Genomic DNA, 60578 nt, shown 5'->3' with positions numbered 1-60578 from the left:
GGTTCCTTATCAAAGCAACGTGGACACAGCCATTACCGGCGGAAGGAATGGCACGGAGCTTTCTGGCTTGCCTCAGTTGTTTTTGGCGAAGGGCTACGAAACATTTTTCACGACCGGATCCAAGATCACACTCGATAATTGGGACATATTCCTCCCCACGCATGGCTACGAGAACGTGTGGAATAACCACAATATAGCGAAATTCGCAGAAGCCGACTACAACATTTCCCGCGACGACTGGTACGGAGACGCACATCGAGGATTCAACTGGGGTGTTCACGACGACCTGAGCTTTCAGATTCTGGGTGACTTGCTCATGAACAAGACTAAGGAGCAAAGCGAAAGCGTAGCCAGTGGAAAACCGAAGAAACCAGTGTTCGTCACGCACTACACCATTTCGAGTCATGAGCCTTACAATCCACGCCCAACATGGTACGCGAATGCCACCAAGCCGGATTTCTCGGCATTTTACGAAGGCCAGAAGTACGCAGAAAACATCAAAAACTACCTCGAGATGCGGCACTTTACGGACATGGAGCTTGGAAAATTCATGGATCGCATGGAGAAGGAAGGAGTTCTTAACGACACCATTGTTGTCATCATGGGCGACCACGGTCAAGCGCCGGAAGCTGAGGTGAAAAATACCCACGAGGAGTCAGTGACGCGAGTCCCAGCCGCCATCATCGCAGAGGGACGACTAGGTGCTTCCGTGGGACTCGTGCTCGAAGATGCAGCGGAGCAGTATGACATTCTGAACACACTGGCGGACATCACAGGATTACCAGAGGAAGGGTTCATCCAAACTGGCGTCGGGCGCTCGCTCAAACGCAAGGTCCCCTTCGGCGAGCGCGTGGTTTTCAGCAACGATCCACTGCGCAAAATGTCGATCGTGCGTGGCCACCAGCGTTTGCGCTACGACGATGTTATCGACTCCGTCATGCTTCACGACACTGAAGCAGACCACAGCATGACCACAGATTTATTTCCGTTGATATCACCGGAAGAGCGAGCTGAGTGGATATCATGGCGCGATAGAGGACGAAGAATCACTGCCTATTACAAACAGCGGTGGGACGAAAACTGCCTGCTAGCTGTCAACTGCACTACCGTTGATAACGCGTGATAATGCTTGGTTAGCAGTAATGGAGAAATACTACAATTCAATGCACGGACCGAGGCGCTTGACCTCTTGATTGTCGTGCTCGGTGCAACTTCAACAGATCGGTGTTTGGCCCGATGCAAATGTAAAAAACGCCTACTCAAGATTCATGCGTCGAGGAGATGGATCGCTCACCTTTGCCGGGAAGTTCGTCGTGCTTTCTCCACTTGCGAATACCTATCATTGCAACTTTTAATTCGATTTTTTTCGTAAGGCAAAGTATGGCTTTTGAGGGCCTTTGCATACGCATCACTGGCACCTTCTTGGGCGACCACCAGCTGGGTTTCTTTCCTCCTGGCGATTCATCATCGAATAAAGCCCCAGCGCCTCTCACACGCCGCAGTCGTCGTCAACCTGGGTTTGAAAGTGAGAACCTCCATAATATGGAGCCAACGAGACTATATTATAGTCTCATAGGTGGCAGCGGAGAGCAGGAGAGTGGAGAGCTCTAGTCACCAGGAATTCGGATAGGACATCTACCCATGACTGTAAAAACTCCACGTCAACGAACATGGCGCTCTCTTTTCAAAATGTCATAGCGGAACTGGAAAATGTGTAACTACAAACGGTTTTCGTCTCCGAACTCGAGGAGACACGTCACGCCATGGGGAAGGCATCGCGACGCAAGCAGCTAGATGAACAGAGGCAGCAGTTCTTCGCCATCCACGGCGACGACCGCAGTGCCGAGGACCGCGCCAATGCTCGGGCCATGCTTGACGCACTGCAGAAGAAGCTGGAGGACGACGCTCTACGAGAAGATGGTTCGCACATTCACTCATTGAGGGTTTTGTTGCAAGGGGTCGATGTCGCTGATGTAGCGAGGTGCCTTGCTCCGCAGGGTTCTACTTCGTTGATGGCAAGTACGTAGATTCTCGACGTCCACGACTAACGTCGGGCATGAAGACGCGAGCGTTTAAAACCCACCGAAGTAGAATCACGGACGTCGCAATTGTCCGCATTACTGAAAGCCCCCAGCGTGAGAAAGAGCTGATGATATTGTTTACCATTGGACTGGATTGGTGAGTTGTTGTAAGTGCTGACGAGGAGTATAGTGCTGGTTCCCTCTGACGCCGCTGTTTTCAACTATCGTAAGCATCTCTATCTGGAACATGAGCAACGGGAAATTGCTCAGCGATCTGGACGTGTCTTCATCTCATGCGCTGTTTGTCTGCGGTGCGGCGGCTAAGTCTAAAACCTCCGATCTCGACGCTGTTGTGTTCTCCTATGCTACGTGTAAGTTCGTTGCGCTGATTCTTGTGTGAAGAAGTACTTTGTCTGGCTTACTCGTCGGTGTATGGGGTCACAGACAACGAGCCGATCGTCCGCTGCTTTAACTATGGGAACAATACGATCGCGCCGAGGGAAACTTCAACGAGAGCATTCGACGTGGCTAACACCTATTGCACAGGCCACCAGCAAGCAATATCTTCGATGGTGTTCAGCCACGATGGAGGGCTACTGGCAACAGCCTCTTGGGATTCCACTTGCATGCTCTGGAACGTTTTACTTTCCACAGAGACCGATAGACCACAACTTCCTCCTAGCCCACTGAAGTCAGGAGCTAAGACGAATGAGGCAGTCCGCTTGACACTCTTGATGATGTTACCCGTTCACGCGGAAGGCGCTTCCTGTCTCGCTTTCACTGTCGATGATCAGGCTTTGGTTACCTGCGGTGACTGTGTAGTTAAGCTGTGGGATATCTCTGATGCATCGGCTGATAACCAAGACAAAGGCAACCTATCATCATCCCTCACTAACGAACTCCAGGAGTGGCAGCAGGCGATCCCATTCTCACTCTCTATTGAGTCATCGACGAACCTCTTCGCGTTCGATGAATTTATGCCCGCTCTAGTCCCCAATCACGAGTGGATGAATCTTCGTGAAAATACTGGAAATCCAACGCTGCTTGCTCCCTTGCAAACGGAAGACGAGTGGAACGAGGCGATTGACATCAGGCAGTGCATCGACCACATCATTGAAAAGATCGACCCCATCGGAGACGAAGCACACATCCTCTTGAATTCCCTGGCCGACAGTAAGAAGGCTGCACATGAAGTGACGACAGGTGGAAACAACAGCCCAAGTCGAGGATCCAACAGCACGAGTGATACCAAAGCACTGACACCGGAGGAAAGTGCTCGATTGAGAACACAATTCCGAAAGATGGAGAACTTCGACTTTGAGAGGCTTTTCACGCCCGCTCTGTCACTTTCATTGGACTCGGGAGGAGGAATTGACCGCATTCCAGCTAAAACTGTGATGAGGTTACTTTCCCGCCCTGATGCTAATGGCCGATTGATCCGCTCATTTTCAAGAATCACGGCGGTAAGTGTCCATTGCCTTGAATATCTCGAGCGACCGAAAAGCTAATGCTGATGACTGCGAGATGTTGTATGCTCTCAGGATGGAATGTTCTCGTCCCACTCGGCGGCAATTACAGCTTGTGCTGTGGCACAAGAACTTGACATAGTTGTTACTGTGGCGCTTGACAAGTCGATTCGATACTGGTCACTCGAGCATGGTGTCGTCCTGGAGTCTGTATTCGATGCCCACAGCGCGCCAATCACTTGCTGCGCTCTCACATCGCCGACTACATGCGACTTAAATCTGTATGAAATGCTGCTGGCTACTGGTGGGTCGGACAACTTGGTTAAAGTTTGGCGCAGGAATCCACCTGCACGAGTAGAATGCGTGTACAGTCTTTCTGGGCACAATGACGCCATCAAATCCCTCGCCTTCGACCCCAGCGGCATCTTCCTCGTCTCTTCTAGTGAAGACACAACTGCAATCATGTGGCGCGTTCGTCCATCAAGCCCCGATCCACCAGATAGGCCTGTTGTTGTCTCGGTTGAACGCTTCTCAATCAACATCTCCTGGATCGAACCACTGGCAAATGGCGCCAAGATTCTGTATTATGTTGTACGTACAACACAAGTTAGTTCATTTACAGGCGACGGCAGTGATATCGTGGCAATTCCTGACGCGGAAGTCCCAGCGAAGTACCTTTCAAAGACCATCGATAAGCTCCAGCCTGGTGCCAAGTACACGCTTCGGGTCGCTGCTGTTAATCAGGTAGGAAATTGCGCCAAACAACTACCACAGAAGAGCGTCATACTTACATGCGCTGTCATCTAGATCGGAACGAGTGCGTTTAGCCCTGCAACTGAACCAGTGGAAACTTTGGCATTCATCCCGTCACGAATTGACCGCCCGGTGCAGCACGAAAACCGCGAAGCCACGTGCATTACACTTTCGTGGACGGCTCCGTGCCCGAACGGCGCAGCGATTTTATCGTACACCATTCAATGCAGACCAGAGAACAGTGCATTTGTCCCTGTACGAGAAGTTGTCCTTCCTGTGGGCGATATCAAGGTATCTGCCGTAGAACCACTAAATATGAGTGCAAACACTAGACGCTCAGCTGCGGCTTCAAAGACGATAAAGGCCGAAGATCCTTCTGTTGCTGCTTCGCCAGGCACTAAACGCCGCACCAAGGCCGTGAAAACAAAGAGTTCAGACAACACTGCTGCGTCTCGAACGCTTGCAAAAGTACCAAGCTCGAAAAAAACAGGGGAATCAGCACAGTCTACACGTGCCGTTGCCACCCTCTCGTATACAGTGAACGAACTCTGGGCTGGCGAAGTGTACCAGTTTGTTGTGGCGGCATCGAATCGATGTGGTCTGGGAGAGTTTTCGCGTGTGAGCGACTATGTCAAGATGGACTGCATGGCGCCCGACCAACCTGAAAACCCCGAAATCATGAACGTTGATAAGCGACAAATTGATGTGCAGTGGGTGAAACCACGCTGCAATGGGAGCGAGATACTGCAGTACACATTAAGGTGGTGTCAACAGGTCGAGGACTGCCCAAGCACGACGGAACAGACGGTCGACCTTCTTACACGATCCATCGCTGGGACCAGATACACTGTGACCGGTTTGGAACCTGGTAGTCCTCTGCAAGTGTGGGTATCCGCGTCCAATCTGGTGGACAACAAGCTGCTGACATCTCTCGAATCCCTGCCAAGCCACTCTGTTTCTACTTTGTGCGACGTACCAGGCACGCCTGAAGCTCCTAATCTAGTCGAACCAACAGCTCACACATTGTTGCTTACGTGGATGCCTCCGAAGCGCAACGGTCTCCCCATCGATGCCTACGATATCGTTCTCTACTCGGAGGACACGCAGTTTGGCGTCCGCGTTTGTCAATTAAGCCGTGAATTCACTTTGAAGCCTCAAGACATCTACCAGCCCAGCTCGGATGCAAGAACCGTGGCTTTCCGCTTGAGCCATCTACGTGGCGAAACCTTCTACAGTGCTGCTGTGAGCGCGTGTAACAGCTTAGGATCGAGTGGTGTCAGTGTCGCCTGTGTGCCGGTGCAGACTAGTGCCCCAACTGTACCCGATGCAATCCCAGAAGTCCCCACGATATCTGACGTTACACCTACCAGCGTTATGGTGACCTGGAAGCTTCCTTCCCATGATGGCGGGGCTGCTCTACGTGGATTTCACGTGGAATACAGCGTTCGATCCAACCGAAGCGATCCTCGTCAAGAAAAGATGGAGAGTGGAGGGGGTATCACTGTTTCTCGCGGACTGGAACTGCAAGCGACGTTCCTCAAGCCGCATCGTGTGTACCGCTTCCGCGTGTCGCCTGAGAATCGGGTAGGTCGCGCAAGTCCAAGCGCCTGGTCTGAGGAATTCGCTACACCAAGTCTAGTGGAGTTCACGGTCACGCGCTACTTCGCGTACCGTCCCCCAGAAGAACACGTTGCTGCGCGCTACATTCAGCTTAGATATCGATCCTGGAAGAAGGCAGCCGCTGACGAAGCTCGCTTTATCGCTGCGCTTGTGGAGGTGCTACGGCACTGGCATATTTGACTATTGAACAGATACACTCCGTTGTAGTAATTCATAATGTTGTTCGTCACGAACTTAATTTTCCGCAGTACAGTTGACAGCTAGCAAGCACTTCTTGTCCCACTGCTGCTTGTAGTAAGCGGCAATTGTTCGGCCACTATCGCGCCAGGCCAGCCACTTCGCTTGCTCTTCCGGTGGAAGCTCAGGGAACAAATCGGTTGTCATCGCGTAGTCTGCTTCGGTATCGTGAAGCAGCACCGAGTCGGTAACGCGATCGTACCGAAGGCGGTGACGGCCACGCACGATCGCCATCTTCCGGTTAGGATCGTTGCTAAACACCGGGCGCTGGCCAAAAGTGACTTTGCGCTTGAGCGAGCGCCCAACACCAGTTTGCTCAAAGCCCCCGTCCGGCAGCCCTGTAATATCTGCCAGTGTGTTGAGGATGTCGTATTGCTCCGCCGCATCTTCGATCTTGAACCCAGCCGAGTTACCCAGTCGACCCTCAGCAATAATGGCTCCTGCAACGCGAGTGACCGATTCCTCGTGTGTGTTCATGATGTCAGCTTCCGGAGCTTGGCCGTGGTCGCCCACGATAACGACGATGGTATCCTTGAGAAGACCTTTTAGCTCCATGCGGTCCAGGAACTTGCCCAGCTGCATGTCCGTGAAGTAGCGCATTTCCAGGTAGTTCTTGATGCCTTCGGCGTGTTTTTCTCCTTCATAAAGCGCGGAGAAATCGGGTTTGTCGGCCTTGGCGTACCAACTCGGGCGCGCGTGGAACGGGTGATGGCTGGAAATGGTGTAGTGCGTGATAAATAGGGGTTTCTTTGGCTCCCCTTTTGCCACGCGTGCCTTCTGCTTGTTCGTCTTGTGGATGAGCAAGTCACCCAGAAGTTGGAAGCTCAGGTCGTCGTGAACGCCCCAGTTGAATCCGCGGTGCTCCTTTCCAAACCATTGAGGACGCTTGATGTTAAGGTGCTTTTCTCCCAGAATGATATTCGTCTTGGCCTCCCACACAGTCTCAAATCCATGATTTGGGAGAAAGACGTTCCAATTGTCGAGTGTGATAGAAGACCCGGTGGAGAAGAAGGTCTCGTACCCCTTTTGCTTGAAGAGCTGGGGTAAACCGGACAGCTTGGTATCCTTATTGCCCCCGGTGATGCCTGTTTCCACGGCGCTGTCGTACGGTACTTGTCCGAACAACAAGCTTTCCAGCGAGCGGCTCGTGGGATTACTTGACCAAATGTTGCGGAGAGCAACCCCGCGCTTGGCCCACCTGTCAAAGTTCGGCGTGATGGTTATGTTCGTGCCCTTGAAGAGATTGGACGGATCCTTTTCGCCGACAAGATAACGCGAGTCCTTGTAGCGGAAGGACTCCACTCCGATCACCAAGACGTTGGGCGGGTTCTCTTCCGAAATGTTCACGTCGAAAGCGAGATCTCCTTGGAAGCCGATAGTACGTCGGTAGAGCGTGTCGTTCCCGAACAGCTCGTGCTTCTCCGTTGGGTGGATGTACATCTCGACCCACGGTTGATCACCCTTCACGTTCGTCAGCATCGCATCTGTCGGAGTGGGCTGCAGCGCGTGACTGAACATTTCGTTCAACGTCGCGTTCAAACTAGAGTACGCAACTAGAGGCGAGCATGCGCATCGGATCGCCACAACAAACGCGGGGACGACGATAAGACCCACGGCCACGACAGCGAGACGCAGAAAGTGGTGGTGGCTGAGCTTCTTACCAGATTCAGTGCCTCTATCACCATTCGTCGATGGAGCTGAGGAGCAGTCGGTGCCTTCTTCGAGGATTAGCTCCGTGTATTTGATTCCATTAATGCCGCTGCGTGTGCGGGAGTTGGCGGAGCCCACCACAACGTGCGTTGGATTCCAAGGCGACAGGTCGGCCCAGCTATTCCCCATACGCACGAACGCAAAGAGCGCCGAGATAACCACCAGGCCCGCCACGGTCAAGTAACCACGTTGGATCTCTTCAGTCGATATCGGGGCAGCGTTGAGATGATGGCGCTCCCGAATCAAAGCAGCCACGAGGTCGGATGTGAATCGCATGTTACGGTTCGCCACCAGCATCAAGTCTGCGATGAACGGCGCCATCATAGCGAAGAACAGCAGCCATGATACCACGAACGTTGCAATGTTCGCCGCGAGACAAGTAGTCACTCCGCCTTTCTCTCCGACGTGCTCAATCGCCCTCTGCTTCATCATATCGAACAGCCATAACGAGCACACAAAGTAGGTCGCGCAGACAAAGTCCTCTAACACGCCAAGCCCTAACGCGGCGATCTCGAAGCCCGACGTGTAGTCCTGAGGGCTGCCGTACATCTCGACCAGGGATTGGAGGGCGAGCCATCGAGCGGCGGAGAAGCAGCACAAGGCAAAACTATAGACGAATAGCCAGCCAAACCAGGGCATAGCGCTGAGCTCTGCAAACGTCAGCCTCTCCTCGGCCCGTCTTCTTCGTCGAGCGCCCTTAATCTCCGACTCCACGTCACCGACGAACACTTCGACATCCTCGTCGACGGAATCAGGGAGTCGACATCGAGTCGATTGGTGATCTCTTGGACTTTCGAGCAGGCCGTGAGACTCCATGGGGGCGACGCGGAGATGCTGCAAACTCAGAAGTGAGCGCACATTTCATTGCAGAACGGAGGAGCAGACTGCATCGGGGGGGGATTGGTGAACCTGCTCGGCTGGGGACGGTACGCGCTGCGAAAAGCAGATTTGAAGCTCACAAACGAAATTTTTCTGTTAGAAGGGGGCTCACCCCATCGCGAAGCTTATCATGCGTGCATTGCAACCGCACGAAGGCTCAACCTCTGGCCTAGCTTCTGGCGGTAAACTTGGCGAGCTTCTGCCACGGGTTAGAGTTGCAAGTTGTAGACGGATGGTTCTGTACTGTATGGCGAACAGCGAGAATTGACAGTGAGCCCGGTTGTCCGGGTGATGATCACCTTGAGCTCACACAAGACTGATTCTTCCCCACTACCCCAGCACTTACGCGTAAGTCCTCCTCAATTGAAACGTTGGAGCTGCAGGTGTGAAGATGGTATTCGTTGTACGTACGCAAGTTGACAGGAAGACAGGGGTTTACGGACACTCCGGAATCTGCTCGGCCTGCCTTCTTTCTACATGTAGATCCATCATGTACATGATTCATCGTACGTTTGAAGAACAACTTGAGGCTGGGCTGGGCTTGTGCTGGGGCCCGATTGCCTACAGGATAGGGTTTTGTTCTTGCGCACGAACAAGTTGAATCGTTGTTTTAGGATGGCACGCTGCGTTTTGGGAAAACTTTTGATTTTCATAATACATGTACACACTAAATACCGGCCTAGATCGCTGCAGTACAATTGGCGGTCAACAAACAGTTGCCGTCCAAGCGCTGCTTGAAGTACGCAGTCACACGGCGACCGTATTCGCGCCAGTTTTCCCACTCTGCCTGCGCTTCGGCTGAGAGGTTTGGAAAGAGATCGACATGCATGGCGTGGTCGCTTTCGGTATCGTGCAGCGTCATTGAAGCCGTCACCTGATCGTAACGAAGACGCTGGTGGCCACGCACGATCGCCATCTTGCGGCTCGGGTCGTTGCTGTACACCACACGCTCGCCGAACGGAACCTTCCGCTTGAGTGAGCGTCCGACACCGGTTTGTACGAACCCTCCCTCCGGCAGTCCCGTGATATCTGCCAGCGTGTTGAGGATGTCGTAGTGCTCCACAGCATCTTCGATCACAAGGCCAGCAGCGTCACCCAAGCGGCCCTCGGCAATGATGGCGCCTGCCACGCGCGTCACCGCTTCCTCGTGTGTATTGGTGACGTCAGCTTCTGGTGCTTGGCCGTGGTCTCCGACGATGACAACGATAGTGTCGTTGAGAATGTCTTCCCTCTCCATGCGGTCCATGAATTTGCCGAGCTGCATGTCTGTGAAGTACCGCATTTCGAGGTAGTTCTTGATCATTGCAGACTGCTTTTCCCCTTTATAGAACGCGGAGAAGTCGGGTTTGTCAGCTTTTGCGTACCATGTGGGGCGTTCTTTGAACGGCGCATGACTGGAAATGGTGTAGTGAGTGATAAACAGCGGTTTCTTCGGCTGCCCATGCGCGACTCGTTCTCTTTGCTTCCTCGTCTTGTCAATCAACAGTTCGCCCAAAAGCTGCAAGTTGATGTCATCGTGGACTCCCCACTTAAAGGCGCGGTGTTCTTTGCCAGACCATTCGCCATGCGGAATGCCGAGCTTACTTTCACCTAGAAGCTTCATCTCCTTCGACTCCAAAACGGTCTCGAAGCCGTGAGTAGGGAGGAACACATCCCAGTTCTCAAAGCGCGTCGGACAGCCAGTGGTGAAGAAAGTTTCGTATTCCTTGGCCTTGAAAAGCTGTGGTAAACCAGACAATTTTGTATCCTTTCGTCCACCAGTGATGCCTGTTTTCACAGTACTGTCGTACGGAACCTGGGCGAACAACAGACTCTCTAACGACCTGCTCGTTGGTGTGCTCGACCACATGTTGCGGAGAGCCACTCCACGCTTGGCCCACCTGTCGAAGTTTGGCGTGATGGTCATATTCGTTCCCTTGAACAGGTTGGACGGGTCTTCCTGTCCGACAAGGTAGCGTGAGTCTTGGTAGCGAAAAGACTCCACACCAATCACCAATACGTTAGGTGGGTTCTCCTTCGAGGCATCAACATCAAAGGCTAGTTCCCCATGAAACCCGATAGTGCGTCGATAAAGCACGTCGTCTCCGAGCAGTTCGTGCTTCTCTGTTGGGTGAACATAGACTTCGGCCCACGGTCGGTCGCCCTTCACGGTTGCAAACGTGGTTTCTATTGGCGCGGGCTGGAACACGTGACCAAACAGCTCATTGAGCGTCGCATTCATGCCAGCGTATGCTACCAGCGGGGAACAAGTACAACACAGCGCCACTGCAACCACAGGTACAACTACGATACCGAGAAGAACAATAGCGACCCGCGGGCCATGGCGGTAGATCACATTCTGGTAGGTATCGTTCACAGACAATAGTTTGTCAGTGTCCTCGTCATTGTTGCTGGGAGAATCCAGCCTATTCGCGCCTTCCTCAAGAGCGACCTCCACGTACTTGACGCCGCTCGAAGCGCTCTCACTTGCCACTTTGACATTGCACGTGCGAGTTCGGGTGCCCTCAGGGCTCGCCACCACGTGCGTAGGGTTCCAAACCGACAGGTCGGACCAGCTAGCCTTCACGCGCACGCATGCAAACAGCGTCGTGACAACCACCAGCACAGCCGCTCCCACGTAACCTCGGTGGATCTCCTCGGTCGAAATCGGGGCCGCGCTCGCGAACTCCTTCTCATTGATTGCCATCGTCACCAGGTCGAACGTGAAACGCATGTCGCGGTTCACCACAAGCAGCAAGTCCGCGACGAACGGCGTCATCATGGCGAAGAACAGCAGCCACGACACCACAAACGTCGCGACCGTGCCGACGCTCTGAGACTTCATACACCACCTCCGCTTCCCGCCTTCAGCGCCGAGCTGGTTGCCGACCTCGAGCTTCAAGACATCAAACAGCCACAGAGCGCACACGAAGTAGGTGGTGCAGACCAAGTCTTCCACGAACCCAAGACTCAGCGCCGCAAGCTTCACGCTCCAGGTGTAGTCCCTAGGGCTGCTGTACATCATGACGAGCTGTCGCAGTGCCAGACATCGACTGGCGGAGAAGCAGAACAGCACGAACGCGTAGACGCATAGCCAGCCGAGCCAAGGAGCGCTCTGCAGGTCAGCAGCTAGCAGCGCCTTGCCTGGACGACAAGCGGTCTTGGTCTCCGGCACCGTGTCAATGCATGCATCTCCGTCGTGCTGGTCGATGGCACCTGCAAAGCGATATCGTTCTAAGCGGCTATCTCTACTGTGGTGACGGTACTCCATCGCGCTGCTGCAACTCGTCTGCGCTGCTGGCCCGGATAAACGCAAATGAAGGGCAGCCACGGAGAACTCGGTGATTCAGACAGAATGAGGACAGGATTGCATTTTTGGATTGGACATTGCGAACGCGAACGGAGTCGCGTGACCGCACGGTACAGTTGTACACGACTTTCGTCTAGAACGAACCCGGGGCTCCCCATCACGGCGATTGCTTACAACTGGGATAGGCAACTGTTCATAGACAACTACTAAGTGGACGCCGTATTCCATAATGAAGCTTCTATTACTGCGATGCGAATTCGTTTGGGTCAAACTTTGGCGAGTCCGCGTGAGCGTATGGTTGAACCGGGGGTCTCGCGTTTGGAGTTATCCCGACGTGGAAAGAAAATACAAAGTTTTTGAGGCTGAGCAATTTTAATTTATTTAAAAAGGGAAATTCCAAATTACGCCCGTGATTTTGAACTAATTCCAAAAGAATCCGTAGAGAACCGAAATCACCATAATATAAGGTTTCGTGCACCAAATGTACCTTGTGATAAACTCGTATAACGAGCACACAGATCGAATGCACACCACTATATTACTTCTGCAATCCATTTGGTTAGATGGCTCGCAGCCTTCGTGAGATCAAGGTACCGTTCTAAGTACTACATGACTGGAAGCTGACAAAACGGTCCTTTCGGCGCTTTGACAGCGACAACGGTAAAGATGTATCCGTGGCAGGAGACGAAAGTCCGCGGCTGCCGGGTGCTCGTTCAGCGCCCTACTACTCCATCTCACAGAGGTTCTCTCTCCTTCGGTGTTCACCTTTTGTAGTACTGTGCCGTAAACCACGGGTTCATCGCAACGCTCAGCCACAACGCAACACGTAAAAACTGTCAGGTTGTCAGCAAAAAAAAACGGTGCAGAGATCAGGTATAAAGGCGTGACACAACGTCGTTATCTCAATATTTGTATATGAAAGGTTAAGCATTTCTTCAAATCCGCAAATTACAGTATGATGACTGCTCACGTTTAGTTTTTACGCCGTAAAAACTCAGAATTTGCCAACAAATTATATAGGACAGGAACTTTTTACGAGTGTTGCAGGCTTATGGTACCGTAAAACACGGCTTCAGTGCGACACACGGTAAATTGATAACTGCGTAGGCCAGGCCCTGAAGAAAAATTGGTGTCGCACTGAAGCTGTGGTTTACGGTATGCAACATGTACCTTGTACAACACCATACAATGGCATCGCCGCTATATGTACATTCCCCTCTGGTTTAACCGTTCCGTGGCTTGTTGGATACCTTACTGTTACGGCGGATGGTAATTTAACGCTCCTGTTTTGTGCGGTGGCCCTACGGACGTATTCTAGAATTGGCTCAAAATTACGGATGTTTTGAAATTTCCTATTAAAAATGATCTTTTCAACAAAGACACTTTTATATAAAGTTTGTCAGAGTAATACTTTAAAACATTTTCAAATGCATACACTATTTGGGAAATATCATTCTGCTTAATTTTAAACGAAAGAAAGCAATTGATTTGCAATTAATTATTATTATTATTATCTATAATTCATTATTCGCATTTTAAGCATGCACACACTGTTTTAGACAATTACATCTATAATGAAAAATCGGGGTACATGTATATCCAATTTGCTTTAAACCTGGTAGTGCTATTCTGTAGAACAGGAAGCCCAATATGTACACATACAGTACTGTTCTAAGTTGCATGATAAGCACAAAGCAAAAATACGGTACATGTAATGTTCCACTAAGAGCATCTCCAATGTTAGTGGATATTGCGCAGAATTGCACGAAAACTGCACTATTGCAAAAACAGAGCTACCAACGGTGTATTGATAGGGATTCAAAAGTTACTCCAAAGTCACTAGACGAGATCACAATGAATTTTGCAATACGCAATACCGTTGGAGATGCTCTAACACGTACGATATATTATGGAGATATTTATTACAGAGGAATGATTCAATACTACTACTAGTAGCTTTTATCGCTCGACCCTGTTGTTGTTCAACACGTTCGCCACCACGCTACCACTAGTGACCCTTTTACATGTATTTCAGCCTTATCGTGTTGACGAATTACACTGCTACAGTACACATGAAAGCGTTTATACAAATGGTTTCGATAATACTGAAAGCCTATACGGTAAACAGCACAATCTACCTACCGGAAGTACAATCGACAGCCAACAGGCAGTTGCCGTCCAAGCGCTGCTTGAAGTACGCAGTCACGCGGCGCCCGTACAACCGCCAGTTTTTCCATTCGGTCTGCGCTTCAGCCGTAAGATTCGAAAACAGATCGTTGTTCATGGCAAAATCAGTCTCGGTATCGTGCAGGAGCATTGAAGCCGTCACTTGATCGTAGCGAAGACGCTGGTGGCCACGCACGATCGCCATCTTGCGGCTCGGGTCGTTGCTGTACACCACACGCTCGCCGAACGGAACCTTGCGCTTGAGTGAGCGTCCGACACCGGTTTGTACGAACCCTCCCTCCGGCTGTCCCGTGATATCTGCCAGCGTGTTGAGGATGTCGTAGTGCTCCACAGCATCTTCGATCACAAGGCCAGCAGCGTCACCCAAGCGGCCCTCGGCAATGATGGCGCCTGCCACGCGCGTCACCGCTTCCTCGTGTGTGTTGGTGACGTCAGCTTCTGGTGCTTGGCCGTGGTCTCCGACGATGACAACGATGGTGTCGTTGAGGATGCCTTCCTTCTCCATGCGGTCCATGAATTTGCCGAGCTGCATGTCTGTGAAGTACCGCATTTCGAGGTAGTCTTTGATGTCTTCTGCGTGTTTTTCGTCTTGATAGATGGCGGAGAAGTCTGGTTTGTCAGCGTTAGCGTACCATGTGGGGCGTTCTTTGAAAGGAGCATGACTGGAAATTGTATAGTGCGTGATAAACAGAGGCTTTTTGGCGTGACCTTGAGATAATCGTTCCCGCTGCTCACTGGTCTTATTAACGAGCACGGTTCCCAAAATTTGCAAGCTGATGTCATCGTGAACACCCCAATTAAACCCACGGTGCTCATCGTTCATCCAGTCACCGTGCGGGATACCAAGCTCGCTTTCTGCTAGAGCCATAATCTCATTCGACTCCAAAACGGTCTCGAAGCCGTGAGTAGGGAGGAACACATCCCAGTTCTCAAAGCGCGTCGTACAGCCAGTGGTGAAGAAAGTTTCGTATTCCTTGGCCTTGAAAAGCTGTGGTAAACCAGACAATTTTGTATCCTTTCGTCCACCAGTGATGCCTGTTTTCACAGTACTGTCGTACGGAACCTGGGCGAACAACAGACTCTCTAACGACCTGCTCGTTGGTGTGCTCGACCACATATTGCGGAGAGCTACTCCACGCTTGGCCCACCTGTCGAAGTTTGGCGTGATGGTCATATTCGTTCCCTTGAACAGGTTGGACGGGTCTTCCTGTCCGACAAGGTAGCGTGAGTCTTGGTATCGAAATGATTCGACGGCGATGACCAGTACATTTGGAGGGTTTTCTTTCGAGATCTTGACGTCGAAGGCAAGATCTCCCTGGAAACCGGTGGTGCGTCGATAAAGTGAGTCATCTCCGAACAATTCGTGCTTCTCAGTTGGGTGAATGTAAAGCCCAGCTATGAGCTTGACGTCAATGGATGCCGGCTGGAAGGCATGACCAAACAACTCGTTGAGCGTCGCATTCATGCCGACGTATGCTACCAGCGGCGTGCATGCGCGGCGTAGAGAAACCGCAACCGAAGGTGCGACCACAACACCCATCAGAATGATAACGACCCGCGAGATGTGATGATACAGAATCTTCTGCTTAGTCGGGCCTTCTTTCACGGACGAGAGCTTGTCAGTGACTTCATCATTGTTGCTGGGAGAATCCAGCCTATTCGCGCCTTCCTCAAGAGCGACCTCCACGTACTTGACGCCGCTCGAAGCACTCTCACTTGCCACTTTGACATTGCACGTGCGAGTTCGGGTGCCCTCAGGGCTCGCCACCACGTGCGTAGGGTTCCAAACCGACAGGTCGGACCAGCTAGCCTTCACGCGCACGCATGCAAACAGCGTCGTGACAACCACCAGCACAGCCGCTCCCACGTAACCTCGGTGGATCTCCTCGGTCGAAATCGGGGCCGCGCTCGCGAACTCCTTCTCATTGATTGCCATCGTCACCAGGTCGAACGTGAAACGCATGTCGCGGTTCACCACAAGCAGCAAGTCCGCGACGAACGGCGTCATCATGGCGAAGAACAGCAGCCACGACACCACAAACGTCGCGACCGTGCCGACGCTCTGAGACTTCATACACCACCTCCGCTTCCCGCCTTCAGCGCCGAGCCGGTTGCCGACCTCGAGCTTCAAGACATCAAACAGCCACAGAGCGCACACGAAGTAGGTGGTGCAGACCAAGTCTTCCACGAACCCAAGACTCAGCGCCGCAAGCTTCACGCTCCAGGTGTAGTCCCTAGGGCTGCTGTACATCATGACGAGCTGTCGCAGTGCCAGACATCGACTGGCGGAGAAGCAGAACAGCACGAACGCGTAGACGCATAGCCAGCCGAGCCAAGGAGCGCTCTGCAGGTCAGCAGCCAGCAGCGCCTTGCCTGGACGACGAGCGGTCTTGGTCTCCGGTACCGTGTCGATGCATCCGTGTTCGTCGTCCTGGTCCACTGACCCAACAAAGCGATATCGAGCTGACTGGGTTTCTGCGCTTCGGTGGTGCTGAAGCTCCATCGCGCTACTGAGACGCAGACGCGTGCGCGCCGCTGGCTGGCTGATCACAAATGAAACCACAGCCATTGCAGCCCGGGCACGTGGGGCTCAGCATTTTTTCTGTTTGAACAACGGGAGCCATCGTCTCATCGCGCCACCTGGACCATGTTACGAATGCACGAGGTCATTGTCTTTTGTGACAGAAGACAGAAGTTCTGTCTCCTTTTGAGCACAGACTTGTTCTGATCACTCCGGGCTCGGCTCATACAGAACCATCGGCGCAAGATATCCTGTGGGGTAGGCACCATGAGCTGAGCAGATCCCGTGATGTTGCCCGGAACAATACCTCAAGGCGAAAGCGCCCCAACAATGACCGCGCGAACTTCATCCCTCGATGAAGCGCGTTTTGGGATGATCGAGTCGACCCAGGTATCGCACAAATTGATCGCCTTCTCTAAACGCACAGACGAGTGATATCGCCATCTGGCCAACAGAAAACGGCACTAATAACAGACGGGCCGCACGAACCTTACGCACTGATATTTTTTTAAGATGGTGGTAATTGTATTTTACCGCAGTAACCAATACTAGTACTAAGATAGTAGTAATATTGAGATCAATGTGATATGATGTCGATAGTACTATATGTAGTAAAGACGCCTTGAAGACGTATGCGCGTTGGAAAACTCCATTTATTGGCTGCCAATGTGAGTTATCGGCGAAAACCCCGAACATTTTAGCAATATGCTACGTCATTCAGCTTCTGCAGCATCACCATCACATACATTATACAGGCTGCATGGCGAAGGTGTTACCGCGGTACGGGTATTGCCTATTGTAGACCCACAACTTGATCGTCATCCACTCGCACCACAAAATCCTCGCGACGTACCCCAACGATATCCCCCCCCCTATATAGCTATATTCGCGCAGTCGTGGAAGCAAATTCCTTGCAAACGAAATGCAGCCTACAGAAATATGAAGTCCTCGCTATTTATATTCAGTTTCAAGGAGACTGCTTCATTGTCGTGAGCCAAGACATTAAGTGACAATAATACACCTTATTGGAAAATGATTTGTATCCTTTAGAATACCAAATAAGTTGTTGACTATCGCTAGAATGATTACATTTAACATTCGCGAATCTCCCTACTAAAGAATAGTTCGATTTCTGAAGAGGTTTATCGACCATGACGGGCAAGTCCACGGAGTTTTAAATATGAGCTGAGAAATTGGATGTCGAAATGCGAAGCGTTTGAAGGATACTACTGCGCACTTCGTCTCCTGGGTGTTTTATATACAGGCCACGTCACTGAGGGCAACACAGCCTCCATTCCCCTATGTAGGCACTACAGGCGTGATGAAGACCGATATGTCAGCACGTAGTGATCGAGCTAGTGCGCGGGGTGTACACAGCTAACTCAACCTCACTTTCATGTGAGGATCCTCCGATAACATGATAATCGTATCTGATCGTAAAAAACGTTAACGATATCAAAAGCAATCTTCAAACTAATTTCGACGCTAGAACCGTTGGTGCTGTTGTTTCCTTTGTTCTGGCGCGGGTCTGCAGCCGGCGCTCGCCCACTCATATTAATAGTGTCATATTATGACACTGTCATATGATATTATAAATGGTTTATAGTAATAGCAAATACTAAAATTCACCATAGCACTGATCATCAGTACTTACTTCTTCGATTAATACTTTCACAAGTCTCAGTGCTGGTAGTGAAAAGGTTAAGGGGAAATCCGTCCGTGCTCTTCTCTGTCTCATCGCTCAGCTGCGAGTCCGCGCCTCGATGATCGAATGGTATAAAAATAAAACCACAATTCTTCTCTTGGAGCACAAGAAAATAAATTGAAAGAAGCAGGGAGTTGTTATTCCCCGAGGTTTACCGTAGCCGCAAGATGCCACTAGATAGAGCGAGGGTGACACACTTGGCATGTGGGGTACGAGATGGAGCTGTTGTGTGCATAGTGCTCAGCGATGAAGCTGGAACCTGGCCAGAACTCAGGAAACTCAATTTTTCCAAGGCAAAACAAGGCGATCCCTAGTACGAAGTAGTAATCGTAACATATTTTGCTCATAGTTATAATAAACCGAGTCTAGCTTTCTGTACTACAATTGACAGCTAACAAGCAGTTCGCATCCCACCGCTGCTTGTAGTAAGCAGCAATCCATCGTCCACTATCGCGCCAGGACATCCATTTTGTTTGTTCTTCATCTGAGAGCTCGGAAAAGAGATCGACATGCATGGCGTAGTCGCTTTCGGTATCGTGCAACGTCATTGAAGCCGCCACCTGATCGTAACGAAGACGCTGGTGGCCACGCACGATCGCCATCTTGCGGCTCGGGTCGTTGCTGTACACCACACGCTCGCCGAACGGAACCTTGCGCTTGAGTGAGCGTCCGACACCGGTTTGTACGAACCCTCCCTCCGGCAGTCCCGTGATATCTGCCAGCGTGTTGAGGATGTCGTAGTGCTCCACAGCATCTTCGATCACAAGGCCAGCAGCGTCACCCAAGCGGCCCTCGGCAATGATGGCGCCTGCCACGCGCGTCACCGCTTCCTCGTGTGTGTTGGTGACGTCAGCTTCTGGTGCTTGGCCGTGGTCTCCGACGATGACAACGATGGTGTCGTTGAGGATGCCTTCCTTCTCCATGCGGTCCATGAATTTGCCGAGCTGCATGTCTGTGAAGTACCGCATTTCGAGGTAGTCTTTGATGTCTTCTGCGTGTTTTTCGTCTTGATAGATGGCGGAGAAGTCTGGTTTGTCAGCGTCGGCGTACCATGTCGGACGCGCTTTGAAAGGAGCATGACTGGAAATTGTATAGTGCGTGATAAACAGGGGTTTCTTCGGTTTGCCATTGGCCACGCGGTCGTGTTGAGCCTTCGTTTTGTCAACAATCATATCACCCAATAGCTGCAAGTTGATATCATCGTGGACTCCCCACTTAAAGGCGCGCTTCTCATCACCAAACCACTCAGCACGCTTGATACCAAGTCTGTTTTCTGCGTATAAAATCATTTCTTTTAATTCCAGGACAACCTTGAACCCGTGGGAAGGAAGGAACACATCCCAGTTCTCAAAGCGCGTCGGACAGCCAGTCGTGAAGTAAGTACCATATTTTTTTGCCTTGAAAAGCTGTGGTAAACCAGACAATTTTGTATCCTTTCGTCCACCAGTGATGCCTGTTTTCACAGTACTGTCGTACGGAACCTGGGCGAACAACAGACTCTCTAACGACCTGCTCGTTGGTGTGCTCGACCACATATTGCGGAGAGCTACTCCACGCTTGGCCCACCTGTCGAAGTTTGGCGTGATGGTCATATTCGTTCCCTTGAACAGGTTGGACGGGTCTTCCTGTCCGACAAGGTAGCGCGAGTCTTGGTAGCGAAATGATTCGACGGCGATGACCAGTACATTTGGAGGGTTTTCTTTCGAGATCTTGACGTCGAAGGCAAGATCTCCCTGGAAACCGGTGGTGCGTCGATAAAGCGAATCATTTCCAAATAGTTCGTGCATCTCGGTTGGGTGAATGTACTTCTCGACCCACGGTTGATCGCCGTTCATAGTTGTGAGCATGGCTTTTGATGCCGTAGGCTGGAAAATGTGCCCAAACAGCTCATTGAGCGTCGCATTCATGCCAACGTATGCTACCAGCGGGGAACAAGTACAACACAGCGCCACTGCAACCACAGGTACAACTACGATACCGAGAAGAACAATAGCGACCCGCGGGCCATGGCGGTAGATCACATTCTGGTAGGTATCGTTCACAGACAATAGTTTGTCAGTGTCCTCGTCATTGTTGCTGGGAGAATCCAGCCTATTCGCGCCTTCCTCAAGAGCGACCTCCACGTACTTGACGCCGCTCGAAGCGCTCTCACTTGCCACTTTGACATTGCACGTGCGAGTTCGGGTGCCCTCAGGGCTCGCCACCACGTGCGTAGGGTTCCAAACCGACAGGTCGGACCAGCTAGCCTTCACGCGCACGCATGCAAACAGCGTCGTGACAACCACCAGCACAGCCGCTCCCACGTAACCTCGGTGGATCTCCTCGGTCGAAATCGGGGCCGCGCTCGCGAACTCCTTCTCATTGATTGCCATCGTCACCAGGTCGAACGTGAAACGCATGTCGCGGTTCACCACAAGCAGCAAGTCCGCGACGAACGGCGTCATCATGGCGAAGAACAGCAGCCACGACACCACAAACGTCGCGACCGTGCCGACGCTCTGAGACTTCATACACCACCTCCGCTTCCCGCCTTCAGCGCCGAGCCGGTTGCCGACCTCGAGCTTCAAGACATCAAACAGCCACAGAGCGCACACGAAGTAGGTGGTGCAGACCAAGTCTTCCACGAACCCAAGACTCAGCGCCGCAAGCTTCACGCTCCAGGTGTAGTCCCTAGGGCTGCTGTACATCATGACGAGCTGTCGCAGTGCCAGACATCGACTGGCGGAGAAGCAGAACAGCACGAACGCGTAGACGCATAGCCAGCCGAGCCAAGGAGCGCTCTGCAGGTCAGCAGCCAGCAGCGCCTTGCCTGGACGACGAGCGGTCTTGGTCTCCGGTACCGTGTCGATGCATCCGTTTCCTTCGTCCTGGTCCACCGACCCAACAAAACGATATCGAGCGGAGTGATCTTCTCTGTTGATGTGAAAGCGGTGGGGCTCCATCGCGCGGGCTGCGTCTGGGTTGCGTTCAATTCGCAAATGCAGTCACACCACGGTAATCGCCATCAAAATGGGAGGAATGATGGAGATTGACCAGGAGCTCGTTTCTCTGGTAGACTCCCAGCATGGAGTCCATGAGGAGGGTGTCCATGGCATGGACACCCTCCCCATCGCGCTACTTCTGCGTACAACCGGACGAAGCCATGGCTTGCTTGCCCGCTAAGGAATGACGTGCAGATCATGATTGGATTGAGCCAGGACCGACCTCAAATCATGTTGAGCTGGGCTAATAATAATGGAACGCTGGGGTGAGCCAAACCTTTTGATTCAAAGGCAATTTGGACAGTAAATAGTATAGTACTGTGTACACGTAGTATCAAATGTACGTTGCCGGGGGAAGCCGCTGGTTCAGCAAGGTGTAGTAGCTCATGAGTGCGGGAACTTGTCATCGGCACTAAGTTTACCGTAAACCATGGGTTCATTGCAACACTCGTAAAAAGTTCCCGTCCTAGGTTTTTACGGCGTAAAAACTAAACCTGATCAGTCATCGCACAATTTGCGGATTTGAAGAAATGCTTAGCCTTTTCCATACAAATATTGAGATAAAGACGTTGTGTCACCCCCATATACCTGATCTCTGCACCGTTTTTTCACCGAAAAACTGAAAGTTTTTACGTGCTGCATTGAGGCCGTGTGTTGCGATGAACCGGTGGTTTACGGTACTCAGCAGGCGTGACTCGATTACAGACTTGACCGATAACACTACCGTGCGATATCTTGGTCGGGTGTGTGTGACGAATCTGCCTCCTCCACCGCTGGAAAGGACCACACTATGCGCCAGCATTGCCGTGGTTGTTGCCATCACACAATTCTCGGGATCCTGGAGCTGGCGACGTGAAACGTAGCGCTTGCTGCAACTTGCTCACCAGGATTCCGATGCCTGCAGTGTAGTATTCTGACAGGGCTCGGCAGCACGTGCTCATTGCTGGACAGCGTCATGGCTAGTGTACGCTGTAAGTGTAACGCATTGTGGTATATACATTACTCGTGTCGTCCTAGTAAATTATTACTGAGGTCGTAATTTATAGTTAATGTGGTAATTTACGATACGTATTACGGGACGGCTTACAGGGCATCTTGGTGAAGTTTACGGGGCGACCCGTCAACTAACAATTGCATTCAACCGCAGCATTTGTTCCAGACCTAAATCCCCAGAAAGTACAACCCCCCATCCTCCGCCAGATTTCCAGACTAATAGATGGCCCTTTTCTGAACCAAATTTGGGATTTGGTCCGATTTGATCTGTCCAAAACGCTGCGGAAATCGCATCATCACTTTTCATTTTGCCCTTTGCAAAACCAACCTTCCACTAGGTTACAGTCAGCGGGAAGGCAGACTCTGAGCTCAGGAGGAACTAAACTTGCTAACAGCTCAAGTGGTTCGTGAAGTTCCGTACATGTCGGAGACAGCATGTCCGGTGGCCACAGCAGGGGCAACGGCCAGCGGTGCGGGAGCCAGCGTCGGGCTTCGATGACGGGCGCCTCGCGACAAAGTGATGCTTTCGGAGCAAAAGGCCCCCTGCACTGGAGACGCCGGAGATCGCCGCGAACGTGAACGCTTCTAACGTCGCCGCTGATGGCCACCAGCCAGCTCAGCAAAAGCTCAAGTCGAGCATGTTAAACGCGTCTGAGCAACTGCCTGGTGGTTCGGCTCTGTCCTGCTTGGCGTCGCAGTGCAGTGTTGACCACTTCCCAGGATTGAAGTTCAACATTTTGGACCAAAAGCAGCGCAGTTTTGGTCCCAGCGCCCAATTTTAGTCCCCTAAGGGACCGTTTCGCGCCCTTTGACCACCGAAACGCCACCAGCATTGCACAATTTGCTCCCCCGTCGTCGTCATCTGCTGAGGCTGCACGCGCCATGGCCTCGTCCGAGTCTTCTCCGTTGCTGCGGACCACCAGCGCCGCGCTGAGCCCGTCGCAGAAGCTCTCGGCCCTCCCGGTGTCGCTCCCCGCGCCGCGCGCGCCCGGCCACACGGAGGAGGGCTCGGCCTTCTCGTCCTTCCTGGGGCTGGCCACCACCATGACGGGCGCCTGCGTGCTGACGCTGCCGGGCGTGGTGCAGGCCGTGGGGCAGGTGCCTGCGCTGCTGCTGTTCGCCATGAGCGCGTGGCTGGCCTTCCACGCCTGCGAGATGCTCAGCGTGTGCTGCGACGCCGCCGTCGAGTTCTCGTACGAGGCGCTGAGCTCCCGCCTCTTCGGCGCCGCGGGCGTCTGGGCCGTGCGCCTGCTGACGCTCGCGCTGCTGTTCGGCGCCATCGTGAGCTACATGGTGATCGCCATGGACCTGTTCGAGCCCTTCCTGGAGGGCGTCATGAGCCGCCGCACCATCAGCCTGGCCTTCATGCTGCTGGCCATCCCGCTCTGCCTGCCGGAGACCATCCACGAGCTCCGCTTCGCCAACATGCTGGTGCTGCTGTGTCTGCTCTACATCCTCGTGGCGCTGGGCATCCGCTCGGCTCAGGACGACCCCGAGTTCGCGGCGCAGATCCCCAGCAACCCCGCCGACGAGTTCGGCTCAGAGCTTGCCGCCGTGGCCTACGCGCTGCCCATCGTCACGCTGAGCTTCGTGTGCCAGCTGAACGTCCCGCGCGCGTACCAGGAGATCCACGACAAGACGCAGATGACGCACGTGCACAAGGCGCTCGTGGGCTGGGGGCTCTTCATCTACCTGCTCTTCGCGTACCTGGGCTACGCCTGCTTCCACGGACAGCCGCCAAGCGACATCCTGACGGGATTCGCGGCCGACGACATGCTCATCAACGGCGCGCGACTCGCGCTGGGGATCAGCATGGTGCTCAAGACGCCCATGACCTTCCAGCCGCTGCGTCAGCTCGTGGAGATCTGCTGCCTGGGCCACGACCGCGAGAGCCTGCCGTTCCGCACGGCGATCACGGTGGTCTTTCTGCTAGTTGCGCACCTGTTCTCGGTATCTTCCAGCAACTTGGGCACCGTCATGGCCTTCGTGGGCTCGGTGGCAGGCAACTTGCTCGCTCTCACGGTGCCCGGACTCTTCCTGTACGAGGTCTCGCGTGGCTATCTTGTGGAGCGTGACGCCTTCTACTCGCCGCGCCTGGCCCTCGTTTTTGCCTACGCTGGTGCCGTGTTCGCGGCGGCCTCGCTCACGTACCTCTCGTACAACGCGCTTGTTGGGTGATCTGAACGCGCTGTTGTCGCTGTAACCTTTTAGACGCAGATAATGCACAACAGCCCCCGAGACCATGCACACAACCAAACGCGGGCGAAGTAAGCAACACAATATCAACGACGTATCGCTTTCTCCCGTTAAGTAGTAAGTACCGCCACTGTTCGCGCGCGCTGGTTTAACGTGCGCGCACAAGTCTATTTCATGCTGCAGCCCATGAGCTTCTTGTTGAAGTTCTCGCGCTCGTTGTGCTTTTTGCTCTTGAGAATCTTGACGGTGCAGCAAACAGCACAGAACCTCCCCTCATCCTTGTCCTTCAGCATAGCATAGCTGCCGTCCGAGGTCGCCTTGCGGATCTCCGACGCCTTCTGCGAGCAGTTCTTGCAGACAGCGCGACCGCACAGCGCACAGTCCTTCAGAGGGTCCAGCAAGCTCTTCGGGTTGCGGCAGATCTTACAGCTGCCGCGCACGATGTCCGGCGGGGCCACCTGCGAGCCTTCCGTCATGAACGTGATGAGCTTCACCAGCGGTTTCTTCTGGATCGTGTCGCTCACCATGACACCGTTGTGATCTGGCACGTTGATGGAGGCGCCTCCCTGCACCAGCGCGCCGCCGATTTCGCCGAGCTGACGCTCCACCGCCATGTGCAAGTACGTGGTGCCGTTCACCAGCTCGTTCAGCGCCGTGACGGGTGTAGGCACACGGAGACCCGTGGGCGACGACGGCGACGTAGGTGTGGACGACGACGACGACGGGCTCTTCAGTTGGCGGAACTTTTCGATGAAGAGCTTGGTGATGGTCGCAGGTGTCTCCGGCTTGGCCGTCAAGATGTGGATAGCGAGCGGTGTCTGTCCGCGGACGTTCACGGCGGACGGGTTGGCGCCCAAGTTGAGCAGCAGCTCAACGAGATCTGCAGCATTGGACCTGGAGCTGCTGGCGGCGAAGTGCAGCGCCGTGTTGCAGTGGCGGTCGCCGGCGTTCAGGTGCTCGGAGAGCCGCGGCAGCTTGGCGAGCGCGCGCAACACGTCGAAGTGGCCCTTCTTGGCGGCGATGTGCAGCGCGCTCTGCTGGTTCTTGCGGTCGCGCAGCGCCAGGATGCCGGCGGACGACGTGACGCTGAAGCGGCGGGCGGTGCCGGGCTCGTCGTCGTCGGGGCTCCACTCGGTGGAGCTGGAGCTCGAGTTGGTGCTGGTGGTGGAGCTGGTGCGCGCCGGGTCCTCCAGGTCGTAGCCGTACTTCTGCAGCGTGGCGATGAGCAGCTTGGCCTTGGCCGCCTCCTTCTCGTCCATGGTGTCCGCTGCTGCGTCTGTGGGAATCGCCTCGCTGGTCTCGAAGTGTCAGTCTGTCAGCTGGCAGACTGGGGGCGCCGATTGCGGACTAAGCATAGGAATAGCGGGCACAGATTTAGAGGACAGGCAACGACCAACTTGACAGACTCAACGAGCAACACGCACGGATGATCAGGAGGAGCGGGAGCTCGGAGTCGTGCGTCGGCTAGCTCGCTGAATATTTACTGAGGCCTAGCGCATGCGTCGCCTAAAAATAGAGAGCGCTCCAGGGAAGGGCCATCTCGCTGCGAGAACGCATATCGTTAGTCGCGGCTTTCCAACAGGGAATGCGTCGAAACTGAACCTTCGATACCGAATAGATACTGCCAATCCGATAGATTGTGTACCACACCAGATCTGACGGGGCGCGCTGCCCATTGGCTGGATTCCGTGATGACAACCCCACGCCAGAGATCGACGATTTGTGTGCGACCTCAAGCCAAGAAGCGATGGCGCTATGGGGAGCCGATGAGGCTGCGTGGGCTGCCGCCTGGGCGGGCTACGACGCCGCCCTCGCCTCCGTGCAGGTAAACCGACAGATAGCCGCGCGCTCTCTGCGTAGAGGGAGGCAACTCACCTCGTGGTCACGCGCAGAAGAGCGAGCTGGAGGCGCTGGATGGCTGGTATCTGGCCACTTTTCCGCCGATTCTGCGGGCGCGCGAGCCCGAGCCATTCGTGCGGCAGCAGGAGCTGCAGCGCCTCATGGAGTGGAAGCTCAAGAAGGGCAAGTGGTGCGTCGCAACGTCCTGCGGGCCACACGCACGGCGGGGAACTGCCTCTTTGACTCTGCAGCTCATTCTGATGTGCGCAGGCGACCGCAGCTCATGAAGTTCGTGGCGGGTCTGGGCGAGCGCGAGGTGGAGCAGACGTCGCGCGACGCCTTCAAGCAGCTCAAGGCCGGCGATCTCCGCGCGGCCACCGAGGCGCTCTGCGCGCTTAAAGGAGTGCGTGTGTCATTACTTCGCGCTGCCATGTGCTGTGGACTTTATTTTTCGTCGGGACGAATTAGTCACGTACAGTTACTGACGACGCGGCTAAACCATTCAGGTGGGCCCCGCGACGGCGTCGGCGGTGCTGGCCGCGTACGACGAGAGCGTGCCTTTCATGGCGGACGAAGCGCTGGAGGCCGTCGCCGGTGCGTTTCGAGCCAAACGATGACTAGCGAATCTGACTGTCGAGTGGCCTGTCCTGCGGGGAATAAGCTCTGCTAACGCCCGGGGCTGCGTGCAGGCATTATCGGCCCGCGAAAATACACGCTGCCGCACTTTCTGAGCTTTTCGGCGCAGTTACGCACGAAGGCCGAGTGGCTGAACGAACAGCGAGCTGCAAACGACGACGAGCAGCCGGTGTGGACAGCGCAGCGCGTGCAGTTGAGCCTGTACGCGGAGGCGCACGGCGGAGCGGCTGCCGCTCCTGTCAACAAGAAGACGAAGGCCACATCTCCTGCCGCCAAGCGGAAGCGCGAAAAGACCACGACGCCGCCCTCTGCCAAGAAGAAAAAGGAGGAAAAGGCGCAGCAAGAGAGCGCTGAAGGCCAAGATCAGCCCCTGCGTCGGTCGCAGAGGAAGCGGCAATCGCCTGCGTCCTAAGGTTGTCGCGTAGCAACACGATGCATTGAACACGGCTAGCAGAGTAGTAAGCCCATGATAATGTTTACACGTACTTACTTCAGCAGCTAGCTTTTAGCACTACCTCGAGCAATGCACCGATCTGTACTCTGGCACAACAGCAATTCGAGCGCCTCAGCGATCCGAGCCCAGCTCTCGGCGTGTGCGATGGCCTCGGGCAGATAACCAAACTTGCGTTTGATCTCTCCACGAACGAGTCTCAAATATTGGCGGACCTCGCCCGCCACGAGACGAAGGCGAGTCGCCATCTCTTTTCTGCGGTGCTGCTGCAAGACTACCAAGTGCTCGGCGTCTGCTATGCGTTGCTGGAGCTTCTCTTGGGATTCGTGTAACTCGGCAATTTCTCGCGCTTGTTTGGCATTTTCTACTGCTAGCTTTTCGGGAACCCGCCCGGCGTCCTGTATCTGCTCCTTCAACCGCGTCATCTCTGCGTGCTGGGCCTCGTATCGAGCTGCCTTGCGTTGTTGCTGAGCGAATGACTGGGCTAAGTGTTCTTGGAGCCACGAGAGGCATTTCGTCGCAACGGCATCAAGCCCTGTGACTAGAGCGGCGGAGTTCGCCGGAGTCGGAGATGATGAGGATGAAGAACACGACTCTGCATCATCCCCCACGTTATCAAGTGTCGCCGGATCTTGGTTGCTAGTGGCAGTGCTGGTAGTATCGTTCTTGCTGGACGGCATATCCAATTTGCTTCTCGTAGTTTGTGCTACCTGCTTATCATCGGTGGCTTTGATCTTGTCTGACTCATCGAGGCTCTCGCGCATCGCAACAAGCCGCTCAAGATGCAGACGAAATGATTCTCCCAATGCAGCGAGTTGTACCTCCGCTTCGTCCGCTCGGCGCTTTCTGCTCTCACTTTGAAGCTTCATGGTGGAGTTTTCGCGTTTGAGCGCTTCAACCCTCAGCTGCAGAGCTTCACACTCAGCTTCTAACTCGACCGTGGCTAGTTCCAACGCGCCTCGAGATTTCAATGAGCTTTCGACGGTGCGGAGTTGCTGCTGCAGTTGCTTTGCGCGCTCGACTTCCTGTGCTGCTCGGCGGCGAGCTGGAGCCATCGCGGCCATGTAAGATACAGCCTTGTCCTTCCAGGCCAGCAGCTCCCGCACCTCGCTCTGAAGTCGCCGGTTTTCCTCGCGCAACAGACAATTTTCATGCTGGAGCTGCTGCAGGGGCTCGTACGCCAGCAAAGCCTCTGCTGCCTTCATCGTTGCTGAGCGGAACTGACGAGGCTTCTAGCACTCTGCTGGCAGCGATCGTTTCGTGCGTACCAAAACAGCCAACAAGGCAAAACGACTGATTCCATTCACAACTCCAAGACTACTACATGGTAGGATATGATATGAACCTAGTAGCGACTGAGCCCAAGCAATGCTGTCAGTACTAACAGTGAAGAGCTCTATTGTCCCAAACAGAGCCTGATGCATCTACTTCTCAACGGGACTCAACAACTCCAGTTTACTGCGGCTCAGAGGCCAGTACACCTTGGATGATAGCGCGCTTACCGTTGAATTTCCACTTGGGATCTTCCTTTTCCAGCTTATCAACGATGTCAGCAGGGATGCCTGCCACCAGAGTGGACTTCATGGTTCGCAACGACACAAAAGCTGCCGGGAAGTACGGCACTACCTCTTCAATCGGAGTGGATGGCGACCACAGTCGGTCACCCAGCAGCCGACGGTAGTTCAGGTCTCCCTTGATGATCGTCAATGTAGCTTCCTGTTCCAGACGAGCACACAGCTCCGATGGCATTTCCCAGTAGAATTTGTAGCGGTTCCAAAAGTTGTCAGGACGGACCACCAATTGCCCCTTGTTGACGTATGTTGCTAAACGCTTCCCCAGGGCCTGAACGTCCGGTGTGCGCGTCTCGCGCTGCATCTCCACAATATGCTCGTGCACATCTGCGCTAATCGCGTCGGACACGTACATCGGCTCCATCTTGACGTTCATTGTCACCTTGCCACACCATCCAAGAGTCAACAAATGGTCTGCGAGTGCCAAATCCAGCAGCAGCTCGGTGCCGCTGTTGTCGTTGATGTACTGAACCCCCAAGCTCTTCGCATCGCCACTCTCGCGCGCCTTCTTCTCCAAGTGGGAGATGACTCGGTCGCTGTGATCGACGAGCAGCAGGTCGTCGTCAAACTCGAGCGACGCGTCTTCGCCACTCATCGTCGCCTTGACTTCCGTGTAGCATCCGTCGGCCTTGTTCCCCCACAGACAGAGCTTCATAAACCGCTTGAGCTGCCCCCGACGGTCGTTCGAGTCTGTATCGCCTTGGGCCGACAGCGCCACCGCCGTCTGCAGCAGTCTCCAGGGCGTCTCCTGCTGCAGCTCCACCACCTTCCTGCGTAAGCACACTCGATAGATCCGTCAGTTCCGAGCCCAACAACCCCATCGAACTCCCTTCGTTCCTAAACGTACGACGCGTGGAACGGATCGAACCCCGTCGAGTAGTAGTCAGCTATCAGCAGAATCAGGTGGAACATGTACATTCCAGCGAGGAACCACGGCGCGTCATGCCACCGATAGCCTTTGCCCCTCAGCAGCGTCTCCCATTCTTCCGTCGTGGCGCCGATCGTGGCGGCGAGCGTCGATGGTAGCGGGATCTCCGCGTCGTTCTCCAGTTCTTGGGCCAACTGCAGCAACCGCTGCCTCTGCTGGACTGAGAAGCGGTCTCCGTTGAGCTCCACGCAGTCCCTTACGAGCGCCGGGTAGCGGGACGTGAAGCCCAAGCGGGCGAAGGACCCCGGCTCGCTGCTCCACACCAGCGGGAGCTGCTCGACGCGCGCTAGGAACTCGGTCGACACCATCTGAGACGGGAAGATGCGGAACGATCAGCATCCACAATGGTAATCGGACCTTGTCAGCGCGGAAGGGTCCACCTGCCTGCCTGCGTCAAGGACCTTGGTGTGCACTTACCGCCGATGAACGTGTATGTAGCGTCGACAGCGCTCTCGGAGGGTGGGTATAAGACCAAGCGTTCACTTGTTCACCTGGTCAGATCGCAACGACCAGACTGAGCTCTGCACGTCATGGAGGCTGGACAAGAGCGCGGCACTTACCAAACGGATGTGAACTACGGCGTTAGTTAGTTATTAAATAGATACTAGTGCCCGCCGATATCCGTGTAGTGTCCGCCAACGAAGGCAGTCTGGTCGCAGGGCCGGCCAGCCACTTCACTTCAACCGCGCCGTACCACATGAGTCCTATCAAAATCTGTTTTCACGTCGTGTCTCTCGGGAGAGGAGCAGTCGGGTCACATACGATCACACAGCAGCGCAGCAGCGCTCGAGTCGAGAGCCCGTCGTCGAGAACCCAAGTCGAGTTGTGCGCATGCACGTAGACGAACGCACGCCCGACGCAGCGCCCCAAGCAGCCGCAGCGCGGTCGAGCAGGAGGCGAAACCTATTTTCTCTCTCTCCGGCCTTCGAGATGAACACGTGCGCGGTGCAGGACGTGGCGACTCTGCGGCCGGCCGACCACATCTGCATCTGGGACACAAGCCGCTGGCCGTTCCGCTACACGCACCACGGCATCGTGTTCGCCGCCGCCGACAGCGCGGACGACATCACCGTGGCCCACGTCTGGTCCCGCAAGACCGGGCTGCGCGAGTCGCAGGCGGACTCGCGCTTCCAGCTCACGAGTCTGCGCGAGTTCCTGAACGAGCGGCCCATGCGGGACATGCGCCGCGTGCAGTACAACTCGTCCCTGGTGGCGGAGGCCAGCTCGCTGCTCGGCGAGGTGCACCGCACGCACGCGGACGCGCCGCCCGTGGTGCTGGCGCGCTGCAACTTCCTGCTGGGGCTCGGCCAGGGCCACTTCAGCATCCTGTCGCTCAACTGCGAGCACGTCGCGCTGTGGTGTACCACGGGCGTGGGCTGGTCCAAGCAGCTGCTGTCCCGGACGGAGACCAAGGTGCCGTTCTTGACGTCGTCGGCCAAGGCGGCGCAGGCGCTGGAGCGGCTGGAGCTGCAGCTGCAGGCCATTCGGGACGAGGCCAAGGAGAAGAACAGGAAGCTGGAGGAGCTGGCGGGGAAGAGGGTGTACTTGAGGCTCAAGGACAGCGGCAAGTTCGCCAAGAGGTTCGGCGGCGCCCTGTACCTGGTGGCGGACGACCCGAGCGAGAAGGACTGGGCGTTCAGGCAGAGGCCGACGAGCTTGAAGCTGGCGGTGCGAGTCTCGGCGTACAACTGCGTGCGCGTGGAGTTCGAGGACTACGAACAGCCGGGAGAGGTGTTGCATGCGAGCACTACCGGTCTGAAGCTCACGCGCCGCCGGGCCATGCAGTTCAAGCGCTCGTTCCAGTTCGAGATCGGATGGGACGGAGAGCTGCAGAGTCTGCGCCACCGCCGATGGTTCGTCGGCGCGCAGACGCGCGATGGACTGCTTCGCCCCTTCAACTCTCGAGACAAGGCGGCACTGTTCGAGATCGTCGATGCTGATGAAATGGACGCTCAAAGTCCAGTGATTGAGCCCTCTTTCAGCGACTCGGAAGAGGACGGCCCCCCCACGGTCCAAAACAGCAATGGAACTGAACCTGGACCGGAATCGGAAGCGACTGATGCAAAAGAGGTCGGAGACTTGAGCTGACCGAGGAAATGGATGTGTATCCGCTCACTCTTTATCTATTTCGTAGTGCGGACACAGGACAGCAGCAGTCAAGTGAAGTATTTTAATATGTGCGTTTTGTGCATTCTTACCGGCTTCAGCAGCTTGTGTTCGTGCACATATTGCTTGCCTATTAGTAGATGTAGCGCTGGAGGTCCCGCAGCTGATGAACGGTGAAGGCAACTATTTCCTTGTCATTGCAGTGTCGGGGTTGCTGCGATGGCGAGTGACTTTGAGTACGACGGCCTAGACGACGTGGATGCCATTTGCGGGTGGGGAGCTGCTGACTTTGACGATGAGCTCCTAGGGCGAAATCGACGGCGAGCACCTGCCAAAAGTGAAGCCAAGCGGAAGCCCGAGAAAGCATTGGCCAACTCAAGCTCCGGTGCAGCACTGCTACCGCTGGCTAATGCTCAGCAGCAGCAGCATGACACGACCGGGTCATCACCAGAGAAGAAACGCCAAGCTCTTAATGGCGCTTCAGAGAAGAAAGAGCGGCCTGTGGTGCTTCGAAAGCCAAAACGAAAGCAGCCCCATGAGCCGAGGGAATTCCAACATCAGACAATCTCCCAGCCATCTCCAAGAACCTCTTCTATCCTAGAGGAAAATGCTGCTATTGCTGCCCTCGGACGACAGCGACGAATGAAGGTCGTCGCAGCAGCGATGGCGGCGAATGTGCCCCGCAGACAGGGCCTGGCTTCGGTTGTATCGGCATATTTTGATGGCAACTCCGACGACGAACAAGTAGACGCGGCCTCGCCTAGGCGATGCTCAGATGAGTTGCTACCGTCTTCAGCACCACAGAACCAACAAGAGAAGCTCCCCCGAGTCGCTGAGCCCTCAACTGCTCCTACGCGGTCCATTGATGTGCCCAAGACTATTCATCCACCGCTGTCGCTGCCGCTGCTAAGCATTAATCCAAAGGCCGGTGGCAATGAAACCAGGCTACCTGGGAAAGACGAGCGGGTGTCTCAGGCGCCACGACATTGGCGACGACAGCGGAAGCAAGAGAACAGTTTACTGCCTTCTCGGGACGTGTCTGAGCACTGGGAATCTAACTTCCCTCCGAATCTACGTCGAGTCCGTTCACCAAGAAAATATCAAGTAGGAGTCCCCGATGCGACCAGCGGTGTTGTATCATCTTCATTTACAAGAAATTCAAGAGTGCCTTTGGTACATCATCAACAGGTACATGACACCAAGCAACGGGCAAAGGAGTCATTGCCTTTGATCCGTCACACCAACAAGGAACTCAAACAGACTGTGTCGACGGACACTGTCGACGATGGTGGTGAATGTGATAAGAACGATTTCGAAGAGAAAGAAGAGAACGCGGAAGACGACGATGAAAGCTGGACTCGCAGTTATGACGATCCAGAAGCGATCACGAAAAGTATGGCAGGGCTCATTCAGGCCCTTTCAACCTTTGGCAAGCACACGAGGTCCTCCAAAGCCGGAAGGAACAGGAAGAGACGAGCAAAGGTACAGCAACAACAGCAGCAACAGCAATGGGTGCCGGTGAATGCTCCAATATTGAGACTTCCATTAGATGGTGAAGTCAACATCGATCCCGGCATATCTTCCATTATTGCTGGGGGCCTGCAAGGAGTTCAGGCCAGTGACAGGAGACGAAAACACCGCAGACTTCGCAACAAGCAGTGGAATGATGTCTCGCACCACGACCAAGTCTCATGAAGTTGCAGGCGTTTCACTCCATATACCAGTAGGCGCCGGGTCGTATTTATTGAGAGATCGCCCCCCTACTGCAATTCCTCATGCGAGAGCTTCCATGTTGCTTCCTCCTCGTCGTCCTGGTCCTTCAGAGGGCACTTCTCAACCAATTCGCGCTTGGGTTTAGCTGTGACGGCGGCTGCAGCGGTCATGGGGCCTGCCAACAAGCTACGGGAAGGTGTACTTGCTTCCCAGGTTTTGGCGGCGCCACATGCGCCTCCAGCCTTTGTCCCATGGGCGCTGCCTGGGTGGACCGCGCTTGGGGAATCGACTTGGCGCATCAACCAGCGGAGTGTTCGGCCATGGGCCGTTGTGACCGAACGACGGGGACCTGCACCTGTGAATCCGGTTTTGAAGGCTTGGCGTGTGAGAGACTTTCCTGCCCCAATGCGTGCTCAGGCAACGGCCGCTGCGTGAGCATGCGCGACGCTGCAGGCCTGCACGACGATCGCCATTTCTTCGTGAGTACAACGTACACGCTCTGGGACGCCGACAAGATTATGGGGTGCCAGTGTGATCCAGGCTTCACCGGTATGGATTGCTCCATGCGAAGATGCCCCACAGGTGACGATCCGTTGACTACAGGGCAGATCAACGCTGTTCAAACGATCACCTGCACGTGCAATAGCTGTTCGGGCACGTTTGCACTCTCGTTTCGTGGGCGGGTGACTACAAACCTCGCGTCGACGGCCACTTCGAGCGATTTGGAGACAGCATTGGAGGCACTCGACAACATTTATGGTGTGACTGTAGCTGCTGCTACACCGCTCTGCTCGTCCAGCGGGACCTCGACTACGATCACATTCACGAACAATCCTGGAAACCTCCCAAATCTTCAGGTGCTGAACAACCTCTCGAATGGCGCCACCGTGACTGTGACGACCACTACAGTTGGTACCCGTGAGAACGCCTATTGCTCGAACCGCGGCATCTGCGATTTCTCCTCTGGAGTGTGCAAGTGCTTTGCAGGATTTTTCAGTAGCGATGGAGCAATGCCTGCTAATGCAGGCCCACGAGGCGACTGTGCCTACCAGACCGGAGCATCGGTTTGCCCGTCCACCTCCAACGGTGCGTGCGACGGGAATGGTCTGTGCTCCGGAGCACCGTCGTATGTGTGCACATGCCAAACGGGTTACACAGGTTTTGACTGCTCGTTGCGTCAGTGTCCGAAGGGTGCAGCGTGGTTCGATGGTGCCACAGCCCCAGATACGGCGCACGCCTTGGCTCAGTGCTCCGGCAGAGGATCGTGCAGTACTTCTACAGGATTGTGCACGTGTCTCTCACCATTTAGCGGGGCTGCCTGCGACGTGATGGAATGCCCCGCAGGTACATCAACGGTGACTGGGGCCACTTGCAGTGGTCGAGGCACATGCAAGAGCATCCAGCAGCTTTCGGCCGAGGCGACAGACCCTCAAGGCAACCCGTTGGGAGTCACCTACGGCGCGACGCCGAATACTTTAGCCACATGGGACGCGCTGAAGATCCAGGGCTGCGACTGCGAGACCAACGATTACTTTGGTCCGTACGAAAATGCCTTCGGTGACTTCACCGGGGGACACGACTGCTACGCGCGAATGTGCCCGCGCGGCGCCGATCCGTTCGAGGTCGGGAAAGTGAACGAGAAGCAGACGCTAACGTGCACAGCGGACGGGGGTCAATTTACGCTCACCTTCCGAGGCGAGACAACGGCCGTGATCCCGTTCAATGCTGGAACAGCTCAAGTTCAGTCGACGCTCCAGGCTGTTGACAGCGTCCGCACCGCCACGATAACCTTCGACGCGGGCACCACGGTGTGCTCTGCAACCGGCGTCGGTGCGTTCTCTCTTGCATGCGCTCCCATTTACCTAGCGAAGCCGCCTTCAGCTAATCTATCGCTTGTGGTTGACGCACAGTCACAACGATCGAGTTCACGTTCATGCAGGGAGACCTGCCGCTTCTGGGCTTCGACGCTTCAGCGCTCACGCTCACGTCCGCCACGGCCAGTCTGGCTGTCGCGGAGCTGGTGAAGGGCACCAAGGCCAACATCGAGTGCTCCGCGCGAGGTGTCTGCGGTGCGTGCCTGGACGTGCAGAGCGTTCGACGCTCGCTCGATGACTAACAGCATTTTTGCTCTCGTTGCGCTTTACGCCAGACCGAACGACGGGCAACTGCGCGTGCTTCGCGTACTTCCTGAGCTCCGACGGCGCCGGCAACCTGGGCCGGCGCGGCGACTGCGGCTACATCTCGCCGTACCCGAGCGTGACGTTGTCCTGACTCAGCCGTCAATTGCTGGCCGCTCGGATAAAATTACAACTTCAACATGCACTTTTGCCGCGTCCGTTATTACTGCATGTATCCCTCGAGCCCCGCCTGAAAGCCGAACCCGCCCACCCACACAGCTCGACCAGCCTTTGCTGCTGGTCGCGCGGGCACAATTCGCCACAGGTGGCGAGTCGGAGATCGCTTGGCAAAGGCGCTCTGGTACCGGAGCCCGTGCTCTGCGCCCTCCATAACCCGCGGTGTACGGAACACCACACTCGCGTGACTGGCGTCCAGTATGGCGCCCTTCTCTCTGCATTCATTTTGCGCAGATGGTCCAACCGGCCACCACGCCAACAAGTGCGCGCTCTCGCCTCTCCAAACGCTCGCAACTCCCAGCACAACGCGCACTTTTCCGCGTATAACCCGTCGCCAGCCCGCGCCCTGCGGAAAGACAAGACAAGAACGACCGCCCGCCTGCACTCGCTCGAACCGAAGCCGCTGCCACATGCGCCATGGCCTCCGTCGCGGCGCCTGACAAGCGCCGGCGCAAGAAGCCCCCGTCGCGGCCGGCGCCTCCGCTGCCGCTGCTGGACTCGGCGCGCAGCAGCGACTTCCCCACGGGCGGCTCGTCCGAGTCCTCCGTGGTGCCGGAGCTGCCCGCGCCCTTCGACATGTCGGCCAACAGCAACGCCAGCACGGCCAGCGAGCTCACGAGCACCAGCAGCAGCGCCAGCGCCAGCAGCTCCAGCCGCAGCGTCAAGTGGTGGCGGCGCGTGGCGGCCATGCGCCCCAAGCGCCGCCGCAGCGGCAGCCACGAGCGCGGCCCGAGCCTCGACCAGGAGCTGTACGTGCGCAGCATCCTCGAGTCCTACGCGTCGTCCATGAGCTCCAACAACCCGCAGCTCTCCACGGACGAGGGCAGCGTCAGCACCGCCACCGGCAGCAGCAAGAAGGGCGGCGAGCAGCGCGAGCGCGCGTCCAGGAGGCGCCGGGAGAGCGAGCGCGTCTCCAGGAAGCGCAGGGACAGCGAGCGCGCGTCCAGGAGGCGCAGGGACAACAGGAGCAGGGCAGCAGCAGCAGAGCAACAGGACACAGTCGCCGCCACCGCAGCAGCAGCGGCGGCTGTAGCAACAGCTACAGCTGCACAGGCAGACACAGGCTCGGACAGAACAGACAGGAGAGACGACAGGGACTCGGACTCCCCCGCCTACATGGCGCACTTCACGCCCAACGGAGACACAGCGCAGGACGATCACCGCGTGGACATGGACAGCCACACCCACGCGCACTTGACGGCGGGGGTGCCCGGGCTGAGCAGCGGCTCCAGCCCCGGGCCGTACGATGAAGGGCTGGACGACGGGCCTTTCGCGCCTAGCTCGGTTAGTGACGAGGAAGACAGGAACAGGAGGCGGCTGCGCCGCCGCATGAAGATTGAGGCCATGCGCGCGAGATTGTTGGAGAAAAACCAGCACCGTGCGAGGGCGCGCAAGAAGATGTGCATCTTCATTGCGTGTATTGGCGTCACGCTCACAGCTTTCGTTGTGGCGGCAATATTGATCGCCCGCGTGGGGGTGGAGATTCAAACTAACTCGCTGGAAGGCAGTACAAACACAACTGCGACGACTAACAGCAGCAACAGCGGCAGCAGTGCGGGCAGTGGTAGTACCAACTTCGTGATCGTTTCTTCCGGCAGCATTGCATCGGAAGCAGACTTAAGTTCAGCAGCATCAACTTCACTACTTCGAGACGGTTCAGCTTCTGAAGCTGCTTCTGAAAGCGACTCGTCGTGGTCTTCGTCGGGATCGAATGACGGCATCAGCGTGTATACAGACACGTACACTTATATTCACTGCATCCTGATGGTACTATCGCTGTGGATGTCACTCGTCGTAGTGATCATGCACGTGACGTTCCGGAGTTTCCGGACGTATTCGCATCCCTTCGTGTTGGAGCTGAGTTGTGTGCAATGTGGATATTGGATTACGTCGTTGCTTCGGGTGATGCTGGAGACATCGGCCCTGACTGATATGGCCTACCTTTTCTTCTGTATGTTCGAGTGTTTCTTCAACTTCGCGCAGATTTCGTTCACGTGTGCCATCGCGTTCAATATGTATCGATCCGTGGTATCGTACGCAGATGTGCTTATGGATTCACAGAGTGCAAAGCGTCGATATCACAGGTATACCATGAATGTGCTACTTTTGTCGGTAGTGGCGGCAGTCACGTTGGCGCTAGTGGGCTATCGGTCTGGAGATACGTATGAGGACGAGGAATCATCGTCGGGCTCATCATCGAAGACAGAAGAGGAGATTCTTGACGAGGATACTTTCTCACCGTGCCTCTACCCGACTTGTCGACTCATCCTGTACGTGTACTACCCGCTATTAGCGTTCGGCTTCAACTTCATCTTCTACGTGCGCTTTAAACGTACCATTGGTGAATCGTACCCGACATCAGCCACAGGAAGACTCAACAAGGTGGCGCGATCGTACCTCATCGTGTTTTTTGTGTGCTGGGGAAGTCTCATTATTCTGACCGCTCTGAAAGTGGCCGACTCGGCACAAGTTCCAACAATCGCGTCGTTTGTGATGCAGTCGATATTCGACATTCTCGGTGTATGTACCGCTGCAATTACTTTCACAAATTTCCACCGGTGCCGAAAGGCATTTGACTTCGGGTTATCACTCAAAGCCATCGACCCCAGTAGCATCGAGTTCGACGATCCGGTGAATATTGTTGGTGAAGGCACCTTCGCTATCGTGCTGAAGGCGAGGTGGCGACAGGGAGGATATGTTGACGGCTCTGTATCGCGGTCGATCGAGGTGGCTGTGAAGACGTTTAAGCACGCACAGATGGAGTGCCTGGAACACATCAAAGAGGAAGCATATTTGTCGTCAAAGCTGGTGCACCCATGTGTGATGATGACCTATGGCTGCTACACCGCCGGTATCAATCTCTACATTGTGTATGAATATCTTGGAGGTGGTACGCTGCAAGACTTGATTGACGTCAACCGAAGTACTCCGTTTTCATATGAGCGTGGATTGCGATACGCTCATATGATCGCTGTGGGTATGCGCTTCTTACATGGTTTACCTGTGCCGATTGTTCATCGGGATCTCAAACCGCTGAACTGCATCTTTGATTCGGAGCAAGAAATGTTGAAGGTGGCGGATTTCGGTGAATCTCGATTGCTGCGCACTCGCGACGTGGTGGCTCCGCGACCCAACTTCTTCCCGTCGGCTGATGTCACGGTGCAAATGACGACTAACATTGGCAGTGCGTGTTGGGCTGCGCCCGAGGTGCTGAAGGACGAAGCCACGTCGGAGTATTCTGTAAAGATTGATGTCTACAGCTTCGGCGTCATTTGCTGGCAGCTGTACACTTGTGCTGTGCCATATGCCAATATCCCTGGAAGTGTGCTGGCAGTGGCCGAAGCGGTGCTGAGTGGAGTGCGACCGTCCATCCCGCGCGACTGCCCTCGGTTGTTCGCCAAAATTATGAAGCGCTGCTGGCATGACAACCCGCTGCGCCGTCCGAGCTTTGAAGACATTGTGCAGCTGTTGGAAATCGAACTCAGCGAGGTGCGCCGCCGACAACTGGCACGCGCCCACGGCAGGGGGAACGACTCGGTCATTGCGCCCCCAATTCTCGATAGCAGCAACTTCGATGATACAGGACGGACGCACGGGACAGACGAGAGCAATGGATAGAGCGTGTGACTTGAGAGGTTGTGCTCGCCTCTCCGATAGTTTAGGATAGTAGTGCCAGTCAGTGAATTATGTAATCTGAACTCGATTCAACTTGTGTTTGTGTGTCTTGGCAGAAGAATGAAAGGTGTAAGTTCAACGTACGCGTCAAAACTTCTTCTTTAGATTTATCGAGTTGGAGTGCCCGATGTTGCACGCCATAACGAGACACTCTTGTGTCCATGGATACTACACGACCGCCGCTACGCTTAAATGATGCCAAGCACGCGCAGGCGGCTCTCGTACTCCGTCTGGCCGATGTAGCAACCGATAAGCGCACGGTCTCCACCCTGGAAGGCGTGGCGACCGTGCATCACGCGTTGGTTGTCCACGACCACCATGTCGCCCACCTGGAGCTTCATGCAGAACTCCATCTCCGGTCGACGCATGACTTCCAGCAGCTTGCGGTGCGCCTTATAGAACTCGCCCACCTGCTCGAAGCTCAGGTGGGTCAGCGGTGCGCGATCGTAGTCGTTGTGGCGGAACTGGACGATGTTGCCGGCGTAGTCCACGCGGATGAGGGGCTCCATCGTGGCCAGGTGCGTGTCGTTGTCCACAGTGAAGTACGGAAGCGACGTCGTACTCAGCACGCGAAAAGCTTCCGGGTCTTCCTTCCTCAGGGTCTCAGCCACGTGGAACGAGTCCACATAGCGACTCTCGCCGCCCTCGCCAGCCTGCGCAGCGCAGTTGAAGATCTGCAGTCCAGGCGGGTCGCGGATGTACGTGCCGTCCGTGTGGTGCAGCAGCTCCAAGTTTGTCGACGCAGTGTCATTGTATCCCTCGGCTTCATTCGTGGGGTTCGTCGTCCACATCGTGCCGTAGATCGTGCGCAACACAAACCCAATCTTCTTGGAGAACTTCTCGGTGGCCTCCATCGTGTTGGGCGTGCCTGACACGCGCACCAACCCGTAGGCGTACAGGTCGCGCATGAGCGGCTCGATGTTGTCCACGCACTTGTTGTAGTCGTGCGCGGGCAACTTGAAGTCGGCTCCGGCCCAGAGCTGCTTGGTGGTCAGCCGCGGCTGCCTGTACGACTTGGGATACGGCGCCGTGGCCGAGTCCTCCGCGTCGCCGCCCTCCAGCGCGTACGCGTGGTCACGCAGCCACTGCGCGTCGAACTCGCTGGCTGTGCACGGGGTGCCGCGTACGGGCGCGTCCCAGTCGATGGCGACGGCCCCGCCGGCGTGCGTGACTTCGAGGCGGTGGAACGGCGCGTCCAGCGGGATGGAGGCCGTGTCCAGCTGCCGCTGCCGTGTCTCCGGGTGCATGCAGTGCTCGCAGCGGCAGTGGTCGCGCAGCCAGAGCTTGTGGAACTTGGCGGTGGCGCCGTCCTCGAACGTGACGCGCACGGCTTGCTCTCCGGCGAGCTCCGCCACTTTGGTGATGCGCTCACTCTCCAGGTGCCTGTCGACCAGCGCGGACACGAACGCGCGCACGCTCGAGGGTCTCAGGGCACCCGAGGCGGTGGTGTTCGACAGCAGCACGCTGCGCAGCGGCCGGATCGCTTGAAGACGCATGTGCCGGCGGTGATGGGGATGTTGAGTTGACTCTGGCCCTGCTCGGCGAACTTGGAACTGATCCAGCCGCCCGAGTACAGAGCGCCGGCACCCCGCGCGCCACGAGCTTGAAGCTGCGAGAGACACAGACATGCAGGCCGAGGCCAGTGCGAGTTGGTCTTGCCCGCCGAAATCGTGGGGCGGGGATCCACTTGGCCGGGTGACGCCGCGCTTGACACGCAAGCGGATAAGTGTCGGCTGTGCGGATTGGCTCGGGGCCTGCAGCACTGATAACGGCTGACGTGGCAGAGTAACGGCTGCAACTTCAGCTTCAATCTTCAATTCGGGCGAGCAGCAACTACACTGTTTCTGGTAAGGGATTGACGCGGCGATACAGGATCGCGACTACCGGTAGGCATACATGAGTAGGGAAAAGATAGCCGCCGCCCGCATAAAACATGAGCTTTGAAGCGGCCGTCGACGACGACGATACGCTTGCTCTCATCGGAGTCGAAAGCGCCCGCATATGCAGCGCGGAATCCAGTGGGCTGGCGTTGCTGCGCGGCGGAAGAACGTTGATATTGCATTATCCGACTAGCTAGAGACCCATACACTAGCCACTAGACTATGCCGTTTGGTTAATGCTAAGCCCAAATGCAAGTTACACGAGGAAATCAAAAGTGATCAAACAATCTTTTCCCCCCAAACAAATGCCGCCCTCGGACGCGTTTCTTGTTAATAAAAGCTAGAAGCTCTCACAAACACGCCATTGTTCGTGCCAAAATATGCACTGCGGAGCGCTCCATTTCCATTTTTGTCGCCTATTTGGGGCATCTCGGATCGCTGTCGGCGCCAAAGTCTTTGCAAACCTCCCGGCCAAGCGCGTTGATGCCTTCAACAACCCAGAGACGGTAATCAGCAAACACAAAGATTTTGCCCGGAGCGAACGCAAAGTTGCTTGTCGCCTCGCCAACGTGAATTTTGCCGAGCAGAACACCATCCGGGTTCCAGACGTGCACACCGTCGCCACAGCCAGCCCAGACGTTGCCGTCAGTGTCCGTGTGCACTCCATCGGGGATCCCGCTGTCTGCGAAAGCAAACATGCGCCTACTTCCGAGTCTCTTGTTATCGATGATGCTGTAGGCGTAGATGGTGGCAGGGCGCGTAAGGTCCAGATCCGTTTCCCGAGCGCCCGTGTCAGTCACGTACAGGGTCTTGTAGTCTGGAGAGAACTCGATGCCGTTCGACTCTCTGAAGCCGTCAGCGACGACTCGGATAACACCCGTTGATGGTTCGAAGCGATAAATTTGCCGAGGAACTTGAGGCGCCGCGCGGAACTTCTGGAAAACGCCATATCCCGCATCCGAAAACCAGAGATCACCCGTCACAGGGTGCTGCTTCACATCGTTCACGCCAGTGAAGTTACGACCATTGTAGCCGATGATCAGTGGCTCAGACGTGTTCGTGTTAACGTCCACAGCGAGGAGTTGGCCGTAGGTCTCGAGGCTACCCTGATCGCACCAAACCTGCATTGGCGGCGTAGCATGCTGGTCGGCGCCGGGCGGGTAGTACGACGAAGCACCGTTGGCCATCACGAGACCCGCAAATTGAGTACTGTGAACGGATAAATCTTCGAGAGAGACGGCCGTGATGTTGATGTTATCCGTAAGAGACGCGAAGTTGGACGAGATGTAGAGGGTGTTGTCCTTCTTGTTGTACACACCAGCTTCGTGAAAGGCCTGCCAGCCCATGGTGGAGACCAAGCGGGCGGTAGCGCTATCGCCGAGCACATTGGCAAAGGACGGGTCATACGACAGCAGCGAGACCGCAGGGTTGGTAGCGTTTCTGGCGTAAATGGAGGCGAGGTAGTCGACACCCCCTGTGGCCAGGGCGTGAAGGTCGACGTTGACGAGCTACATGCTTCGAATCCTGTGCTTGTTTTTGGCTTGGAGAGTCTTGATGGGGAGCTGGAAGATTGCAGACTGAAGTAGTTCCAAGCTCCAGGTGGGCACCAAACTCGACTTGACGCGCGGTAATTGCTGCTCGGATGCGAGGCAGCATGCAATCTGCAATCTCAGCACCGTAGACAGGTCTCACACTTGGCACTTAGTTGGAGGCCATCCTCTTCCAGCCTTAGCAGCTGGGTGTCTGGCAATAACGACGTCCAGGATGACTAGTATGGCAACAACGACGCGTACGACGACAACATGTACCATACGATACGTGAGTGAGCTCTGAGCTTGCCATACACATCACGGCCATCTTATTTTACGTTATAGTTATATATCCGGACACGCGCATTGAAGGACCAAGATAATCACCGGTGCAGATGCTGGCAGAAATGAAAACTTTGAAACCTATGTGTAGACAGGAATGTAGACGGGAGCTAATCGACGTCCACACTGTACCAGTAAATCTTTATCCCTTTCGCTACGAACTTTTCGCCCTTTAAAAGGTGTTGTGCAAAACAACGTACTCCCCCCCCCCCCCCCCCGCTAAAAGGGACTCATTTTCACCCTTTCACCAAACACCAACTGCAAATCCGTCTTTTAGTACAAATCATCAATGGTGCATGGCATAATCCTCATGTAATTATGCCATGCACCATGTTGATGATTTGCCCTAAAAGACGGTGGATTATTTTTTATAATAGCAGTTGGAGTGTGTGAAAGTTCCATGGACGAGCTTAGCTATTTTAATAGCTAAGCTCGTCCACTCTTAGTAGTCAGGCGCTCTCTAATTGTTGTGGAATGATTTTTTGTGTGTCTAAAACCCGAAATTTCAAACTGATATTTTGTGCACAATAGCGATTCAAACTTTGAACCGAACCTCGATGAGATCTGTCCAAAACCGGTCTTTTCTATACAAAATATGGAGATTGGTAAAATATTCCATTCTAATGACGTCACTAAAGCGCCAGTGCATGATTGTAATTAAGTCTCACGACTAACAAGGGTGGCCGGTGTACCTATGATGCTTACTAGTATGTGTACTTTGCATATTGTATTAATATCTACTAGTAGATGAGTGGCTGTAGCGACAGTTATTGTACTGGCGAGATGAAATGATACACCAATTTGGGAGGTCATAACGCTTGATCTACCTGGAAAATTTGTGAACTATAGGTAACGCTGGAAAGCTCTGTACATGTATCTATCCGTTAAAGTAAACCAGTTCCGAGATCCAAGCGTGTGCTTAGGCCAAAATTATACTTAAACAAAAAGGTTGCCTCCTGCCAACAAACGGGCTATGTACCACCCAGCTGTCATTAGCTGGACTCATCGGTAAAATACTCGACTTGCATATTTGAATCCTGCTTGCGAACCTTCTTGTAGGGTCCGAGCCACTGACGTTTCGAAATGGCTTTCACGCCTGCTGAGAGGTTCATCCCAAGGCCATCCACGGAAGTCGCCAGACCCATCGCGATCCTATTCTTGAGTGCCCCCCCCATATCGTTTCAACCGGATGCAGTTCAGGATGATAGGGGGACGTGTATAGGACCTCGTATCCGTAGAGTTGGTCCTTGGAAATCGCCTTGTACGTTGTAAGAGGTTTCGCCTACAATATCACATAGTTAGCTGCAAGTAGCAGCCAGAACGTGCACAAGAACTTACCCGTGAGATTAGCCACTCCCATTGTTTCTTGGTGAAGTCGTCGATGTTCGCGGTGGCGTTGCGTTCGTGCAGCCACCTCGCTATGACAGCCCTGAGCTTGGAACTTGACGGTGCTGTGTTTTGGATGATCTTGTGATAAGTTGCGTCGTCCATGTGGATTCGGCAGGCTACAGCACCCGGCAGAGATCTTCAAACCAGGACTCGAACAGCTCGCCCGTGACGTTCCCATGATAGTCCGTGTCTCCATTAGCCTTCAGATATGACGCCCAGCTCTTGCTCGACCCACTCAGCGTGAAGACAAATACAGCACCTGCCGCAACGATGCAGTATCGCTGCCCTGCTGTGGTAGAGCCCTTCAGATAAAACGAATAAACTCCCACCCGTGTCCTGCCACGCAACTACGGGGGGGGGGGGGGGGGGGGGGGGGCGGTACCCCTGCAAGCCAAACTCCCAGAGATCGTCGAGATCGGATTATGCCTACCGTCGGTACCCGAGAGGCATAGCTTGTAGGGTACTCGACTGGCAGCGCCAAGAGATTAGGTCGGCCCGGGATTGGGCGTTGGGTGCTCGCCAAGTGCGAAGGAAAAGTCTCGCTAACTCAGCGAACCGGTACGCCGGACAGCCCGGGTGCCGTTACTCTTCAAGTCGGGTCCGGCGGCCTGTAAAAGCGCTCGCGCGCCGCCGTCCATCCTTTGGTGGAGGGCACAGGAGTTTTTGAACGGAGTCCGCTAGCTCGGCGGATCTCCGGGAGAGTGGACCTTGGTTGGTAGGTGTCGGCGAGAGGCGAGACACCCGCTGTCCCGGTTGGGCCGAACCGCGCCCTGCACAGGCCAACAAGCGCCGACCTAATTCGGCGATTGTTGTGGTTTGTGCTGGAGATCCACATCTGACGATATTTGTGTGTTCTGCAACACCACATACCGGATGGGTACTGGGCGACGCGAGACCTGGCCGCACTTGCTGTGCAGTCGCTTCGACCAACTGGCGTCATTTCTCTTCTGCAGTGAGATCACGCTGGAGATCTCGAACTTGGCTCGACGCACCTATGCGGTCGACGTAGTACGCGCGATCCTGAACAACCGGATGAGTCGCGCTGGCGCGGTGGACGGGCTTCGCGAGTAAATTCTGGGCGACGGCGAGGCGCTGGCGGAGATCATGGACCTCGTGGTCGAGAGTGGCGATCACCTGAACAGCTTGGATGATACGCGCGCGTTCTGCAGCAGGCGGTTAAGGATCAGGAAACGGCACTTCGGCAGAACTTTGGCCGTTGAGATCGCAACACGACGTGCACACGGGCAACGCAACTGACGTCGAAGTAACAGTTACAGACGAAACGCTGCAGGCGACGACCGTCGGTACGGCCGCAGCAGACGCGAGAGATATCTCGACCGTCATGCTGCACAGGGATCTGCGCGTGAAGACCACTTGCTCAATGGCCTCACGCGAAGAGGGGGCGGATGTGGTATTGTGGGTCGAGAATTGACAGAGACCGACCAGAAGGTCGTACGAAAGTCGCGCGAATGTGGATTCCCAGTATTTAAGGAGACCCGAGATCAGGTGTCCCGTGACGAGGTGGAATGTGGAGATCGGCCTGGTATTTGCGGAGATACATAATCGGCGTACCATAAGCAAGGTGATTGTAACGGGGTTACACGTACGAGTGGCTACAAGCCACTTGTGAATTTAAAAGATAAGATATCTGTTAAAAGTTTTAGATACTTCCTCACCTTGGTGTAAGTCACACCAATGGATACATTGAAGTGGGCCACTACAATAAGTGGTCTACACCTACCCAAAGATCCTATTGGTAGAAAGCAGCATCTTTCTACCAATCCGAGACGTGCATATTGGCGGGGCTCTGAAAGCCAGCCGCTGTCAACCCCTTTCATAGATGATAAACAGTTTTAGCAGATTTAGGAGGAAGATCAATTTACAAACAATACAGTTCTCATTTTACCTAATCTAAGTCACTTGGAGTCTTATCTGATTTAAATTATATTTGTGTATTCAAATATAATTAACCTATAAGTAAGTAATTACTAAGTACTTACGCTTCCTCATACACGTAGCGTGACGCGTAAGCTAAAGTAGTGAGTCAAGTTAGACCCACTACACCTGGTAGCACTTCGTAGTCCGTCCAACGACCGACTGCTTGACGTTCGTACGAGGTGTACGAACGCGGAGCCGAGAACCACATGAGCACGGAGGTGCCCATGGAGAGCTCCAACAGCCTGCAACGCATGTCGCACGCGCAGACTGCCCCACCTGTCGGACCCGGAGTGGGAGGCCCTCCAACGACTGTCAGCAATCATTGGGGAGGCGGCGACAGCTACGATGTTGCGTACGCTATCGCCGACAGAGCAACATGGTGTTGCTCTGGGCTTCATCATGAAGGATCAGCGCGATGCTGCTTCCTCAGCGACGGCGTCGTCGGGGACGACACCGCGTGCTCAATCATTGAAATTGAGCGTAAGCATTTACGTGGGAAGGGAGGGCGAGCCTCTCCTCCGGTGGCTTGTCGAGCTCGACACAGCCATAGCGGCTCGACGCATCGTCGACCCGCTGTCGAAGGTCGCGTTCGCCATGTCCTGCCTTGGCGGACGCGCAAGGAGTTGGGCGTATGGACGCTGACTCTCCGATCCTACGTGCTTCAGCACGTACGAAGTGTTCAAAGAGGAGCTCAAACAAGCGTTTGAGCCCCCGCAAAACGAGTTCTGGTCGAGGGCGGAGTTCCTCGACCTTCAGCAGGGTAAGCATGACGTTCATGCCTACGCGCAGCGCGCACGATACTTGGTCTCAAATATCGTGACCAATCCAATTGACGAGGCGACTAAGGTCGTCACGTTCATGAAGGGACTTAGAGATGGGCCCGTGAAGACCTATCTCTTCCGAGAGTACCCGAGTACTCTCGAAGCTGCAATCACCCTTGCCATGCAAGAAGAGTTTAGCCTGCGGCAGGCTAAACTCCATGCAAATGCGCCGAGGCAGCAACCACGCCCGGTAGTGAGCACGGGAGGTCCGGAACCAATGGACCTCTCGAATGCAACGGCTGCTGGTCACCAGCAGCAGGGAGGCAACGTGCGATGCTTCCGTTGCGGAAGGATCGGTCACTTTGCACGGGAGTGCACAGCTCCCATGCCCCCTGGCGGTGGCCGTCGTGGCGATGCTAGGCATCGCCGCGGACCAACAAAAAACGCGGACATCCAGTAGGCGCGGGGCGCCCTACTGGTAATGCAGTCGCGCGTGCCGACATCGGGCACGCGACACTGAGGACTGCAGCCCCCAGTGAGACTAGCTCTCGCTGCAAGAAACAAGATGACAGGCCGAACCTAGTCATCTTGAAGGTTTACTCGAAGAGAGCGAGCGACTCTCTTCGAGCTTTGGTAGATTCAGGCGCGTCGAACAACTTTGTTCGACTACGAAGCCTGTCGAGACTTGACTTCGAGGAGGTAAATGTACCTCGAAGTCTTCTGGAAGTTCGATTGGCAACAGGTGCCATGGTGAAGACTGAGAAACGCGTCGTGAACGTGCGCTTCTCGTACAAACAACGAGTGTTTGTCGAACACTTTATCGTCCTGGCCCTGGACGATAAGTTCGACGTGGTAATGGGCATGCGGTGGCTTGCATGGCATGATCCGGTGATAGACTGGAAGAAGCGCACGCTCGTGCGCTTCGGACGCGATAGCGGAACAGAGAGCGATGGCCCTGTTACCGCAGCGCACGCACCAGCAGGTGCGCGCGGCTCACCAGTCGAGACAGCGCTTAATGCTGTTGTCCCGGAGTGCCCAAGAAGTGCGCGAGGGCGCACACAAGTGACACCAACGTCGGCAATGCTGCCGACGTCAGAAGAAAAAGATGTACTGGTTCCGGGAACCAACACTCACATTCAAGTGTGTAAGGGACAGTCCCTGACCCGAAAAGGTCAGGTCGACAACGACGCGTCGGCTCCGGGAGTCGACGCACCCTCGGTGATGAGGGGCTCCGCCAATGAATGGCGTCGAGGTGACGAAGGCGTGTCAACTCCGGGAGTTGACGCTGCAAACAGTACGGACGGTTGCAAACGTACCACACTGACGCAATTTGCATGCTGTCGTGCAGCCGGGTTGCACGACGAAGCGCTATGCGGTCAAGCCGGGCTTGATACCGCGCGCGCGCGGACAGGGTCCGCCGGCGAACAATTGTCCACGGCCGGGCCTGGACCAGAAGAACAGCTGTGCGGAGCCGGGCTCCGCGCAACAAGAAGACGGCGCAAGCGGAGAACGCTGCGCAAGTCTCGGTCCGGGACCGAGACGCAACAAGAACAGTCTGCTGAGCAGACTGAGGCTGTGACGCCGGACGTCGAGACGCTAAGTGTCTTGACGCGCACCGATACTGGATTCCAGTATCGTGAGGTGGAACTCGCTAATCCTCCGACGACGGCGTCGGAGTTGACTTCGCTTCCAGTCATGAGCTGGAAGCGCTTCACGCGCGACTTGCACGATGGACGCATCGAGCAAGTCTGCGTTCTTTCGGACAGCGAAAGAACGAAGAGCGAGAGTGAAGAGCTGAGGCAGCTCTTCATGGGAAGTACCACTGAGAGTGAAGACACTCTCAGTGCGAAGACGAAGCGAGAGCGCTTCGAGGAACAAGGTTGCGACTCGCTGAAGTCGAGTCCCTATTACGAATTGTTGAGGGAGTACAAAGACGTACTCCCGGAATTCCTGCGGAGCTTCCGCAGGATAAGGCATTCAGCACGAGATTGATCTCGTGCCAGGCACGAAGTACTGTGTCACGCGGCAGTGGCCACTGCCGCGAGAACAAGTAAAAGCGATCGACGACTTCTTTGAAAGTCGTCGCAAAGCAGGACAAGTGCGGGAATCAAAGTCCCCGCACAGTGCTCCGACGTTCTGTGTCAAGAAGCCACAGGGCGGATGGCGCATCGTTCATGCGTATAACAAGCTGAACGATGCGACGGTACCGGCGCAGACGCCGATACCGCGAAAAGATGTTATCATCGATTCGATGGCCGGGAGCACCGTTTACAGTGCTCTCGACTTGCGAGATGGATTCTATCAGATCCTAATGCGTGAGAGCGATATCCCTCTCACGGCAGTGAGCACGCCAAGCGGCATGCTCTGGGAATGGCTAGTAATGCCACAGGGGCTTAAGAACGCCCCTGCGACTTTCAACAGGTGCGTGACGCACTTGTTGCGCTCGGTGCGCGACTTCGCACCGAGCTACTTCGGTGATGTGTTCATCCACAGCCGGGCTGTGGACGGGAAGACCGACGTAGAGATGCACAGGGTGCATCTCCGGAAGCTACTTGAGCTTATGCGAAAGCACAAACTCTACGCGAACCTGAAGAAGTGTATCTTCGGGGCGAGCGAGATACCCGTCCTCGGGTGTCTCGTAGGGAAAAATGGTGTTCGCCCTGACCCGGAAAAGGTCAGAGTAATTAATGAATGGCCAACGCCTTCAAGTGTCAAGGAACTGAGGCAGTTCCTTGGCTTGGCCACGTACTTGTGCAAGTACGTGGAGGACTACGCGGGCAAGATTCGCCCGTTGTAACAGCTTCTTAAGAAGGAAGCTGTGTGGAATTGGAAATCCGATTGCCGAAAGGCATTCGATGCAGTCAAGCGGGGCTTGACTGAGGCGCCGATCTTGGCAGTGGCGGACCAAGATCGTCCATTTCACGTAGTGTGCGACGCATCCGACTTCGCGATCGGATGCGCGTTGATGCAGCACGATCACGAGGGCTGTGATCGTGTCGTCTACTACCATTCGCGTCAGCTGAAGCCAGCTGAGCGCAACTATCCGGTACATGACAAGGAACTCCTTGCCATGAAATACGCACTCGCAAGTTCCGAGTGTATTTGCTTGGAAGTAGACCGTTTGTGGTCTACACCGACCATGCATCACTGCGCACTGCAGTGAAGTCACCACACATATCACAAAGAATGGCGAGATGGCTCTCATGCTTTGCGGAGTATAACTTCCGGGTCGAATACAAACCCGGAAGATTGAATGTAGTGGCCGACGCGTTATCACGTCGACCGGACTACGCAGAAGCTGCTGATGTCAATGCCATTGACGCCATGCGATCGAGCACACCCACATCGTCTCTGTTGGACGATGTGAAGGCCGCGTACGCGCACGACGTGGACGCGAAGCTCTTGCTGGCCTATGGCACAGCGCCTTCAGACAAGTCCCGTCAGAAGCTGCCCAAGCACCTTCGAGCACGTGCACACTGCTTTCGTGTGCACGACGGACTACTGCTTTACAATGCAGTCGACGACAATGCGGATCGCGTTGTCGTGCCGAATGATCATGACCTGCGACTCAGGATCATGTACGAATATCATGATGCCCCGACTGCGGGACATCTCGGTCGTGAGAAGACATACGTCCTTCTCACGCGCGACTTCTACTGGCACCGCCAGTAGAAGTTGGTGCGCAAGTACATCCGTGCTTGCGAGGTATGCCAACGCGTAAAGCCTGCGCCATTCGCGCAGGCTCCGTTACAATCATTACCGACTCCGTCGGAGTGTTGGAAGTCCATGTCTTTGGACTTCATCTTTGGTCTTCCCCCGGACAGCGGAGGGAATACCGGTGTTGTGGTCTTCGTCGACCGCTTCAGCAAGATGGTACATCTTGCTGCGGTGCCGGCAGAGGTGACCGCGAAGCTGATAGCCCGTCTATTCGTCGACATGGTGTTCAAACACCATGGCATGCCGACCGACATCGTGTCGGACAGAGACCCGCGCTTCACAGCGCATCTGTGGCACGAAGTGTTTACACTTCTTGGGAGCCAGCTTTCCATGTCGACTGCGGATCATCCGCAGACGGACGGTCAAACCGAGCGCGTGAATCGCGTGCTCGTCAATATGTTGAAGAGCTACGCCCACTCATTCCAATACTGGAGCGAGTGTTTGTCAATGGCGGAATTCGCCATCAACAACTCGGTGCATGCCTCGACCGGGCATACACCGTTTTATGTGAATGCCATGCGGCATCCCCGTCTGCCGAGTTTACTCGGAGTGGTGGCTCCCACTTTAAGTGGAGGAGGATCTACGACTGCAACACAGCAGTCGCAAAAAGCCGCCGACACCTGCACAGGGTCAGCTGCAACAATGGACAAACCACATGAGTCTGCGCAGGGCGCAGACTCCTCCAACAACAAGGGCAAGGACCACGGGTCTGCGCAGAGCGCAGACACCGCAAAGAACCACGCAAAGGCCGGGCCTCTAGCGGAGAGCGAGCTGAATGACTTCAGCTCGGATGCAATCAGTTTCGTCACCAAAAGACAAGCCGTGATTCGGTTTGTCCAAGACACAATAGCAGCTTCTGTTGATCAACAGAAGCTGAACGCAGACAATGCGGGCAGAGGCAACACAAATGAATTTAAAGTTGGTTCATTAGTTTTGTTAGCTACACAAAACCTGCCTAGACATGCAGTTTCGGATTTCGGAGCAAGCAAGCTTGCTCCGCGCTTCACCGGGCCGTTCACTGTGTTGGCACGGCACGGCAACGCATACACGCTAGACATACCGTCTAGCATGCGCCTCCATCCGACCTTTTACGTCGGACGGCTGAAGCCATACCTGCAGCACGAGCCATCTAGCTCGGCTGACCCGAAGCCTCGGCAGGAGCCGAGGCAGAAGCGGAGGACTTGGCCTCGGCGACGAGCAGCCTCTCCTCCAGCGCGCGGACGCGCTGGAGCAACCCCTTCATCTGGGTCCCCAGCTCGACCTGGATGTTCGAGGCGGTCTGCGAGACCGCCGCGACTTGGGCCTTCTGGTTCGCCAGCTCCTGTTTCAGGGCGGCGAACTCAGTGCCCTGCAGACGCCCACGGCGGTCACCCGGTCGTGGAGAGGCGCATACTGATCAGCCCGGGGCTGGTCATACCCGGGGCGTGTTCCCACCCCCGCCACCGCCGATCCGTGACGCCCGCGGCTCAACCCGCTGGATTGTTGAGCGGATTGTTGACCATAGTATCCCGAAAACGAAGCCTCAAGGGGCTCGTTTTCGTATTCGTTGGAGAGGATTTCCTCCCCATCAAGATACATGGGAGCCGCGGAACGTCTTGCTGGAGGACGTTCCGGGAATGGTGAGGGCGTACGAAGAGCAGTACGCGCTGGCGCAGCGGAAGTAACACGAGCGCTGCGATCATCGCTAGCGCCCGAACCCCCACGTGCTAAGAACTTAGCACGGAGCTCTTTGAGACTCTCGGGCACACGGAACGACGTGTGCCCGTTCAGGTCGCGGTCGCTCAAGCGGACCGCGCCTGGGAAGCACTTCGTGCACTGAAGCCATCGGGCACAGCGCACGGCACATTAGCCTCCTCCGCAGCAACATGGAGTTGCTCCAACTTTCCATGCTTCGAGTACGTCTCGAAGCGATCACGCGCTTGCTTAATCCGATCACGGTAAGCACTCGGCTTCTTGTTCAAGTTCTCAACAAAAGCATTCCAACTTTGACAAAGTGCCTGCCATTCGGGCACTTTGCTGCGAGAAGAGGTCTTCTTGCTTTGAAAGCATCGGAGCTCATGAAAGAGTCCTATGTAGTAATCGCGCCTTTGATGCGTTTCCGCATCAAAGTGCAGCTCGGCAGCCACAGCGTCATCTTTGATGGCGCTGCATACGTACACCGGCACCTCATTCGGAGGTACCGAGTTCCCATACCGGTCCGCGATCTCGGACGCGGACGGCATCCATGGATCGCGCGCTGCAGGCGCAGCGCGCGGAGAGCCTTGAGCTTTGGAATCACGCGCTGCAGTTGCAGCTCGCGGAGTATTGAGAGCCCCAGCAGAAGCGAGTGGGGTATCGCTCTCAGTTCGTGAACGCTTCGAACTCGAAGCGTCCGATTCGTCCCCTTCACGCGGGCGAATGTTCTTAGCATGAGGGTCGAGCGATTCGCTCGACACTGAATCCTTGCGCTTTGAGGACGTGTCCTCCTCGTCCTCCATGTCTTCATCGTCGTCGTCGAAGTCGACGACGTCGCCATACTTCGCCTTCTGGCGTTCGAAGTAGTCATCGATGGAGAGATGACTCTCTACCGACTTCGGAGTCTTCTTTTCTTGAGGGGCGCTCATCGTTGAATGAGCACGGATTTCTTCTCCAAACGCGGAGAATTGACGAATGGTCAATTCAGAAGATTGACGTGCGGAGACCCCGCGCGTCTAACCTAACGGGGGGGGGGTAACGGGGTTACACGTACAAGTGGCTACAAGCCACTTGTGAATTTAACAGATAATATATCTGTTAAAAGTTTTAGATACTTCCTCATCTTGGTGTAAGTCACACCAATGGATACATTGAAGTGGGCCACTATAATGAGTGGTCCACACCTACCCAAAGATCCTATTGGTAGAAAGCAGCATCTTTCTACCAATAAGAGACATGCATATTGGCGGGGCTCTGAAAGCCAGCCGCTGTCAACCCCTTTCATAGATGATAAACAGTTTTTAGCAGATTTAGGAGGAAGATCAATTTACAAACAATACAGTTCTCATTTTACCTAATCTAAGTCACTTGGAGTCTTATCTGATTTAAATTATATTTGTGTATTCAAATATAATTAACTCAAGTAATTACTAAGTACTTACGCTTCCTCATACACGTAGCGCAACTTGTAAGCTAAAGTAGTGAGTCAAGTTAGACCCACTACAGTGATGATGTCACCGAGGGCCTCTAGATGACGTCACAAGGTAAAGGCGAGGCAGTGTATGAGTGGTTGGCCGGCAGACGAGCCGCCGGCAGATAGGACAGTTCAGTTATCGTCAGATGTGGATCTCCAGCACAAACCACAACAATCGCCGAATTAGGTCGGCGCTTGTTGGCCTGCGCAGGGCGCGGTTCGGCCCAACCTGGACAGCGGGTGTCTCGCCTCTCACCGACACCTGCCAACCAAGGTCCACTCTCCCGGAGATCCGCCGAGCTGGCGGACTCCGTTCAAAAACTCCTGTGCCCTCCACCAAAGGATGGACGGCGGCGCGCGAGCGATTTTACAGGCCGCCGGACCCGACTTGAAGAGTAACGGCACCCGGGCTGTCCGGCGTACCGGTTCGCTGAGTTAGCGAGACTTTTCCTTCGCACTTGGCGAGCACCCAACGCCCAATCCCGGGCCGACCTAATCTCTTGGCGCTGCCAGTCGAGTACCCTACAAGCTATGCCTCTCGGGTACCGACGGCAGGCATAATCCGACCCCGTGCAGGGACTTACCGGAAAGTGTGCACGTGTTGTGGGCCTAGGAAATTCTGCTCTGTTTGTTCTTAAGTCTTTTGGGCGCCCTGAAAGGGTGCCTCCACTATTCCTAAGGTCCTATACAAATATCAAGTGAAATGGAGTGGTTTCGGAGCTCGGCCGACCCTTCACCCTCGCTACAACGCCTCGAACTCGGCGGAGCCGGATAAGTTGTCCGGATAAGTCGGCGAGCTCGACGGGGAGGTCTCGCCGACTCGGCTGAGTGCTGCTGGGCTCGCCGGGCTCACGCTTGGTCCTCTTGTGCGCCTTCTGGTCGTGCCCCGCGTCGTCTGGGCGGCCGGCGGCTCTGTTTAGCCGAGCTCAGGGCCTAGAAACTGCCTTGAACTCGACTGAGCGTCTCCTAGCTCTCCCCGCACTCGGCCCGCCGTCCGTGCGTCTTCCTCTTGCGTGGCGCCACCCGTCCTTAGTCTCCGATGCTCTTAATTCCCAGTCAGTCGACCGCAGTGCGCCCGTGAAGCCTGCGAGCTCGGCGAGCTCGGCGGACTGGCACAGTGTACCCATCCAGCCGAGTAGTACCATCGGTGTCGCTTTCTTGGCCGTCTTGGTACTGCGAGCTCGGCGGACTGGCACAGTGTACCACCCAGCCGAGTAGTACCGTCGGTGCTGCTTTCCTGGCCGTCTTGGTATCTTGTTCCGCCTTGACTTCGAGTGCTCCACGAGAGCTGGTGTTCCCTACACCACAACTGCCCCGGTCACGTTTCAAGCCGAGGTGGTGAGGGACTTGATCATCATTCTGGGTCAACCTTTCTCTTCGGCTCCAAACCCAAAGGCCTCGTCATTCTTCCATCGTCATGCCGAGTCGCGACGAGCCCGCTGCCTCCTCGGTAAGTTGTTTCCTCGTTTAGTACCTGGCGGCTCTCAGGTACTGACCAGCTTGCTCCCTCTTTCTTCAGGCTTCATCACCAAGTGTTCCAAATCCACAACGGAAAACATACGGTCCATGTTTTACTCATTATGTTTTATACATGTTTCTGACCATGTTGTTCATGCGTGTGATTTATGCATTTTAAATTCTATTTTATTTTTTCGGCCACCCATTTCGGCCACGCGTCGCCAAGAGCGCGGACCTCACCCCCCTTCCCCCCGGACCCGGCGAAGAACGAGGCGCTGGCACCCCCCCCCCCCCCCCCCCGTCGGTCAAGCGCGCTACTGGCCCTGCGTCGAAGGTGTAGTAGTGTACCCGCTTCGTCTTTCGCGTGCTATCAGTTCGTGTTCACGACGATTGTGGTACATGTATGCTATTCATGGCAGCTTGTGCTCTCCCCCGCCCCTGCCTCGCGCCCCGCGCCCCTGCCCGAACTCGTCGGATTCGCGTACGGCCAGTACCCCTGTTTGACATTATGAAGTATCGAAACGTACTAACATGGTTGGCACATGTTTAACCATGTTTGTGTATGTTTTATTTTTATTATGCAGCAACGGTTACAGCTGCAACGATGGCTCGCACCAAGAAGACAGCGCACATATTGCGCGAACTGCAAATCGAGGCTAGTTCAAGCAGTAGCGAAGACGATAGTGTCGAGAACGCCGGAAGCTCACCATCGGGAAATGAAGCTACGAGTGCAAGCGAAAGTGAGATCGTCCAAAATGCGCAGGATATGTTCGCGAGCCAGGATGATGCTGTCAAGTATAGTGGCGACGAAAGCTGCGCGAGCGATGCAGGAGAGGAAGGCAAACGCACTCGAGTCCAGAAGACGACAGCGACGACGATCTCGGGAGCAGTGAGCAGACTTCTGGGGCATCTCGCGGTAGTCGTAAAAGGGCGTTTGTTGATTGCCACGACGAACTTTACTACGTCTCTCCTTTGAAAACGTACCACCGGTCGTGGGACGCATTTGACACTTATTTGGAGAAGTATCAACAAGATACGCTTACCGTCATCGTAATCTGCGAGACGCAGAACGTGAAGTTACGTAATCACCAGATCGCAGCCATGAAAGTTCACGCTGGAAAGCCCAAGGCTGAGCTGCCGCTTGTACCACCGGGATTGGACCCGTACCAGCGCGTGTACATATCCAACACGGGTGGAAAACACGCATACGATCTAAAGGGCTGCGCCCTTCACATAAGGTCAAAGGGGTTGGATGCCAGATGCGTTTCCGGGCTCAGTGGGTGTTGCGTTCAAGTGGCAATTGGCGTATTCATATCAAGAATGCGTTTTACGGTCATTGCCACCCGATATCACAAGAAGTTTATCGCAGCTACCCTTCGGTGCGTCAAGTCCCAAAAAACGCGCCGATTATGGAGGACGTCGAGCTTATGGTTGCAAGTGGCAGCAAGGCGAGTCGCATTTACGAGCACATTCGTGCCAATTCGCCTCGCTACGTGCAGTTGACAGATGTGCACAACATGATTGCGAGAATCAAGAAGTCGGGTGCGTGTTAATTTAACATGTTGTGAGCTACGGCATACCGACTAAGGTGCATGTGGTGAATGTTACGGTAGGTGCTACACTGACCGACGAAGATCAAGTTGTTGAATTGTTGGTAAACTTTGAGCTGGAGGCACCTGGAAACGTTTGTTCGGTTGATGAGAATGCGACCGGGGATACTGCCGTCGTGTTCATTTGCTCACAGCACATGCGCAAGTTGTACCGGAGATTTCCTGAGATTCTGCTCATAGACTGCACACACCTGACGAACAGGTACATGCATTGTCCATGTTTTTCACGATATCCATGTTTTCTATGTCTGGACGTGCATTAACCATGATTTGGCTATGGTTGCTATGTTTCGCCATGTTTCGATGTAAATCTACAGATACAACTACCAGTTGTGCACGCTGATGGTTATGGACCAATTCGGACATGGGCAAGCCGTACAACACTCGGTAATCGAGCGAAATGCAGACTGGCACATGATAAAGGTTGTGGAGCAGTTTCAGTCAGCAAACGACTGGGAGCGAACCAATCTGATCATGGTTGACAAAGACCTCAACGAAATCGAGGTGTTGAGAACTATGTTTCCCGGCGTGCGCATTGTACTGTGTCACTTCCATGTGATAAAGTGGCTGCGTGGTGCCTTCAGAGATGACAAAAAGTACGGGACGTATTCAAGTGACATTTTGACGCAGATGGACTTCTGTGTATCGAACATTGTGTACTCAAAGTCGTCTGAGGAGTTGTAGAACCACGCAGAGGAGTTCAAAGCCCTTGCATGCCGTGAAGGTCGCACTACATTATGGAGCTACTTTGATGCTAATTGGATGGCTTCAAAAGATATGTGGGTTACACTATATCGAATGGACCTTCCACATTTTCGCAACAACAACAATCGATTGGAGAATTTATTCGGGAAGCTTAAGGCTGACCTACACAGCTCAATGTCTATCAAGCAGTGCTTGGATGCTATAATTAGGTACCAGCGCCGAAACGAAGATGAGTACGTTACGCGTCTGGCCACACCGGGGACGCAGCGAAATATCAAGTATGAAGAGTTGAACCAATTCCTCGGGATGACAAGTCTCTGGCTGGCTGACGTATTTATGACGGAGTACAACTTTGGGAAAGAGGTTGACGCTAAAGCTACATACACCATGGAAGACGATGATTTGTACGTTACGCTGCGGCGTGACGGCAAAACGCATCGCGTTGGCAGGTTCAACTGGCTGTGTACTTGCGAGTTTTCGTCGACGATGAAGCTACCGTGCAGACACGCGATGATCTATCGGAAACATGTTTGTGGTTTGCTCGCAATACCATACGCGTCAATCCCTGCAAGGTTCGTATGCAAAGTGATCCTCCACGTCTTTTCAACATCTAACGTGCTTCCATGTTGTGCTATGTTGTATCATGTTTTGCTATGTTATGCCATGTTTTCCCATGTTACGCCATGATTTGCCATGATTTAATACAGATGGTTGCGCGTGGGCGTACTGGATGAAGAACTTCCTGCTTTAGAGATCCCTCTTCGGATTAGCACAGGAAGTGATGAAGTGAAGCGAAAGAAACAAATGACCGAGCAAGACAAGTACAAAAGCGCCCAGGAGGTCTTCAACCGTATCACAGTAGAGCTCACCGATTTACCTGAAGAAAAGTTCAACTCTGCTCTTGAAAACCTGGAGTCATGGTGGAGCAAGTTACATCAAGGTGACACTGCTATGGCGTCATCAGAAGGTGACGTTGCGATGCCTGCATCTGGTACAGTGGGTGACAGTGCTGAAAGTGAGCTGCCTCCTACGCAAGTTGCCGAGAGGGAGGAAAAGGATGATCAAGTGCATACTACCCCTGGTGAAACAAGCCCGACCTCTACTAAGAAAGCTAAGAAGAGTATCAAAGCGTTCACAGAACGTATTCGTCACGGCCGACCACGCAAAGACAGAGCCGCCGCAGCAGCGCAGATAAGACAAGCACGAAATGAGTACAACAAGGGCGTAAAACTACGCAATGCAGTACGAGGAGATGATGTCGTGGATGTGGAAGAGTTTGTTAAAACTCGCCAACCGCCTCTGGCAGAGTTATCTTCTTTCATTAATACTTTCGAGGTGAGTCACTACAAGCACGCAAAGAAGGCATTGTCAGTGGAGAAACGTGTATGCACACCAACAATTGTGCCATACCGACTTCCTGAGTCTATGATCCGCGAGGGTCTTCGTCTTATTGAATGTGAAGCACCATTTGGAGACACCATGGATCTTTGCTCGCCCCCCGAATCAAGCGCAGAGTGCTGGGTGATTTCACGCAGCGGCAATTTATAGCAATGCAGGACATTTGAAGTATGTTTAAAGCATGCAGAGACGGCAAGTCGTGCTACTCGTGGCTAATGAGCCAAATTGATGAAACGTTCAAAGAGGAGGGAGCAAGTCAGCTAGCAAAGCGGATAATAGCATCATGGCCGCACGAACGACTTCATGGGTTTGGAGACGGGTTTCATTTGGATTGGACGCATGTGGATTGTGCTCGAGACAAAACGAGGTATCACGACAATTTGATCAATGCATTTGCGATGACACTTGCGGCTAAATATCAGAACAATACTACCATCTTCCTACCAGAGTTGAGCACACCGGCATTTGACAAGGGAAAACGAATCCCCCCGTGAACGCTGAGCGCTTTAGCTGGTGTTGACAAGGATATGGTGTTTATGCCCCTAAACATCAATGGCAGTCATTGGGCATGCCTAGTGGTTGATCGATCGAAGGAGATAATCTACTGCTACGATAGTTTTATTAACAAGCGAGCGAACCAGAATCTGCTCGCAATGCCGGCTGATGAACTTTCGAAGAAGAGCCTACCCAGGCCGTACAAGGTAACCCCAGTTCACAGTCCCGTGCAGAAAGACAGTAACAACTGCGGGCTGTTCATTCTTTTGTTTTTCTGGCGCCGCTTGGATAAGGAGGCAGGGAACGATTACACTGCACAGGGACTATTACATCGACGTTGGAATATCCGGTAGACTGTGGTGGACTTCAGCGACGAA

The 60578-nt window shown here is 54.7% G+C and overlaps 12 protein-coding genes across 15 annotated transcripts; 6 read left to right on the top strand and 6 right to left on the bottom strand.

The window, feature by feature from the left end:
• Positions 1-1763: 1763 nt before the first annotated feature.
• IUM83_07445 (uncharacterized protein) lies at positions 1764-2421 on the top strand (the record flags this gene model as incomplete). Its single annotated transcript, XM_067931743.1, has 3 exons — positions 1764-1920; positions 1998-2178; positions 2253-2421. 3 exons carry the CDS (start codon positions 1764-1766, stop codon positions 2419-2421), a joined length of 507 nt encoding a protein of 168 aa, XP_067798975.1.
• Positions 2422-4568: 2147 nt separating this feature from the next.
• IUM83_07444 lies at positions 4569-21330 on the bottom strand (the record flags this gene model as incomplete). Of its 4 annotated transcripts, none has more annotated exons than XM_067931739.1 (4): positions 14110-14365; positions 14435-16701; positions 18949-19009; positions 19079-21330. In XM_067931739.1, the coding sequence occupies 4 exons, from the start codon at positions 21328-21330 to the stop codon at positions 14110-14112; spliced, it is 4836 nt and encodes a 1611-aa protein (XP_067798977.1). The 4 variants fall into 4 exon arrangements, with proteins under 4 accessions (XP_067798979.1, XP_067798977.1, XP_067798978.1 ...); XM_067931741.1 differs by having other exon boundaries at positions 19079-19356; XM_067931742.1 differs by lacking the exons at positions 18949-19009; positions 19079-21330 and adding an exon at positions 4569-4637 and having other exon boundaries at positions 14305-14365; positions 14435-14712.
• A 1914-nt stretch (positions 21331-23244) lies between these two features.
• IUM83_07443 (Amino Acid/Auxin Permease (AAAP) Family) lies at positions 23245-24540 on the top strand (the record flags this gene model as incomplete). Its single annotated transcript, XM_067931738.1, has 1 exon — positions 23245-24540. The coding sequence occupies one exon, from the start codon at positions 23245-23247 to the stop codon at positions 24538-24540; it is 1296 nt and encodes a 431-aa protein (XP_067798980.1).
• A 185-nt stretch (positions 24541-24725) lies between these two features.
• IUM83_07442 (Myosin-like protein) lies at positions 24726-25817 on the bottom strand (the record flags this gene model as incomplete). Its single annotated transcript, XM_067931737.1, has 1 exon — positions 24726-25817. One exon carries the CDS (start codon positions 25815-25817, stop codon positions 24726-24728), a length of 1092 nt encoding a protein of 363 aa, XP_067798981.1.
• A 488-nt stretch (positions 25818-26305) lies between these two features.
• IUM83_07441 (uncharacterized protein) lies at positions 26306-27445 on the top strand (the record flags this gene model as incomplete). Its single annotated transcript, XM_067931736.1, has 5 exons — positions 26306-26383; positions 26451-26587; positions 26668-26800; positions 26904-26991; positions 27087-27445. The coding sequence occupies 5 exons, from the start codon at positions 26306-26308 to the stop codon at positions 27443-27445; spliced, it is 795 nt and encodes a 264-aa protein (XP_067798982.1).
• A 1494-nt stretch (positions 27446-28939) lies between these two features.
• Positions 28940-30682, bottom strand: IUM83_07440 (uncharacterized protein; the record flags this gene model as incomplete). The annotated part of the gene is made up of 5 exons (XM_067931735.1): positions 28940-29825; positions 29903-30291; positions 30401-30474; positions 30544-30557; positions 30678-30682. The coding sequence occupies 5 exons, from the start codon at positions 30680-30682 to the stop codon at positions 28940-28942; spliced, it is 1368 nt and encodes a 455-aa protein (XP_067798983.1).
• A 231-nt stretch (positions 30683-30913) lies between these two features.
• Positions 30914-32147, top strand: IUM83_07439 (LRAT-like domain; the record flags this gene model as incomplete). The annotated part of the gene is made up of 2 exons (XM_067931734.1): positions 30914-32053; positions 32118-32147. The coding sequence occupies 2 exons, from the start codon at positions 30914-30916 to the stop codon at positions 32145-32147; spliced, it is 1170 nt and encodes a 389-aa protein (XP_067799200.1).
• Positions 32148-35130: 2983 nt separating this feature from the next.
• IUM83_07438 (uncharacterized protein) lies at positions 35131-36073 on the top strand (the record flags this gene model as incomplete). The annotated part of the gene is made up of 3 exons (XM_067931733.1): positions 35131-35632; positions 35713-35871; positions 35952-36073. The coding sequence occupies 3 exons, from the start codon at positions 35131-35133 to the stop codon at positions 36071-36073; spliced, it is 783 nt and encodes a 260-aa protein (XP_067799203.1).
• A 69-nt stretch (positions 36074-36142) lies between these two features.
• Positions 36143-36920, bottom strand: IUM83_07437 (uncharacterized protein; the record flags this gene model as incomplete). Its single annotated transcript, XM_067931732.1, has 2 exons — positions 36143-36371; positions 36529-36920. The coding sequence occupies 2 exons, from the start codon at positions 36918-36920 to the stop codon at positions 36143-36145; spliced, it is 621 nt and encodes a 206-aa protein (XP_067799122.1).
• On the top strand, positions 36574-39774 carry IUM83_07436 (TKL protein kinase; the record flags this gene model as incomplete). The annotated part of the gene is made up of 1 exon (XM_067931731.1): positions 36574-39774. The coding sequence occupies one exon, from the start codon at positions 36574-36576 to the stop codon at positions 39772-39774; it is 3201 nt and encodes a 1066-aa protein (XP_067799121.1).
• Positions 39775-40019: 245 nt separating this feature from the next.
• Positions 40020-41327, bottom strand: IUM83_07435 (trimethyllysine dioxygenase; the record flags this gene model as incomplete). Its single annotated transcript, XM_067931730.1, has 1 exon — positions 40020-41327. The coding sequence occupies one exon, from the start codon at positions 41325-41327 to the stop codon at positions 40020-40022; it is 1308 nt and encodes a 435-aa protein (XP_067799123.1).
• An 800-nt stretch (positions 41328-42127) lies between these two features.
• IUM83_07434 (SMP-30/Gluconolaconase/LRE-like region) lies at positions 42128-43195 on the bottom strand (the record flags this gene model as incomplete). The annotated part of the gene is made up of 1 exon (XM_067931729.1): positions 42128-43195. The coding sequence occupies one exon, from the start codon at positions 43193-43195 to the stop codon at positions 42128-42130; it is 1068 nt and encodes a 355-aa protein (XP_067799202.1).
• Between the last annotated feature and the right edge of the window lie 17383 nt (positions 43196-60578).

This window comes from Phytophthora cinnamomi, assembly GCF_018691715.1.
Source record: "Phytophthora cinnamomi strain GKB4 chromosome Unknown Contig6, whole genome shotgun sequence".
Classification (NCBI taxonomy): domain Eukaryota; phylum Oomycota; class Peronosporomycetes; order Peronosporales; family Peronosporaceae; genus Phytophthora; species Phytophthora cinnamomi.
This window is presented reverse-complemented; position numbering and strand designations above follow the sequence as displayed.